General features: G+C 40.7%; 1 protein-coding gene across 1 annotated transcript; it reads left to right on the top strand.

Annotated features, from left to right (window-relative positions):
• The first annotated feature begins 34942 nt into the window (after positions 1–34942).
• COL1A2 (collagen type I alpha 2 chain) lies at positions 34943–71760 on the top strand. The gene is made up of 52 exons (XM_072329682.1): positions 34943–35191; positions 37020–37030; positions 37635–37652; positions 38271–38306; positions 39846–39929; positions 41265–41321; positions 43279–43323; positions 43424–43477; positions 43787–43840; positions 44200–44253; positions 44729–44782; positions 44988–45041; positions 46398–46442; positions 46685–46738; positions 46848–46892; positions 49182–49235; positions 50427–50525; positions 50614–50658; positions 50774–50872; positions 51385–51438; positions 51536–51643; positions 52518–52571; positions 52680–52778; positions 53584–53637; positions 53866–53964; positions 54479–54532; positions 55245–55298; positions 55388–55441; positions 55541–55594; positions 56430–56474; positions 57941–58039; positions 58686–58793; positions 59881–59934; positions 60485–60538; positions 61057–61110; positions 61217–61270; positions 61376–61483; positions 62434–62487; positions 62581–62634; positions 63478–63639; positions 64582–64689; positions 65120–65227; positions 66414–66467; positions 66570–66677; positions 66849–66902; positions 67229–67336; positions 67903–67956; positions 68090–68197; positions 68599–68845; positions 69232–69422; positions 70536–70778; positions 71320–71760. Exons 1-52 carry the CDS (start codon positions 35122–35124, stop codon positions 71464–71466), a joined length of 4092 nt encoding a protein of 1363 aa, XP_072185783.1. The 5' UTR covers positions 34943–35121; the 3' UTR covers positions 71467–71760.
• Positions 71761–72089: the final 329 nt, after the last annotated feature.

Raw genomic sequence — 72089 nt, 5'->3', positions numbered from 1 at the left:
GGGTTTGTTGCAGTATGAAAGTAACATCATAATAAGTAACACTTGCATTATATTTAACATTAATGGCATCATGCAGCAAAAAGTCAAGGTAATTTGAGCTTTGAAGGTTGTTTTGTTTATTCTTTCTCTAATCTCTTTACATACAGGACCAGAAGACTATACCAAAGCTAAGCCGTGAATAAGAAATCTAATAAGTTGCAGTTTTGCAGGTTAAGTCACTGTGTCTAAAAAACTTAATGCAAGAATCTGACTGAAATCAAATTATCCTCCTCAGGGACTGTTCAGTAGAGCTATTTTAGAGTAGCAGGTACAGATCTCCATTTCCCAAACAAACCAGAAGATGTATAACAGAAACATCCTTCATCTTGCAGTAATCACCACTGGAGAAGTTGATACCAATTACTGTGGGATGTGTTATCTTTACATTTAAGGCAAGTTCAGAGATGCCATAAAGCTGCTGGAACAAATTCACAAGAAATGTGTGCTAAGCAAGAATCATATATAAGAACAGTCAATGGTCTTCATTAGCTTTAGTTGCTAACAGCTAGAGAAATGATTCGCTTTAATGGGCAGACATCTAAGACAACCTCTCTTAAAAGTTGCCAATTTGGGAGCTAAGTTTAGATGTGTGTATTTGAATTCCTTAATTTATATCTCTGGTATTTTTGATCTCAGTACTAAGAAGTACTGAGACTTGCACCCCATCAAAGAGCTGTGTTTATAGCATGATGCTATTTATCCTGTACATCCTCAGTCAGGACGATGCATCTGTTTCAGTTTTACATGCATGTCAGCAGTGAGACACTGCTTCACAGCAAAGCAACCATCTTTCATGTATTTGTTGCCAGTATTCAAAAGACAGAGGAAGAGACGTGAACTCACACCTGCAGTCCTTGCTACAGCAGCAGCTATCACTGTTTATCGGTGATGTATAAGCACAAGTCTGATGTTTCTTCTGTACCTTGTGGAACTGATTCCAGAGCTTTAGATGTGTACTTAAGGATCTAATGCTCTTTCCTTGCAGATTTACATGTTTCATAAAGTCTCACACTGAGGACAGGCTGTTGCTTACCCCAGCTTGCTAACATTCTTTCTTCATCATCTCTCCTCTTAAGCAGATAAAATGGGAAGACCTTTATTCAACAATGCATATTCACCATCAGAAAACCAGATCTTATTCCCTTTACTTTTGTGCAACCAGGAAAATATTCCCAGCTTTAAATATCAGGGCTTGAGTGACACGTCAGCATTCTCTGGAGACATCACTAAAAGCAATGCTTAAGACATATTTTCAGCGTTGCTTCTTAAAGTGAGAGAGAGAGAAAGAGTGAGTTTAGGGCGGAAAGGTCTGAGACAGCTGCTGGACTAGTTTCAACCTGGCAGTACAGAAGCAGGATAAAAAACAGAAGTCACAGAATCCGGGGATGAAAGAATGTAAAAGAGAAAAGAAAGCAAGCAGGGAAGACCTTATATTTGTTACCAAGGGGCTTTTATTTCATAAAGCTCTCAGTAACATTGAAATCACAGTGTAAGTACAGGAAAAATACATTTACCTTAGAGCTGTGTTTTCTTAGGAGTGGCAGGGGGGGTTGCAGACATCACAGCTATTACCATTCTGGTTCCCAACTGATGAGTGAGGCACTGAAGTATAAAAGGTCTCTCAAAGAAGTGGGCACTACTGACTGTGTCATCATTTTGATTGAATTTTCCTTATGCAGAAAAGATTTAATGCCCTTTCACTATGAAGGAATCAGTTTACTGTGAGTCCAGCTGCACAAGATAGCCTAGTATGCTGAAGTATTACAATGCAGAAGCAAAGCCCACCTTTCCTAGTTCTCAGAAAACCCACTTGTATTTCACTACAGAATGTGATGAAAGCCATGAGGTTGCCTGGAGCCATCTGAACACATCCAGCGTCTACAGTGCAGAACCTCACTGCAATAAAGGACTTTGTCTTACCTGACTACAGAGTACAATTATTCAACTACTCTTTATTCCCTGTACAATAAAGAAATGGTAATAAAGGCAGGAGTTCAATCCCCTCTTCTAGGAGGCTCCTTTTCACATTTGCTTTTTACACAGGAGAATTAACAACCGTGTTGCTCTGTTGGTGTGAAGACGTCAGCTATTTTCCTAATCTTAGGAACAATGACTGAAGAATGACCCTGAGTAAAATTAACAGTGGGAAAGCTGCAGATTGAAACTTAAAGCTTTGCTGTAGATTAAAATATAAAGCTTTAGAAAGTGTTCATGGGATTCCCAGCTATACAATAAATGCTTGACTGCTAAGGGATCATGGGTGGTCTTGCATGAAACGGGAATGCCCCCAAAAAAATCTTGTGCTAATCAGCTGCAATGAAGGAAACTCGGGATAAATTTGATGTTTCTTTCTCTCTATTTTTCCAATGTTTTTACTCTTCTGAATTTTAAATGAGTGGCATTTCCATTCTAATTCCTTAAGAATCACTTGCTATGCAGCCATTAATGAAGAAAACTGTATGGAGGACCTTTTAAACAAAACATAACATAAGTCATAGTGTAACAGACATTTATTTCAGGAACATGTGAAGAACACCCACTCCAAATGACCCAGATGTGGAAAGCAAGTCTTGCACTGAGTTGTCAAGTTGTTTGGTTTGTTTTTTTGTTTCTTTTTCTTTTGTTTTTGTTTTTTTTGTGTGTGTGTGTGTGCGTGTGTGTGTTTGCTTGTTTGTTTGTTTTGCATCATCTCTGATGAAAAACAATAGATATTTTGTCAGCAGTAGCCCTGATAAGGATATATGCACTAAGAGAAAACAAAACAAAACAATTCTGATTATATTCGAGTTCTTTTTCACCAATAAAAAGTGAGATTTGTTCAGACAGCAGTTCCAGTGGCAGTTCAAATGGTAGTTCCACTTGAACTGTAATTCTGTGACACAAATTATGGTACCGAAAGAAGACAGTAGTTTTTTGAGACTTCTTTATTGTAACTGTGTCAGATCCATTTTCAGCACTTTCTTCAGTTATGTTGCACAGAGTTTCACAGATGCTACAGACCTACACAAGTCTCACTGTAATAACATGTTCCAGGTAATTGTTGGTTTCTTGGAATGCATTTGCCCCTACTTCATGCCATAATTAAAGGAATCACATAAAATTTGGAACAGTCTTTGGAAATATGAAAATAGGAGTTTAATCTACAAATGCTAGGGTGGAATAGGAAATGAGTGAGCCAAAATCAGCACATAGCCATGCTCATTTGCAGTACATTGAACGAGGCATCCCTTTTGTTTTGGCCACCAAGACTTACTCAAGACATCTTTTATATATACTGTAAAATGGGAACGACCCCAGGTCCTCTCCAAAAGAGCATAGTATATTTATTATCAAGGCAGGAAGGTATTACTTGAAACTAAATGAAAGGCTTCCTTCAAAGTTCAAGAGAGAACATAGCCATAGGGAAAACAACTTATTAGAAATGAGGCCTTCTCTTACAGCTGTTGAACACTATTGCTCAGAATAGGTGCCGAAGTCCACAGTAAAAAACAGGCTCTGGTGGTGTTTTGTTTCAAGCAAACAGATGCCCCTAGGGGTGCAAAAGGATTATGCTTCACTGGGAGTTCACAGGAAAAAAAATAATCTGAATGAATGCACGTGTACAGAGGCCCAAGGGGGAATGAGAGAGGTCTGTCAGGAAAATAGTTCCACTGGTGACTGTTGAACTTGACACGTGATTGAAATCCAGAGGTCTGCAAGCCCTAAGCTGCTAACTCTTTATAGCAGGAGAAGGACTGGTGTGCACATCTGTTCTCACATTCCTGCTGAGGCATCTCTGTCAGTTGTATCTGACTTTCAGATGTTCCTTCGGTCCAACACACATTGCAGATGTATGCTCCTCTGAAGAGTGCATCAAGAACAACTGTGGGGAGTTCCCATAATGTTTCTGTTGTGTTTTACATTTGTACACCTCCTTTACATTAAGTGGCTGATTTTTTGGACAAAAAAAGAAAACCCTTTCCAAATTTCATTAAAGAATCCATGGTTAAAACCAGGTTATACCTATCAGCTATATTATTTTTAAAAGACATTTCTGTAGCTTTCCCAGCAATGCCTACTCTGACAAGTAATGTTAGTTTCAGCAAAGACTCCTTGAAGGCTCTTATTGTCTCCATTGAAACACAGAAAAATAGTACCACTTTCTATAACACTTTGAGCCCAGCTTGTCAGCCAGTTGTTCACCCATTACATTATTCTTTTTGTCAAGATGTGCTGGACATGTTGTGCAGAAGGATACTGTGAGAGCTTTGCTGAAATTGAAAAAGATTACATCGAGTGGCTTCCCTTTGGGTAGCTTTGTTATAAAAGGAAATTATATTCATTAAACTGGACATTTTGCTCAAGAAAGTGCCTTCTTTATTTCTTGTTCCCTGTGAGAGAATGAAAGATGAGTGGCAGAACATTGGCTTGCAGTTTTACACACCTCTCCCTGAAAAACTGGAGGACTCCTTTCAAATGTGAGGAACCCATATAATCACTTGCTCATAAGATTACCAGTATCTGATTATGAAGGTCAGGATGATGTCAGGAAGGGACTTCACATGAAGCTGTTTGCAAGATGTTTTTTTATTTACTCAGAATGTATTCCATTTCCTTTGGGAAAGGTCAAAGTAGTAAGAATTAGGGAATAAATGGGTATTACTTTAATGACCTTTCTAGGCCTATCATTTTTATTTGTTGTTTGCTCTGCCTCCTTTGGGTAGGCTGACAGAAATGCATGAATTTCACAGAGAATTCCACCCGTATGGGCAACAAAATGTTTTCTACACAATAGAGTATCACAGCATGCTGATGTTCATCTTGTCTTGCCCATTTCATGAAGCCTCTGGGTTCCACCATTCCAGATTCACACTTCTAGTCACACAAAGATTTTTTCTTGCATCCATAATTTACTGCAGATCCAACTACCATTCATTTACCTGAAATAGAGACTGAGCACCCCCCACAGTGATGCCCCTACTGAAGGATCAAACTCATCTCTGCCTGAGAGCTTAATGTTTTGTGTTTCACTCATATGAGTATCTTTACTGAGTACAATTGTGTCACTCACAGAAGAGAGGAGTTCATTAGTATGCACGTGAAAAAGCATCAGGAGTCAGTCCTATGTGGTCAAAGTTTCTTCCCATCTTTTTCAGGGCTCTCATATTATTTTACCTTTCACACCTCCTCCAGTTTGTCTTCTTTCACTTGTTATGTGCCCTTTGTGAGGGGAACACAACAGAAAAAGATTCTTATAAGCTCTTTTCCCAGTGCTACTTTAGGCTGCTTTTATTCTTCCATTACATCTGCACCTGGCCTCAAACAAAATCATCTTAGCTTCAGATGATCCATTTTTAATGGTGCTTGCTGCAGAAAGAAATAGTTTGACAGTTGATCCATTGGCCCTATTTCAGTTTCTGAACAAAACTACGAGACTATACCATAAGCATCTCCAAAGTTCAAATAAGAAAACAAGTTGGGGGCTATTAAATAAAGGAGGTTATTGAGGCACACATCTTAGGCTAAATAAATTTTGAGATCTCAAGGCCAAAATAATGCTTAAGATAATTCAAAGGAATTATTAGCAACACCTCTGTGATTTGTGCTAAGGCAGTGGGAAGCAAAATAGTATCTGTTTCTCTAATATGAAATGCTAGACAAAGTCCACATATCCGATTTTACCGTAAGCTTTGGGGAGATGCAGGGTGAAAAGCAGGTGCAAGGAGCTGGAGGAAACAGTCATCGGTGCTGAGGGAACCCTCATGGCTCACCTCTGTGTGCTCATATGGGCTGTGGTGGCCATGGGGTAAGGCACAGGCTGCTGTCCTCACTGATGGCCAAAGCTTCATTCCCTCCTTTACTCTCTAAGGATCCTGCCAGGTGAAATGGCAGAAATGGAACACAAGCACATAATCTCCTTAACTTTATTTTTCTGGTACATGACTTTATGATGCTAGAGGGTACAGGAAAATGAATTCTAGCATAACCATAAAACTACGCTGGGTACAATCAGATAAGTTTCAGCTGCACAGCTAAACCTGCATCTAAGTGTTCACGATTAAAGATCTGCAAACATTTTTGGATGTGTCCAAGGAAAGGCTCAAATCTATAGCACAATCCAGCAGCAGAATGCAGTCGCTACCAACACCCACCAATATAAGGGTCCTTCCAAGTCAGCACTGTTTTTCATCTTTTAGGTGCAAGAACACTAAGAATAGCACAGAAATAATACCTCTCATTTTACAGAGAAAGAAAACGGAGCATCACAAACTTGCAAGCATAGCACCCTACCAGTGGAATGCTGTACAGATGCAGTATAAGCAGGCACGACAATGTAAAGTGAGAAGTCAACACCTTCATGGTGTTTGCAGGTATCAGGAATTGTGTCTGCTAATTCAGAAAATGACATTATGTCTATGGTGAAGATGAAATGCTACCAATGGTTGTCTTTGTATGATACCATTTATCTTTTACGTCAGCTGAGAAAAATACATTTTCAGATTTTTGACTGCAGCTGATTCTGACTTTATAGTAGAATAGATTGCGTACTATGGAGTTAGAAATGGAATGAGAAAAAAAAAAATCAGACCTCATCAGAATGATAAAGGATCACGTTTTCAGACTTTTGCATCACCAGATGTGTGAAGGATGTCCTATGAATCACAGAATCATAGAATGGCTAAGATTGGAAGTGACCTCAAAGATCATCACATTACAACCCCCCTGCCACAGGAAGGGTTGCCAGCTGCTAGATCAAGTACTAGATCAGATGACTTGAGTATTATCTAACCTTGCCTGGGCTGGAGGTAGTTAGGAAAGGAGAACCCCAGCATCACTGAGGTGGCAGTAATCACTGCACTCAAAGCATAAATTGGCAGGAGCTATTGGGAGGAGACTAACAGCCTAACCTACAGTACTGACGGCTGCAGGAGGAAAATGGCTATCCACAGACAAGCAGATTTGTCAGTGGAAGAGGCTGCAGGAAGACAGACGTGCATCTCTTAGCCAATTCTTGTAATACTCCACAGCTTCAATACCAAATTATAACACAGTATCTTTTAATTCCAGTGTAACTTTCCAGCTGCTGTTTCTTAAGGTAAGAGAGGAGCTAGAATTTTCCAGTGAGTACTACGGATAAAAAAAAAAAAAAAAAAAAAAAAAAAAAAAAAAAAAAAAAAAAAAAAAGAATAAGGAAAAGAAGCAAAGCAAAGGTAAAACCACACAAACTCCCCCAAATAATGCAGGGAAATGTATAAGGATGTGTGATGGAGGAAATTATTAAAATTGCCTTCAGAGGGGAATGAGGTGACAAGAATTTTCTTTCTTGAATATTCATAAGAGTCCAAAGTTTTGTTTGATTGGTTTAAAGTTGCCTTTGATTGGCTTAAAAACTGTGAAAGAAAAAAAAAAAAAAAGAAGAAGAAGCAGAAATTCCATCCTGCTTTAATCACTGCCCACTCCAAGCTTCCCTAATGACTTCCAGATGCCTTCTTTTTTTGCTATTGTTTTGGCACAGTTTCCAGACAACTTTTGGGTCTGTTAACACACACACAGAAAGAAAAAGAAAACCCAGCCTCTCTGCCCTCCTCTTTCTTCTAACAGAAAACAGATTTCACTCTGGTTATATAAATGTGTAGTGAAATGGAGAAATAAAATGCCTGTTGCTGTCTCCCTTCACTCTTCAGGAATCTTTCTGATGGAAAATGAAGGAAATATATTCATAGAAATTCTTTGAAGGGAAAGAAGTGAAGGCAGATTTCCTAAAATCTATTGATGTTTATGTTAAAAAATGAAGCATAAAGCTGAATATAAAAAAATAAAAATAGAAATAAATAAATAAATAAAACAGTCTACAAACATAGAACTCCCCATCACAAAATGATTTTCATAGTGCTGTCTGTGCCACTGTTCTCCTGGACCATCTAAAGCAAATCATTTTGCCCCATAATGCTTCTGTTACCCCCTGTGAGATGGAGACAAGAGTACTCAGTCACACTATAAAAAGCTTTAAAGACCTTCAGATGCAAAGCAACCCTGTCTTCATAAAGGGCTAGAAGGGGAACCTAGGGAATTACAGTTCTGTCAGCATCACATCCCTGGGAAGCTGATGGAGCAGCTTAACCCAGAAACCATTCCCAGGCATGTGAAGAAGAAATTCATTGCGAGTAGTCAGCATGGGTTCACCAAGGGAAAGTCATGCCTGACCGACCTGATAAGCTTCTGTCATGCAATAACTTGTGCAGCAAATGAAGAAAGAGCAGTAGATACTACCTTCCTGGACTTCATTAAGGTGTTCGCACTGTCTCCCATAAGATCCTTTTAGGGAAGCTGTTGATGTGTGGGCTGGATTGGCAGACAGTGAGCTAGTCTGAATGGCTGAGCTCAGAGGGTCATGATCAGTGACTGATGGAAAGTCCAATTAGAGGCCAGCAACTAGCAGTGTAACCCAGCAGTCACTATTGGGTTCAGTCCTTTACAGCATCTGCATTAACAAGCCAGATGATGGGATAGAGTGTAAAACTTGAAGAAGCCAAAGGGTCATGCTGTCATCCTCAAAAGCTTGAAGAAGTGAGCTGACATGAATGACATGCAGTTTGGCAACAAGGAGTACGAGGTCCTGTGCCTGGGGAACAAACCCAGCACTGGAGTGTGTTGGTCCTAAAGACGTGTATTGGAACAGTTTGTTCAGGCTGGTATGAGGTATCAAGAACCTGTTTTTCCTGTATATTTATTCCTCTTACCATTCAGCACACTGACAGAGTGCAAGCCTAAGGAAAGAAACCCTTAGCAGGACACTAGCATATTTTATAAGGAAAGCAATTTTATTTTATTTTTTTTTTCTGCTTTGTCATTTAATAAATTTAGATTAAATCACCTGGACTTCACTGCTCTGGGAGTATCTAACTTGATACAAAGAACTTTACATATTCGTATATCTATATATATAAAGTTTCAAATAGCTTTGAGGCAAAGTCAGATGGTTCATATCAGAGAATACATACCATATCCCTCAATGTACAAATGTAACAAGTGCTTGAACAGGTGGTTCTGAGGTCTTTGACAGGTTTTTAAGTTCGTGCTTACCAACATTTACATTGTCAGGAAAAGTTCCCAGCTTCTGCCATAATTTTGTCAAGTGGAGCTTTTAGGTAGACGCTGGAATTGACCTTTGAACAGCAAGCCCATTAAAAATCTTAGACACTGAGTTTATTAAATCTGATAGAAATGTAGAGCTGACAAGCAATGTCAAGTCATCTTAATTAATGTCTTTACTTCTAAGCAAGGTTCAGTGTTTCTATACAAATTCCAAAAAATGCCTCATATACTTTTAGAACAAATAAGGAAAGATTCTTGCCACCTGTTTCAGCAGATAAGTGCTATTATTAGATTTTTTTCCCTAATATTTCAACCAAGGCTTTTTGCATTTAAAGAATAAGATAAATTTGGGCTTCATCTACCCAAATAAATTGTAAGCAACTTTTCACATATTGGCTAAACATAGATTATATATCCATTCAATCTTCATTTCCTCAAAACTGATTCATTAAACTTTATTGACTGAGTTCCTGCTTGTCATCCTTCTCCCATTCTCCCCTTGTCTCCACAATTTGTCTCCTACGTGACTCAAGGACAAACACAGCTTCCTTAGTGCTGAAAATGCAATATAGCTGCTTACATATATGGCTCTAATGAACATACTTACAAATGATGCCAGCAATGCTCATACTCAGCTTAGCTTCCTCCATATTCCCCAGATCTTTCTCAGGTGTGTTATAACCCAATTAATAATATATGGCCCAACTCACTGTACATTTATGCAATTGGTTCTTTTTCTTCCTGAATTTATTTTACTTGTGTTTACTTTCATTGAATTTTACTTTGCTATTTTCCTCTTTTTCTCCAGTCTGATAAGATTAGAAGCCCTGAGAATACTGGGTGGAACAGAACTTGCCTATGGCTTTTATTTTTTAATACAATGAAATGCCCTGAATCAAACATTTGTAATGAAAGATTCTTGATGGGCCATCTGAGTGACAATATTCATTGGCAGTATAGGCTGTTCCACTACAGGACTTTTTTTTTTTTCTCTTAATCTAACTTCTAAAACTCATCCCCAACCAACCACCATTCTTATTCCTTCATATAAATTTTAACGTGATTTCTCATGAACAAGTGTTTCCCCTTTCACAAAAGCATAGGAATTAAGTGCAGTGACCTATTCTTTGTAATGTAGGATAAAGCTTCTGATGACACAGCAGGAAACAAGAAATGCCCCCAGAGAATCTCCCATATGGACTTGTCATGAAAGACACTACTTTATTTCATCCTATATTTTTGCAGAATTTCCTGCATCGTTCTTTACGTGCAAGTTCCCTATTCATTCATCCCACACCTGGATCTTTGGAAGACCAGAAATCTCAATGCAGAAGGAAACAAAAATAACAGTGGCAGGAGATGAATTACCTCTTCATTCTACCTCACAACACACGAGCGAGCCATAGCTGACGTGACACAGCATTTGCACCAGTGTTGTTTCACACAGAATGCTGAATTAACTGACTTCCAAACACCCCAACCAGAAGATATTTCTGTAACTCTGTGAAGTGGGTGCTTGCTGCTGATGGGGATGGGTTTTCAAGTTCTTTTCATGAAAACTTTATTCAAAATAACCACCAACTTCTTTCAAATCAGCAAATTTCCCTGAAGATGACTCTGCTTTACCATAACCTTGGGCTCTTGTAAACGCTTCATCAATGTTTTGAAGTGAAGCAGTAAAAATGCTGATCACTTTAACCAGCAGGAATTAAAAGGGAGAATGTAAAACTTTTCAGGCAGTGTTAAATGCAAAGCCTTAAAAAAGTAGAAAAAGCCCCCAAAAATCTTGCATCTTATTTTATAGAACAATTTTCTCCTTCATACTTGGTGTCTCCTGTTTTCTGAAATCTCAGTAGTGTAAATCTCTCCTTCATAAGCATCAAGGATTCCTCATACATTTGCACAACCATGAGCTGTGGTACGTTTACTCACCGAGATCCAGGGGGCAGTTTAGCAAAGGCTATTTTATGCTTTGACCAGGCCTTGTGCTCAGCCAAGTATGGTCTGTCATTTGCATCCTCCTGACACGTCATGAAGTGAAATAAGCCAGCGTCCCCTCACAGAGCTGCTCCATGAGATTCTTTTAATCTGACCCTGCACAGACGGCTCGAAGCCCTGCCTCTATCCTGCATGTGTTTTCCAGATGATTTCTGCACTCTTTTGTTGCACTGCTATGTGAAACAGCTCAGATTAGGCTAGAAAAAATAATGCCACATACAGTGTTTATGTTGTGGCAAGGAGCAAGGAAACCTTTTCAGGGGGGTGGGGAGCAGCAGGGAAGCTTAGACATTTGCTATTCATTAAAACTGCTCTTTCTAACACAGCCGAGGAGACTATTGCTCCCTCTCTGTGCGTTTTTATAAAAGGAAAACAAGCACCTTTCTGCTTAGCTGCAAACTCCTAGTTATTCACTTAGCTTGGTAACAAAATTATGGTATTGAAGACACAGCACAGAGAAGTGTCCTCTAGTTTTATTGTGCTTCTTCGTGCTATTTAGAAACACCATAAAGCCACTCTAGTTCTGGATCTTGCCTCCAAGTACTTTTATACTGAGGAATGGGAGGTCTCAGAGGTGGCAGAACTTTTCACTCAAGCATGTAAAGCACAGGCACAAAAAAGAGGGGCAAAAAATCTTTTTCTGAGGTGAAAAGGAAAATGCGAACTCCCTTAGTTTTCCAAACAAACCCATAGGATATAGAAATGCATTGGGAAACCAATGGGAGGTAGACATGCACTTGGAAAGAATGTTGGCAAAATGTATGCTGACGGGTTAAAGATGCAAGCGCTTGAACAGAGTGCAAGAAAACCTGCAGGTCAAAAAGCAGAGGATTCCCTTCCCCCCTGCTCTGCCTGCATATTTCTTCCAGGGATATGAGAGCTGCAAGATGACGTGGAAGGGGGGTCATAAAACCCTGCAAGGCTCCGGGTGTTCCACAGCCTGGCCCCACTCACAGCAGCTCGACTCTTAAAATTAAAAGTCCCAGGGATGGGTGAGTCATCCTGCCTTCACTTCTCCCCTTTCAGAGGGAGCAGGCAAGAGACGCTGAAAGATTTCCTCTCCAGATTTCTTGATTTGCAAGCTTTGGTCAAACCCTAACAGACATTTCTTGGATGTTACTGAGAAACTGTAACAAAGACAACAAAACCCTCACATCCTGAGATCTAGCAACTCTCAGCCTCTGAGCATCGGACTGTGCCGCTACCAAATTTTTCCTATGGAAAGAAAAGAAATAAAGAAGAAAAATATTTTTTCTCTCATTCTCTTTATTTTATTTTTTTCTTTTTTGGCAGTTTTCAGTCCTCCTCCCTTCTTTTTTTGTTTGGTATTCTGTGTGTGTGCGCGCGCATGTGTGTGTGTGTGTGTGTGTGTGCGTGTGTGTTCCGTGGCTCTTAACTTGGAATTATTGACTCTCCCCTTGCCCTGACCATCACTGGGGACTTACAGCATGCGTACTGTATCATTGGGAAGCCGCGCTGGGAGCTGCCACGTCTGTAGTGCTGCAGCACACAAAAGGAGGCGGAGGTAGCAGCAATACCTTCTAGCTGACAAATTTGGAAATTCTGGTGCCACATCAGCAGAAGCCTATCCCAACACAGTGCTCTTCGGTCCACATAGATGTGAAGGCGTACAAGAAAAGAATTTCAAGGCAGAAAACTCTTGCTAAATGCCTACTTATTTCTGCTCTTCTGTCCCTCATACCACAGTCAGGCTTGAAAGGTGATATCACACAATTAAATCCTCACCATTTAAAACAAAATGCACGATACTATTTAGGATACTAGGAATGTACTACCCCTGCATCTAGAAGACACAATCCTGAAAGTTTCCTGTGGACTGAAAAACTGGGGGATGGGGATACTGTATCTACACCATGTTGTACAATCCTATGTGCGAACACCTGAGCTAACTTGGGAATCAAAGCATGACAGATACAGACACCCATTGCTGCTCCTACGCTCATGCAAAGAGCCACAGGCTCTCCCATTGCTCCTAGTACAAGAATTGATTCAGTTATGTCACTGCAACTCACATGTGGATATGGATTTCATTTTTTGCTAGCTTAGGTAGCACTATGTTCACATTCTAAGTACCCATCACGAATGAAAAACTCATATTTACTTAGATGCTTGAAAAGGCACTCTGAGCTGCATGCATGATATCTTACCTGGGTTTGGGCAATAAGGAGAGATAAGCATCAAAATACATAAAATGAAAGGGATAAGTAAGTTCTTCCTAGAAGTCATGTTTCATATACATAGGAGCAAGCTGATATGGACTTGTAAAGGCAGATACTAAAGTATCCATGTGCTACTTTTAAAGTATTTTGGAAAAGTTCAAAGAAAACATGAACATAATCATTCAAGTGATTTTTGGATCGCCTAGAAAATAAATGCAAGTATAGAATTGCCTCAATTAATGACCTGTGTTAAGTCATCTCTCTTGCCTGTCCCTAAGTGCCCTTCTGAATCACCTGAACCTGAGCTCCTGGTGTAGGAGAGGCAGTATCCCAGAATGGAGAAATCTGAGTAGTTCACACATTATTTACTATATATAATCTGTGATCGAGTGAAATATCAATTAAAATGCATTCACAAGGCTCTTTGATGTCAAATCCTGCGCAAGTACCCTTCTGTATGTGCTGATCACTAATACAAATTTAACACCTGTACCTCTAATGCCTATTTTAATGTAAAAAATTGGAGAGAGATGATGTGGCTGAAGTGGCATGGCAGGACCATTTGCCATCCAACCCTCCGGATGGCAGGACCTTTATGCCAGACTGGAGGAAGTATTTATAACATCTGGCTCCTTAAGAAACTTGACAGGTAGCTACGTTGGTGGTTTCTCATCTCTCATGTGGTTAGAGCTGTGTGTGGACAGCTTAAGAAGCCCATCATGTCAATGACTGATTCATTCAGCCTGAAGTATTTTTGTTGGACTTGGTGAGACTGTGGGATCTGTATAACCTCACTCAGACCTCTCCTGAAGTAGGTGCTTAAAAGCATCTACGGTTCAGACCGGAAAACAGGACGGTATGTTTGTGTACATAAAGCTTAGCACAGCCAAGCTGCCATCTAAAAAGTCTTTCTGAAACAGTTTATCCAATTTATAATATAAATAGGAGATAAAACATATGAAGGCCTAAATTAAAAGAACATTTTAGAGTCAAGCAGCCAAACATAAAAAATTAAAGAATTAAAGATTTCTGTGTGGGAAGGAAGTGTTCAGAGTCAAGAAAAAGAGTAAAAGGTTCATTCTTATCAAAACTATTTGGACGCCTAACACAGCACTCAGCAAGAATATTTATGCTGGCTGTAATTTTCTGTTGAAAATTAACATTTTGATTCATCAATGTGGTATGTCCTCAAACCATCGTCAGTGCTCCCTCATAATAACCCATTGTTAGCAATGCATCTGTTCATGCTTTCTGCAGATCCTGGCGTCTTACTGTTTTCCAGCATTTTACCTGTTCAGTGTGGAGGATAAAGGGCATTAATAATTACAATGAGATAGCAGAGGTCTCTATGAAGTGGGAGGTAGGAGATGGCTCAAATCTAAGCCAGATCCTGGCCTCCTGGAAAGAAAGAGAACTTCCATCTCAATTACAATGAATAAACAAACAAACAAACCAGAAATAAGAAGAAAAAGCAAGCCATTAAATGAGTAGCAAAAGAAATGAAGTCTGATTTCCTCCACCAGTTACCTGGTGTCCATCCCAGAGCAGGATGTGGAAGCTTTAATTCTTCAGCATCCTGTTTACATCAAAATTTTAAGAGCATAATTCTTGTGAGACCTCTAACCCTCTCTCAAGTGTAGTTACAAATGACCAGGAAATTAAAACATTATTAGGATAGGAACAGAAAGAAAATGCCCCTATTTAAGACTTCTTGCTTTAAGAAACTGGGTCAAAGAGTAAGTGTTGAAGAATCTCTGCACCACATCCAGCTTTTACCTGATATGTTAGTGTGGGGAAAACTTTTAAATAAACGGGAGAACATTTTTCTCTCCCTTCCACTAACTCTCAGGGAAGTTATTCTCCAGTCCCACAAAATGATAAGAAAGAGAGGTCAGATTAGAATAACCTATATTCAGCATATGGGGCAAACAACTGGCTTTGGCAGGACCCAGTTTTTCAATCCAAGTTTTATTACTGTCATCTAATGGACTCCTTGGAGTCCTTAGGTGAATGGGGATCCAAGTGCCACTTCACCTCTGAAGGGATTACTCCAGGATGAGGTTAAATTCTACCTCAGACTTCACCAGAATTGTTCATACCCTGAAGAGACTTGTGAGAATTCAAGTCTGGAACCTGCCACTCTGCTTTTCTTCACTTTTGATTTTCATCCACATTCAAATGAAGAGATCAGAAATGATATAAAGACAGTCTAATTAATGTCTCCAGAAAGGTAGGACTGCAGCATTGCAGGTAGAACCAGGTACTGGTAGAGCGTTCACTGACAGTCAGAGATACAGCAAGGGATGAACCAGTCCCAGCGTCTTTCTGGGGAGGCCAGTTACAAGTGCAGACAAAGTTGCACTGTGGGACCATTATGTCTACAACAAAAGTCAGGAAAAGACTGGTGGCCCAAGGCTGTGCTGAAATAGAACTCATCAAACCATAGAAGGTGGTGAAGGTGCTGGAGCATGACTGGTCACCAGTAAGGCCTGTTGCTGGTTTCATTGTCCTGACAAATACATTCTTTAAGGGTGGTGCCTTCTCAACTGGGGAGGATAACATGGATAATGCCACTGTCTTTCACATGCTTTGTTACTTTGTCCATTGGAAAGCTGTGGTCCAGAACTCTCCAGGTGTGTAACTCTGAAGAGTTTCTCCTCATTGATACACTCATTATTAACTCCTATAACTGGAGAAGAAACCTGGAGAAGAGAAGGCTTTGGGGGGGCCTCACTGCAGTTTTCCAGTAATGAAAGGGCACCTATAAAAAGGAGGGAGACCCACTGTTTATGAGGGCATATAATGATAGGACAAGGGAAAATGTTTTTTTCTATGGAGTGATTTTTATCAGATATTAGGAAGGTATTTTTTACTCAGGGAGTGGTAAGGTGCTGGCACTGCTGCCCAGAGAGCTGTGATGCCCCATCCCTGGAGATGCTCAAGGCCAGGTTGCATGGGGTCCTGGGCAGCCTGAGCTGGTGGGTGGCAGCTCTGCCCTGGAACAGGATGGTCTTTAAGGTCCCTTCCAACTCAAGCCATTCTATGGTTCTATGACTCTGTTATTCTGATTCCATGATCCCAGTCTCCCTGTCTTATTAGCTTTGAAAAAAACAACAAGAATCAGGAGAATTATTTTAGCTTTCCCACAAAACATGTTCTACTTGACATCTCTGCAGAATGTTACATTCTTCAGGTAATTTTTCTGATCTGAGGCATTCTTTTTTTTTATTTTGCATAAAAACTTTTTGAGATGAATGAATTTTTCTGATGCAAAAGCAGACTGAAAGCCACCAATGACACTCTTACACTCCCACAAGCACAGGGAGCCAACACAGTTTCTTCACATTCCTATGACCCTCACAGCGATTGGACATACGTGGCAGATGGGCCCTGTGCTGGTACTCTGCCCAGGAAATAAATTTCAGCTTCAAATATCAGTTTTTAACTTCAGATGCTAGAAATCTGACACACAGGCTTAGTCCATTTGGTGTCCCCTGCAGAACTGTTCTTCAGCAGTGAGGAGAGGTGGAATAAAATGATGTAGAAGTTGACAGACACGCAGCTCAAGGTTTTAATATTAAAGCTGGGATGCAAAGCTTGCTGTGAACTGTGGGCTTACTCAGCAGGAAAGGAGCTATGGAAATTCTTGCAATGGGAAAGCTGAACTTTCTTTCTCCACCTTCACTTCAGACTGCACAAACATCATAGGAAGAGAAAAAGAAAAAAAAGAGAGAGCTTCTGAATCTTCTTTAAATATTTGTCTTCTCACTCCCACAATCTAAAGGGTAAATGTGACTGTCAGTAACAGAGAAATGTCCTTTCTTTTGGGAAAAAAAAAAAAAAAAAAAAAAAAAAAAAAAAGAGAGAGAGAGAGAAAGAAAAAAAGGAAACCTGATAGTAGTACTTGAATAAACATCTAATAGGATTGCAGAGTTAAGGCAAGACTCTATACAGTGATCTAGTCTTGATTTGCAAGTTCATAAGGAACGAACCTTCCACTATAAAGAGAATGAAACCATATCCAAAGGCAGCCATTGTTTTAGCTTTGGAATATTTTTTTTTTTTAATAACCAATGTATCTCCACCAATCTGTTGATTCCTGTTGTTTTTTGTTTGATGTCAAGACAAAGTTCCTGGGGTAGGAGGCTGGAAAAGAAAATAGAATCTCTTGCTACAAACTGTTAGCGGACTCTTGCTTTGCTTTGCTCACTTTAAGTATTTTGCTTAGTTTGGCTCAGTGCTCTGTTTTTTCTGGAAACCTCTCATTTTTCTTTCAGTCTGCCTTCCAAAACCACAGAGCACTGAAAAAGAATTTTTACTATGGCGCATCTCTACTTCAAGGAACGCTCACTTTATAAACTCCTATATACCTGCACCCTATATTTTCAGGACTATATTCATACAAATGAATAATATTTATCTCCCTGTGTTTTTATTTATTGAAAAGCAAAGGCTAGAAGTTTCAGCCAGTTAACAAGGGACGATCCAGCTGGCATCTCTAATGGAAATGATTACCACAAAAACATTTGTGATCACTTAAGCGTGGGCTCCCATGATGCTTAGCAGAAAAGGCTGAAAACAGTTCAAAATAGATGTAGTGCAACCTAAACAGGAAAGGCAAAAATAAATGACAACTTGCAGCAAACAGAAAAGAAGACATTCTCAAAGTCCATTAGCAAGAAGATTTTAAAGTTATTTCAGCAACTGTGTTGCAGATACATGGAAAATTAACACGTCTGGAACCTACATATATTCTGCAGCTCAGCTGCAGTCAACCACATCTGTTTCTGGTTTAAGTTATACCTCGCTCTGGCATGGATTCAAAGAGCAGTAGTGGAAGTGAGTCTGGGTCTAAGACTTGATGGAATAAATGGATGCAGCTCTGCTGAGAGGTCTGAAGCTAAATCAGATCATAATGTGGTGCTACTTTTCTAGCAGTATATTTCTACAGTTTTTCCTCCCCTTTACTCATTTTGTGATCAATCAGCTCTTCTGCACAGCAAAAGCAGACTCCATACCTTAGATACAGGCTTCAGTTCTGTAGCTTTATTTAAACTTCTTTGTAATGGTCTGCTGAAAAATAGAGAGTTTGAACACTATTATATTCAGGAAGCAGTTTGTGTTCCTGTCAAGATGCTCTATTTTATGCATTTAAGAGGATTATTCATACATTTATAAGATTATTCATAAAATTAAGACATGAGAACACACACATCTGTGTGCATTTGCACGTATGTGTGGCGTGTCTGTGAGAAAAGTATCCCATGTAAAAATAACTCAATAAGCAGAAAATTCCCTAGAAGAAAAAGTTAGAACAAATGATGCTTTTCCAGGTAAACAGGTAACTTCTCACACAATGTCATGAATAAACTGAAAATGCCAAAATCATCTCCTAGGTTGTTTCAGCATTTCATCTCACAAGACCAATGTATGTCTGTAGTTGTGTATTGCCATCATTCATTCCTTTTATTTCAGTGGCACGTTACCTCAATTTCCCATAATTTTATCTAAAAAAACTTGTAAAATGTTGTAAAATGTTTTTTAAGGGATCTAGATCATTCAGTGAGAAGGATTTTTAAAATAAAAACTAATATAAGGGTTTATAGAATGAAGGCCAGAGCAATGCTCAAACTCACATCTTGACTGTGTTTAGTTTACATATATAGACAGTCTTAGGTTTCTGCATGCTCAGGTGCCCAAACTCTGTGAATGCTAGACATGGCCATGGTCAAGACCATCATGCTGAAGTTCCTCTGTAAGCTAACTGAAATGTTATGTCCAGGATAACACAGGAACTAAGAAGAGGTTCAGCACCTCAAGCTAGTGCTGATCATCTCTTTGGGATGTGAATTTTGGGTCTGCCAGGCAAACACAGACAGAATTGTCGGGGATGAAATACACTTCATAAATATCTCTTCAGTCTCCTGAATCACCTTGCCCACAGCCTAGGTTGTGCTTCAGGCCTGTTTATAGCTGTGGAGTGTGGAAGTTAAAAATGCAAGTCTAGTGGTTTGGATGTGTTTGACACACAAAGAACATGGAGGAAAGCTTTATATGTGCTCCTGGTGAATGAACTGCACAGTCAAGACTTCATGCACAGAACTTCTCCTTTCTGAGGTAAGGAACACTAATGTTCCTATTTCAAAACAGAGAGGACAATTCCATCATTTCAGACAGGCAGAATGAGGAGAAGAAAAAGCATAATGCTGCTCAGCCCAGCAGCAGGTGGCTGTTACACAGAAGAGCTGTAGCTTCTTATGGGAGAAGCTGAGATATTTGGGGCTGCGGACCTAGTCAGGTAGTCTATAGTAACCCGGGAGTATAACCCACATCTCACTGGTTCCAAAATCATTAAAAAATCCTTCCTTTTGTATTTCCACCTGAATATCTAGTCATAGCAGATTGGAGATTATTTAGAAAAGAATAACAGGAGCTGTTTCTTCTAGAATTCTGCCACCTTTTGCAGGTAATTTAAATCAGTGTCCAAGAAGATCATTTTCTTAACCAAGCAGAGTGAGATTTATCAGAGCAAATGTAGACATGAAGTCACTGAGCTAACCGCTCCCATAGCAGCATCCCACCATGTTCCCTTTTACAGTCAAAAATAATAATATATACATCCAATGTGCAGCTCATCTTATCCAAAAGTAAGAATCTAACTAGGTCGGATGAGCTGTATCTTTAGATCCCATGCTTATGTAAAAGGATCTCACAGAATCATAGAATCATTTGAGTTGGAAGAGACGCTTAAATGTTATCTAGTCCAATTCCCATGCAATGAACAGGGGACACCAACAGCTAGATCAGGTGCTCAGAGCCCTGTCCAGCCTGACCTTGAATATTTACAGGCTTGGGGCTTCCACTACTCCTCTGGGCCATTGCTCCATCACCCTTGTAGAAAACTGTTTTCTTATATCAATTTTCCCCTCTTTTAGTTTGAAACTGTTTCCCCTTGTTCTATCACAACAGATCCTGCTGAAAAGTCTGTCCCCATCTTTCTTATGGCCATCATTTAGATACTGACAGGCTGCTCTCAGAGATCTCCCCAGAGCCTTCTCTTCTGCAAGCTGAACAGCCCCAGCTCTCTGCCTGTAGGACTGTTGCTAATGTAGGTATCTATAGTGTAGATTTAAAAAGCTGGGCAATTAGAACCTCACACTTATTGCTTGCTTTGCATTTTTAATAGGATAGATACTGGCACTTATAAAAGGTATAATTGTATCTATTAGAGCGTGTGATCCATGATGATGCAATTCCTATATATTCTTGTTTAAAGAGTCCAGGGAAGCCTTGAAACAAAGATGAGATGCAGAGAGTTTTATTTAATCAGTATAGTCTAAAGGTTCTTAGTTGGTTTCAAAACCAAGGATTGTTTCAGTCACCTGTGAAGATTTTCTGTAGCCTGTAGCCTGTAGTAGAAGATTTTCATGCAGTGGTGTGGAAGTAGTTAAGCACAAAGCAAACACAGAGCCATTGCTCATGAACGAGTTAAATTCTAAACATTCACAAGAATGACAGGAATAACAGAGGGTTTTTCTGCGTGTTTCTTTAATATATATATTTTCTAAATTCAGTCCTGCCAGTCACAAGGATTTGCAGATAAAGATTTATTTTCCTCCCTTTTGAAAGAAAAATATTGGGAAGGTGTGACTGCTGTACAAGCATGCCACTGCTGTGTGACCAGTCCACTCCTTTTTATTCATGACACAACCAGAGCCAGTTCAGAATGTGTACATTAAAGGTTTTTATCAAGCTGTAGCAGGAGGAGAAACAAAGCACTGCTTTATTGTTTATGTTCAGTTCGTCTTGCCTATGCTCAGATGAAGGTACAGCCTCACTTACTGTTGTGTGACATAGCCCAGGACAAAGCACAGACTGGCTCTTCTCAGGCATCACCACGACCCTAGGAATGAGCAGGAATGTCTGGGATCAACCTGCACATCCGCAGCACCTGCTGTGTCAGAAAAGGACAAGTCAGACATTCTCCCAAGGAGACAGCACAGGGAGACTTGTTCAGTCCATGAATCCTAATAGAGAGAAAAAAAAAATCACATGAGCTTTCCCTATCAGCCAGAATAGGAATCTCCCTTTCATCACCATGCAGAGTGCCACAAGCCTTCCCCAGGGCCCAGCTTTCCCAGATCCCAAGAAACTCCATCCCCCAGGCCAGGCAGGCAGCAGAGAAGGCCTTATGCCTCCCAGATCCTGCATCAGCATGGTGGGGCTCACAGCCCTTGGGGGCTCAGCCAGAAGCTGCTTCTCACTGAGCTGAACCAACAGTCTTCGCCTGCTCGGGGGAGTGTGTGAACACTGCCACATAGTATTTCATATTTCATGGATATTTCATGTTCAGGCTGTTGGGGAGGGCAGAAGGAGGCTCTTCTGTTTTTTTTTTCTGAGAGCTGAGCAGGCTGTGCAGCCTCAGAAAAGAAACGTAATGATGAAAGAATCCTATTGCAGCAACAGCAGCAGTGCCACATGGATAGCGCTGGAACAGGGCACGCTGCTGAGCTCCAGCCCCTCCCTCAGACACAAGTAAACGTGGCTCAGCAGTCAGTTCTCCAAGCAGGACTCTGGCTCTCAGACAGAGCAATTTCAAGGAAACTTTGCCACAGTCCTTTCAGGATCAGTAGCCTTTATTATGAAAGCATTTCCTATTCTTTTCTCCCCTTACTTCATGCCTCCAAATCCCTTTGCTGAGACACTGACTGCCAAAGCGCTGCAGGATCACGTGATAGAAATCAAAAGATGCTTTTCAGACATCTGTACCACCAGGTCCATGGGCCACAAACAGACCAAATCTGACCAAAATTCCTCTTTAGAAATTGACACCTTAATGAGGTTTTCAGCCTGTTTTGCAGCTGAAAACTGTATTCACTCCAGAGTAATAAGAAATGAAAAGGAAACAGTGCATCTGATATAGAATACAATAAGAAGAGGAGGCCCATTCCAATTCCAGTACATTTTCCAAGCAATTACCAAAATCTCATATCTCCTCAGTGACTCTTCAGTTGCGTTAAGAATCAGTCTTCATGAGATGAAGTTATTTCCAGCCCTAGACAAGTGCTGAAACTGGAACACTGGAACAGGCTGCCCAGGGAGGTGGTGGGGTCTCCTTCTCTGGAGATATTCAAGACCTGCCTGGACGCCTACCTGTGCAACGTGGTGTAGGGAGCCTGCTTTGGCAGGGGGGTTGGACTCGATGATCTCTAGAGGTCCCTTCCAACCCCTACAATTCTGTGATTCTGTGATTCTGTGAAGCCAATTTTCCAGTTAATTTCTGGTATTTTTGTGGAATTTTCTCATTTCTGATATTTCTGTCAAAAGGATTTGCAGAGAAAGCTCGTCACTTTTCTGATATCTTGCTAGATAAAAGACACACTTTATTTTCACACGCACAAAAGGGTTGGAGTCATCAAAAATAGAGTCTTTTTTAAGAAATGTCCGTAGCCAGCTGAGGTCACTTGGGCCGTGCCCAGCTGGAGCACAGAGGTCCTTCTGGAAGCAGCAAGGCTGGGAGGTTAGAAGGGTTAAAGTCCTGAAATACAATCCCTCTAGGAGCGACCCTACCCCGAGCTATAGGAAAAGAAGTAATCTGAACTGCCACTGAATCTCAGCCAGAATGATTGTTCTTACTCCACATGTGCAGAGGCACTTTATACTTTCATAATTTAATCCCAGTTCTAGAATTATTTTGTATTTTCCTTTAGCTGCAGGTCCTGGAGTCAGGTGTCTAAATACAAATGTAAGATTTACATTTGAATAAAATCAAGTTCATCTGTAACACACATGTTCAAAAAAACAGGGAAAGAACAAAGAGGAGGCCAAGTGTACCTCACATTTCACATGTCACAATTTTAAATCAGTCTCGTGACGAGAGGAGGGGATAGGAAACACTGAGCCAAGGATCGCTTGTATTATCAGAAATGAAATCCCAAATCAAGTCTCCATTGTGCCTTTCACATCATCTCACCCTGAACCAGGAGCCCTGGTCATCTTTCACCACAAGAACCTGTGGAGTGACTTTAAGATACATTGTAAAATAATAAAAAACAACTTGTGGCAGAAAACGTATCTGTTATGGACCTCTGGAACACATGTAGAGTAATAGCTGTATATTTGTCTGTCACTGGGAAGTTTCACTTACCTGAGAGAAGAGATGATACTGCCCAAGAAGTGCAGTGCGCACGATGCAATTAAGATGGCTGAATCGCCACTAGAGTCTAAAATGAGAGTTTCACTGGATATTGTGTTTAAAGAAGAGGAAGGTTGCTAGATGCCACAGACAGATTAAAACTACAGTTCAAGCATTCCTTCCCAGCCGTCTTTCATACGTATCTTAGCATGGTAGATATATTTAGCTCTTTAATGTGCCTGGTTAAAAAAGCCCTGAGCTGTGTGGATTTCACTGAAAGGTAAGTGGTTATTATGCTGACCAAAGGGTGTGCCCTTCTCCGAGCTCTCAATTTTGGGGTCCTTTCTTATATGCCACAAGTTAGCTGCCTGTGAAATGCTGCACAGCTCTGAAGAGAAATGGAGAAGCAGGGAAACAGGAAGGTTTTGGAATCCAGGTGTTTCTAACAAAGCAGTTAACTCAGCCCTGTATTATTCAAACTGCTGTACTCTTCAGGTGAACTAAAGCACACAGCCGACCACTTCTGCTTGGGCTTTCATCTGAGACTAATGTCTCTTCTTTTCTGAAGGGATGCACAGAACAGTGGCTTAAATAAAATTCTTTGCAGTCGACAACAATTGCCCCTCACGTTTTTGTAACAGCCAGAGTTTCACGGTGGCTTCCATCTCCCTGCCCTCTGACTGCACTCCAGAATAAGGAGCATGCTCAGGATGGATTTGTTCTGCCTGGATACTGAAACTAAGGAGCTGCAAGCAGCTTTAGTGAGAGGAAGGAGGGGGGACGGTTGCAGCCATACAGGGCTTTCAGAGGGCCGGACGGATACTGTACTTCCCAACAGCTGCACTGCATCAAGGCAAACCACAAAATAGTTTTGCAGCTACTCCCCAGAGCACAGTGGAAACAAAAGTCAGACAAGGCTGTTAGGGGTGTTTCTTTTTAATGGTGGAAGGCAGGAGACGGAAAGGAAGGAAAGAACAAAACACTGTGACAATACATTACTGTATATAGGCTGCTGTAAACATACAGATAGCTGGCAGTAACTTGTAACATCAGGTATTACCCATTTGCTGTGTGATTCATCTGCTGAGTTAAATGGAGCAGTTAGTTACAGTACCAAGCTACCAATATGGGCATCAACAAACATAAAGGAATATCTGAAGAAATGAAGAGTGTTGATTATTCAAACTAGTGGCACTCTGGAAAAATAAATAAATCAATGAACTTACTGGTTACTCCTGATTAAAACCAGTGTGCGTGAGGGAGCCTTTTCTGTTCTTTTTCAGAAAACTGATGTCAGTTGTTTGGTATTTATTCTCCCTCACTTACAGTTTGTGAAAATACAGCTCTTGTAGTAAGAAAAATATGCCTTGATTTTCTGTGCCTTTAGCTATTCAGATGTTCGAGTACCAACGAGAGAGTTAAGAAAAATAACTCCTCCCCAAGACCTAAAAAACTGCAGCTGAAATGGTAAGAATGTCTGAGCCGGTCCCGTCTCCCTCCCTGCCCCCATTCTTCAGGCTGTACTTAACTTATATAAACTATTTGGGTTGGAAAACATTCCTTAGGTCTATTCTGACTCATGATTTCTCTGCCGCTTTAAAATCCTTTAAGCACTAAGCAAATCATCAAGAGTTTCATTCTATCTAATCTGACAAAGGGGGAAAAAAAAGTGAGAGGCAGCTCCTCAGTTCCTCCAGCACAGGGAGCTCGGTCTAAAGCCACTGTGTTGGGTGATGGCTGCAGCTGCATTACGTGGAGGCTCATTCCTAGATTTCCAAGCTGCAAAGCCGGATGCAGAACCAACTACACGGAACTCCCACTTCTCATTCCAACATTTTTTCTAGTTTTGGAATCAGACCATCAAAATGGAGCCTCTGACCAGTGCAGAAAAATAAAACAGACTGATAGTTTCATATAAAAAGCCAAAAGCAAATTGATGGTGTAACGGAGAGTACTGCTCTGGTATTGATACCACAACAAAACTGTCATCTATTTAGGATTAATTCATGTTTACTTACCAAAACAGTTCCACAAAGAACAGATGTAGTTTCTCCTCTTATAGAGAGCACAATGAACTTCGACAGTCACGTGGATTTAGACAGAAACAGGTATAGACCCATGCATATAAGTCAAATCGGTAGTTAAATATATGGTTGCATAGAAACTATTTATGGCATTGTCAATATGCACATGTTTGGTTCACTTAAAATGCAAACTAATACAGTTTACCTTATCCTTTAAAGGAATGGGAATCAAGTAATCTCATTTTCTTATGTTTGTCACAGATTTCTTACTCTCACTCAGAGACACTGATTGCAGCTCAAGCCAGTGCCAGATCCCCTGTTAAACCACCGGTATGCTTTACTTGTGATCTCGTTGTATGCAAAGACCAGGGAAGACTGATAGGGCTCCGCATTTCATTTGCTAATTAGTGTGACCACTTCCCACCCAGGGCCTGCAGCGCTCAGTTATCCCAGCTGCAGGGGTATCTCACACAGAACAACCCAAACATCAGGTAGAAAGTGATGTCCATTTCATGCCACAACCGTGTCCATGCATGCAGAGCCAGCTGTCTGATGGCACTTGACACCTTGCTGCAGCATCTCCCACACAGCACACTGCTCCTGCTTTCTCTCACAGCCGGCACACAGCTGCAGCTCCAGGCCCATCAGGAGAGAGGCAGATGTTTGGTGCAGGATGAACAGCAACCACCTAACAAAGTTCACCTCATATCTCAGCATCAAGCTCATTACACACTGCTGTGCAGTCCAGAAAGGATACAAGAATCCAGATCAACTAGAACACTCTGGATTATGAACAAGTCCTGGAACACTTATTAATTATGGAGCAAGTCCAGTAACCATGAACTCTGCTCACGTGCTGCTTTCTTGAAAGGCGGTGAGCTGTAGAGCAGATGATGACTGAGGGATGGTTCTTGGAGTACTGACTACTTGGTGAGACAGAATTACCACATGTAGTTAGAACCGAGTGAATAAACTCAACCCCAAAAGGCTCTGACTGCTTTGAGAGCTCAGCTATAGCTTCTGCTTGTGCCAAAATATTAACATTTCTGTGTCAGCTGAAGGTAAGGCAGGGCTGACTAAAGGAGGAATATTTAGCACCATTGTTGAACTTCCTATCTTCAAAGTCCCATGCCAGCACGAAGCTATTAGTATGCATCGCACATCTGTAAGTCATGTAAATGAAGGCTCTAACAGGCATTCTGGAGGGGAAGAAGCAAAGATCCAGGAGGTAAATTGCCAGAGGCTTTCTGGCAAATTGGTGGCTTCACATGAAGCTAAATACTTGAGTGCTGGTTTTATGGCCAATGCCATCATGCTGCCTTTTTGTATTACTTGTTTGCAAATACTCCATTTGTTGCATGAATTTAAGAAATTACCTGAAAGCTTAATGAACCTTTGAAATGAGGAGATCTGAGCTCAGTTAAGTTGGCAAATAGGATCTGTACCTAACTAGTCTAAGTCCCTTGGCAATATTAACGATTGAATATTGGGGTATATGATAGGTTTATCTTGCAAATTATTAAACAAATTTCTGACCAAAATTTAATTAACTGTTAAGCAAAACCATGGAAAGTAAAACAACAACGTGAGTTGAAAGCCAAGAGCAGAAAACTACGAAACTAAGACCACAGAGAGTGAACGTAAAGGTGCTCATTGCTTCACTCAGTCTAATCTTGGCAAAGATGTTGAAAATGAGAGCCAAATTCCTGTCTTTTTTAGTAGTGTGATTCTTGCACCAGTGAGACTCTCTGGTGTGCTGTGATAGATTTCCCCATGTGTAAATGTGATTGCTGTTTAGCTCTGGGTCTCTGATAGGTGAGCCTCTGCTCCTGCTCAGGCCTTAGTTTAGGAGCAATTGTTACTTTTTGTGAAACAAGAACTGAGCAGCAGCTGAATCTCACTTCCTGGGGCTATCCAGGCTATCCAGTTTACTACCCCAAATTATTCTAAGGGGGCACAGTGCTATGGAGAGCCTGAATATGGAATCCATGCAGCTCATTCCCTTGAGCCCCATAGCATAGCATTTCCTTTTCATGCATGCTCTTTCCATAACCTGTGGTCACCTCAGAGAAGGCCAACCTGCTTGTTAGTGCCATAGCCCAACTCTTCATCACCACCTGTCCTACAGGGCAGCACAGCATTAGGTCCACCATGCTAGGTTCCCTACACTGTGTCTTAACACAAAGCCTGCCACATCCAAATGGTTTTTAAACACATCCAGGGATGGTGACTCAACCACCTCCTTGGGGAGGTGACCTATGAGGTCAAATCAGGGGTACATCTAATGCAGTGGTTTGTCAATAGCAGATATTTGGGGAAGGAAGGAAGGAAGGAAGGAAGGAAGGAAGGAAGGAAGGAAGGAAGGAAGGAAGGAAGGAAGGAAGGAAGGAAGGAAGGAAGGAAGGAAGGAAGGAAGGAAGGAAGGAAGGAAGGAAGGAAGGAAGGAAGGAAGGAAGGAAGGAAGGAAGGAAGGAAGGAAGGAAGGAAGGAAGGAAGGAAGGAAGGAAGGAAGGAAGGAAGGAAGGAAGGAAGGAAGGAAGGAAGGAAGGAAGGAAGGAAGGAAGGAAGGAAGGAAGGAAGGAAGGAAGGAAGGAAGGAAGGAAGGAAAAGAAGCGATGTGTTATTAAAATACTCCTACTGTCTCATGTTGCAGCAACTACAAGCCTCAACTCTCACCTGTCAATTTGCTCTTTTCAGAGATTCAATCAGTCCAGTGATTTTTTATTAATGTGTCAAATATGTTTTTAATTTCATATATGAAGTACCAACCTGTGCAAAGAATGGAGTATGCTTCTTTAACAAGGACGCTTAGCGTCTCACAAGGCTACGTATGAATATAAGAAGTCAGAGATTAGCAACAGTTTTCAAATGATGTAGGAGAGAATGGAGTGATACCCCTCTTTCTCCGTTTGCAGCATTTACTGAGAAGGAAAGATAATAGTAATAAGAAAGTATCTTGTGTTGAATTGTGTCAGCAACAGTTAGCAAATAAATTTTTGGTCCGAAGGCATGACAGATTTCAGTGAGAGAATGCACACATTCTCTCTGCTTGTTTGTTGCTTTCACTTACAGCCTACTGCAGAAGGAATGAAGGAAGAAGCCACAAAGATGCAAAGATTCTGCAAGTTTAATGACACTGGCAGGCAGGTAGACAGTAAAATCAGGAGCTCTGAGAAGGAAGGGCTGCACTGTCCAGTCTGGTTTGCCAGCTGGCACAAAGATGGATGCTGGCCTGGATCTAGCACCAGCATGGGCTCATTTTTATTTAGATGATATTTACACAGCAGGGAGCTGAGCCTGGTGAGATGAAGCAGTGCAGATGTGATCATAAAATCACAGAATCATTAAGGCTGGAAAAGACTGCCAAGATCATCTACTCCAACTGTCATCACCAGTACATCCACTGACCCATGTCGCTCAGTGGGGACAATGTGGAAGGGCAATTTGGCAGGAAGAATGAGCTGAGGATTTTAGGATATATGGCACATCTGTCTGTAGGGTCAAGGCTTTTTATTTTTACAAAACTACATGCTATCACAAATGAACAGTGACACACTAATTCATATTAGAAGCTTTTAACAAAGTACAAACATCTTTAAAATGTTTGTAGGAAGAGACAGCATACTCTATGCCATTCATTGATTCTGCCACTTAGAAAGGGAAAACTGTAGTGTACAAGTAACTATGAGACTTGCAAGATATTGCAGTCAGCTGAAGTTTACAGGAGTGATTGTGTCTGCAGAGATTTCACATTTGCCTCTGTGTGAAATGAGCCTGTCTTGAGTCCTTGTATCTGGATGGCCTAAGATTTCTTCCTAGTCTGCAGCAAATCTTGCTTGTCTTTTCTCATTCTTGCTTTCTGTTTCTCCTTCTCTTTGAATGAGAAATAGAAAGTTGTGGGAAAGACATCCAACAGCAATCAGCCCTCAGATGATTTCTCCTGCATCCCTACTCCAGAATGAGTTCTAACCACACATAAGGAACAACAGACATCTGCCCTTAGCTGCTGTAGGACATAAAAGCATTTCAGACACATGCAGAATGATTATTTTTTTTCCTGTGAGATGACAAGAGGTGAAAAGTTTTGAATTCAGGTAAAAGCCTGGGCTGACAGGGCTATGCTGTTTCTGAGTCTTGCTAAAACTAGATGCCGCCTCAGCTTCCAAAGCAGGATTCAGATGTATTTGAAAACTACACCCACTGCCTGTGGGAATTCAGCTGTCTCCAAAGTCAGCTTTAGTGATGTGCACTGTCTGAAACAAGCCTTCACTTGCACTGCATCTTATGTTAGACTGTCAGCCTGCATACCAAGCCGTGTCCATATAGCAAAGGACAGGCACTTCCTTCACCAAGACCAATATTTTTCCATTAAAGTTACTTACTCTTTCTTGTAGCTGGAAATTGACATGGGAAACTACCATCTATTCATGTTAATTGAAACTCAGAATCTGAAGAAAAAAAGACTGATTATTTTTTCCATCAGCTGTGAAAAGTCTGATAGTGTTTTTTAAGTTATTATTACTTATTTTTCTAACTGTGCAGCAATTTTTTTTCAGTAGTTAATTTCAAGGCAAGATGCCAATGATTTGTCAGTCTCCTGTAATGTTACCTGTGTGATTTTGATTGCTATAATAAGTGTATCAAGGTGTAACTAGAGCTTTATCTGACGCTCTCCAGAACCTTTTGTACAAATACATTTCACACAGACCAAATACAGCCCATGATCCTGTTGCTTATTTTCAGCTACTCCACTGATCTCTCTTACATTTTCCAGAGCTTCTTTTATTCATGCACTTCTGAGTTCTAAATCTTATCACTCCCAAACCTGTTATGAATATGAAGGAATGGATCTATACACAACTGCTACAAGTTGTTTATTGCATTTTCTTGTTCCTTTTTCCTTTCTACAATAGAAAAGGAATTCTGAAAGTCCTCAGAAGTTGAGGCCTCTGTAGCTGCAACTTCACACTGCTATCCCAATAAGATGCAACAGAACTTTTTAAATGCTGTTATTTTAGCAATGTGCTGTTTAACAACGCGACAAGCTTGGTGTATGAGAACACACCACATGAGAGACTTGCCAGCTTATCTGGAGCCTCAGTAATAGTAGCGTTTGTATAGGGAAAGCATTCTCACCATCATCACTTCAGCTTGTTTTTACTAGAATTCACTGCAACTGATGATCGTTTTAAAAGTACTGTCAGCCTCGATATTATTTTGTCTTCTGTATCTTGATGAGAATAGTGTGTCCATACACCAAAATTCCTGTGATAGAAAATGGAATCAGACAACAAAAGATGGTTACAGCAAACAAAAAATCCAAGTGTTTATGATACGTCTTAAATACTTGTAATATTTTTCAAGCTTCTGAGGCTCACAGCTATAGTGACCAGTGGCCTGGCTCTGCTGCTTCTGAAATTAAGGGGAGTTTCTATTATACCATCTGATTGAAAACAGAATCAGAGCCAGTGTGGGGGCTTTTTATAACAGCTGCATAGGCTCATGCTGGACTGAATGGAATGGAGGTGAAGACCACATAGTGTTAAAATTGTTTTAAAATTAATTCTCAGTTGTAAATTAATCTAGTATTTAATTACAATATAATTTACAGGATAATAGTTAACATTATAAACAAATAGACTGAGCTGATAATGATTTTAAAGTAGTCTATATGTCCTGGATTTTCGTAAGCCTGATAAATTGGTTTGGCTGTAGCAAAGATAAACTTGGTCTTCTATAAAATATGAGGACTAAGACTTTGTTTGACCTCCTCGATTCTTAATTATGTAATCTTTGAGAAACAATAGGGGAAAAAAAATGTACATTTTAAATAAGCAAACAGAACTTAGGAAGCTCAGTGACAGTGAGTGCAGAAGTCACAGAGGAGGACAACAAGATATCTTGGTTTCAGTGAAGCAGCTTTGAGTAATCCTCTTCTTTTTCTCACCTTAAGTATAATTGGAAAAAAACTTCTATTAAATTTGCCTAGTGATCTCTTTAATAGCTCTCCTGCATGGGCTGCTGAGGTGCAACTCTTTTCTCTCTGCCTACAGCAGCTCCTTCCTGAGAATCCATGAATCCTGAGAATCCATTGCTGCTGCTGAGAGCAATAAATGATGATTTAACTGTTCACGTCACCCAGGGAACAGGAATTAAAGGCAGCAACTGCTTAGCTGTTCATGTAGAACCTGTTTATTTCTCATTAAAAATCAATTTGATGGACTATTCTCCAAAGCCATTTTCGATGATTCTAAAAGAACTCTCTTAGAATATCCAGGAAATCAGTGGCTACAGGATATTTGCACAAAGAACAGCATTCCTGCTTTCATACCTTTGAGTGGCACTGCATAGACTCCTTCTAAATTCTCATCCATGTACAGGTCCAAGTAATGACTGTGCCGTGCTCTTAGATCTCTGTATATCTTTAGCTGCACAAGAGGATGGTGTCCTGCTTTGTTACTCATCTTTTATTGCTATGTAGTTGGACATGCATCCATTATCTGAACGAATGTGTGAAGCTTTGTGTTGGAATAGGTGCAAAGAAACCAAAAACTAATTGCAGCACCCACAAATACTGTGGCTGTCCATTCATATCAGTATGACAAAAAGTGGGTTCTGAGAGCATGTCAGACCCAGCTACTCAACCTGAGGTATGAGGTTTGGAGAGAGCCTAAAAAGATGCAGATTCTTTCTCTGAGCTCTGGCAGAGCTCCATGCATTCTTGTAAGATAGTACTATCCAAAGAGCATTAAACTGTTCAGATGGATGGATGGCTAATAAATTCAGAAAGGGTACTCGGGGCAAATGCTTCCCAGTGTATGTATTGAAAACACTTATAGATTTCAGAACTTTAGGTCTGCATAGATATATCTTTTTATAAATTGTTCTAAGTAACAAGAAACAAATCTGCTTTGACATTACCTGGAGAGCCATTTCTTTCAAAGCTTGACTTAGCAGAACATTTTCCAGAGATAATTTTTTATTATCATTGATCTCAGTTTAAATTATGCCACAGGCATGACTGGCTTCAGTGCAAAATAGTTCCTTTAAATAAATGTGATGCAAAAGGAAGTTCTCAGATATTTCTTTGGTAAAGTTGTCTGATCAAATCACACCTGCTATGCTGATATCTTCAAAAGCTGTAATATTACTTCTGTTAATTCCAGGAGAAGAGATAAAATGAGTTTCCTCTATTTCCCTTCCTAATTTTTCTTCAAAAATAAGGAAAAACACTATGGATGTGTGTTAGATTAGAAAACGTTCAAAGGTTCCATAGGTTGTGAAGGTCCGCCTCTGTCATGTCAAAACTGCCAGCCCTATGGAACTTCAGTTATGCTTTTTCAGCATAGGATGCCTACAGTCATGGGGAAAGAGCCGTACCACTGAATTATACTTCTGTATCTCCAACTCCTTTTTTCTTTCATCTAACTCTAATCATCACTAACTACGTGCTCCAGTCCTGAAATGGTTGTAGCATGTCAAAAATGTATCTCTTGAAGTCTAGGAAGCCGTAATTGATCGTATCAACAGCTTTTGTGCATTGCTGAGCTTCTGGTTATACCCCTCTCTCAGCCTTCTGCTTTGTGGTAGAAGAATAATTGAAATTCCATGTCTTTGAGGGTGTTTTTTTTTTCCGAGGTGGAGAGAGAGAGATGTCTTTTCTGTGTGAAATTTGAAGGGAAGGATGGAGGGAAATGGTGGTTTACTTTGGTTTGATTAGGATACACGTCCACGTTCCGGTACCTCCAGAGAATTCCGTTAGAAGGGCTATTGTTTCTTGAAAATATGTATTTAAGTAGGCAAGCAGTAGCTACTTGACATTATATATACTGTTAGAACAGCTTTCATCACAAAATGCTCTGAATATCATTACAAGCAGGCAATGAACATCTCCCTGATGCAACAGAGACAGAATTCGTTGGACCAAATGAAGAAAAATTGTGGCTATAGAGTTAAATGATTGATTTCAAGGGATGAGACTGAAGAAAAAAACCCTGCTATTCACTGGAAACGGAGGAGTCAGGAAATAACCATTCTTGGACACAATCTGCAGCACTTTGAGTCTAATTTCAATCATTATTTCGAGTTATTTGAAGCCTACTGAGTAGCTTTAGATTTACGTGAACTTTGAAGCAGCTCACCTTGCTGCCCAGATCAGTTTTACATCCTATTTGATTTAAGTTGTTACAATTCACACCAAAGAAACAATCTCAAAGAGTTCTGTTCAAGCGGTACAGTTTTATTACTGCTTTTGTTTCACCATCCACCGCGCTCCCACTTAGACATTCTTCGTTGGATCCCCTTTTGCTAATGCTACGTTTTAGCCTCACCGCAGGGCTCCATTCAGCCGCGCACCCTCCCGGATGGGCTGCGAGACCCACCCGTCCATCCTCGAGCACCGCAGCCGGTCGCGGCTCGCTGAAGCATCTGAGCTGGATCCGGCCGCACGGCGACCCACACCCGCGGGGTGGGGCTGGGGGAGGGAAGCGGGCCGTCACGCCCTCCTCGCCCCCTCCGCCACGGAGGGGCCCGCTCCGACCCGGGACTCCCCTCAAGGAGCGGAAGGGCCGGCTGCCCGCCTTGGCACCGACGGGCACGGCACCACGTCAGCTCGCCTGGGCCGCGGGGCCGGGACGGGCGACCCCAAGTGATGCAGCCCGTCGGCGGTGGGGTGGAAAAGGAGGGTAGCTGTCCCGGCGCGGTGAGGGCAGTTCGGGCCTCACACCCCGGAAGGCAGAACCAGACGTGGCGAGATCCCGTCGGCTTTCTGCCGGGCGCGCAGCAGGGCTGCGGGGTGCCCTCCCTCCTCCGACACCACCATGGCCGAGGCGCTCCCGGCCCGTAGGCGGGGTGCGCTGGGGACGGTGGGGCACCAGAGGATGCCCCGGGCCGCACGCTGCGAGGCCGGGAGGGGGAAAGAGCGGCTCCGTACACGCACGGACCTCCGTGAGGAGGGCGAACAGCCGCGACGGGAAGGGCTGAGCTGAGGCCCCGTGCCCGCCGTAGGGAGCACATGGCGCTGCCCTCGGTAGGGCGGTATGAGGGCTCGGGCAGGGGGTGCAGCCCTCGCCCGGCCGCTGCCCCAGGCCCTGGACAGCTCCCGCTCTGACAGCCCTCGGAGCGCCCTCCAGACTCTGCCCTTAGCCCGGCGAGGCCAACAAAGCAGGGCGAGGGGCGGGGAACGTCTGAAAAAAAAAATAATAAATCAGACGGCGAGTCAGATTTTCCTCCAGAAAGCCTCAAAGTGTCCACGTCCTCAAAGCATGGAACCAATTTAGCGCCGCCGCCGCCGCCTCCTTCCTCCCTCCCTCCCTCCCTCCCTCCCTCCCTTCCTCCCTCCCCCTCGCCCCCCCACCCCCCCACCCCAGACCCCGCAGCCGAGCAGCGCCGGGCTGGGTCCGGTGGGCACGTGACAGCGCTGAGAGCCGTGCGGGCCCCGCGGTCGCCGCGCGCCCATTGGCTGCAGCACCGCCGGTGCCTCGCAGCCGCGGGATCCTCCTGCGGTATAAGTAGGGCGGAGCGGGGCTTGATTAATTTAGCATCCCGGACAGCAGGTTTCTGCTAAGTTTGGAGTTACTCCTCGCGACTGTATGCCTGCGTCCTGCAGGTAATAGCCAACCACGTCCGGGGGCTCTGCAACACAAGGAGTCTGCATGTCTAGCAAGTAGACATGCTCAGCTTTGTGGATACGCGGATTTTGTTGCTGCTCGCAGTAACTTCATACCTAGCAACAAGCCAACGTAAGTGCTTTCCGCTTGTTCGTTTCATGGGTGGCGGCAGGGGGTGGCTGTCCCGCTCTGCGCGCTCCGGAGACCTTCTCTAAAGCTGCCACCTCCGTCTCAGAGCAGCGCCTCTAGTTCAGAACTACCAACGGATGGCAAAAGGCCAACGGGATAACACCCCCCCCCGAGCCCCCTCCATCAACAAAAAGAAAGAATCAGAAGATGCGCTCGCATCCCAAGGAGACCGCAAAGCCCGGTTTCAGGTGCAAAGCCATAAAGTCCAGGAGCAGAGTGCTGGCCAGCAGCCCGTCCGGATGCACCCACTCCACGCTCCCCGGACCGGGCGCGGCTCTCCCCGTCCGCCCGCCGCTTTGTGCCGCTCCGCCGCGCACTGTGGCGCCGCCTGCCGGCCAGCTCCGAGGGATGGGGGCCCACGCCGTCCTCGGGGGTCTCCTGAGAGGGGAAGGCGTTACGAGGCAGGATAGGAACGGACGAGCAGGGATAGCAGCACTAGTGGGAGATTTTAAAGGGTTCCACTCCCTGGCATGAGGATTTGGTCCTCTCGCGCTTTGCTGTGGGAGAAACGCGGTCCCTTCCGCACGTACGGTGATAGGAAAGAGTCGCCCCCCAACACGCGTGCCCGGGGATGAAGCGTACATCTTCCCCTGCCTTTCGCTGTACAGCACTCGGGGAAGCGCTACCCCAACCGCCCCCGCTTCGAAGAAACTGCTTTGCAAGCGGGGCTGGCTGCGTTACCCCGACGTGTCTCCCACCGAGCTGCCTCGAGCCGTGGGCAGCCCCGTGGCCGACGCCCGAGAACCGCGGCGGGATCGTGCCTGGCGGGAGACCCCGGTTAAGGCCCAGCAGGATGAAGGCCGCCACAGGCCCCTCTTCTCCCCCTGGTGACGGGCGCCGCTCGGAGCGCCTCCGCCGGAGCCCTTTGGGCGGCTGAGGGGGCTTGGCTGGGTGTCCCGCCGTCCCCCCTGTGCCACCGTCACCTGAAAGCAGCCCCTTTTTCCATTTTACGTTGAGTCTGCTTAGTATCATTCTGAGCTTCAGTATTGCCTTTGTTTGCTGCATGAACCTTTGAAATTTACTGTAATAATACATTGCTCAAGTGACACTTTGTGGAGGGGGGAGGCATGTCCAGAAACCAGTAACGTGTCAAGTTACTGGCACTGAAATGTGGTGCGAAGCATTTCTAAGCTTCAGCCAAAACAGACCATTTGCTGCTTGAAATTTGGAAAACAGACAGTGGAGATCATTTTCTCCAGCTAATTTGCAAAAGCATTCCTCATAGTAAATAGCATACAAAGAAAGTTGCCTTCCATTTGGTGGGTGACAGCTTCAGATAGTTCTCTGCTCTACTCAAGGGCGTTTTACTGGAAATGGTGGAAATAGACATTCTTAAACATTCTTCATGAGAGTGAGGGGGGTCGCTTATATTAAAAGTTAAGTTATCCTTTCCAATTGATATCTTCATGTTTGTCATCTCTGGGTTGATTCAGCTGTTACATGCATGTGTGAAAATATATATGTGGTTGGTTTTGGGTTTTTCTTTTATTTGAGATACGTATTTTTAAGCACATTTAAAGAAGGATTATTGAAAATATGGCTTGAGTTACTTTAATCTTATTTAAAGATCTGTTTTGATTTGGGAAAATATCACAATCATGGCTGTGGGTTCACACAGTTTGAGAGAACGGCATTGACAGAAAGAAACTGCATTAAGAAAGTTGACAAAAATCATGTTTTTGTTTAAAAACATTGCAATGTAAACCTTATAAAGCAGAGGAATCCACACTCTAATTATCTCTTTTCTTTTTTCTTTCCCTTCCTTCTGCAGATGGGAGTCAGGTCAGTATGATTATTTTTTAATCTAATATCTAACATTCAAGTTCCATTAAGAAGCTGGACTACCTTGTTTGGGCAGTATTGCGTAGTAACCCTAGTTCCCAAGGTGGCCCTGGGAAGATACCAGTCCTGAAGGGACTGCCTGGAAATGAATGTACCCACCCCAATTTCTGCAGTGGGCTGGCCTTTTTGAGGGACTGCCTTCATAGGTGTAAAGGCCATGAGGAGAAATAACAGAGCAGTGGTGTTTGAACATCATACCTGGCAGTTTGGGGTGGAGAAGGCCAGTCTTCCAGGCTAAATTTCACTGCACGGAAGGATTATGAGAGAACTCAGGTGTGATTTCCATTTATGTTTTATTTGTAGGCTATAGTAAGTATAAAATAGCCGTCCTTCAACAGAAGATTCTAACGTAGGTACATATATCTTTACTACATAAACTCTTAATCTTGCTAGTAATTTAAAAAGCATAGGGCATACTTAAATATAGGGTACTGACGGAAATTGTAGGGTTGAAAAGAGATGAATTTAAGTTTTTATATTTTATTTTATTTAAAAAAGGGATAATTTATACCTTTTTTCTAATTCTCTGCCTTATCTCTTCCAGGCATCTGCAGGGCGGAAGGTAAGCAGCTTCATTTTTCTTGTGTGGAGATGTAGATAACATCAAATGTTCCTGAGCAGAATGATACTTTGTGGAATGTTGGATGACTAAATAAAGTCATTATTTCCCAGTGCTCAATGAGATGAGTAAGAAGTGAAAAGTAGGGAACAATGGATGCAATAACTTAGCAAAATGGCAAATGCAAGTTTTGGATTTAAGCTGCTTTATTTAAGAGCAGAACTAAGCATAAGAAGAACCCAGCTGCATCAAGAAAGGATTTTTGTTCAACAGGAGTTCCTTTGGAATGGTACTGAGCAGTACAGCTGTATCCATACAGATCCAAAAGACTGAGTAGACAACCATTTTGTTCTGAAAAGTCTCTGTTGTTAAATATCAGACAGTTATTCAGTAGAGAATAAAACAAACCATGCCAGTGCTTCTGTGCAATGATACTTGAACTGATACAGTGATGATCTGTTTCTAGTAGCATATAAAAGTCGAAGATATACTGTGGAAAATAAGTGTAGGGTCTGTCTGTTCAGTCTTCTTTCTCTGTTTTCGTGTACACCGATGATTCTTCCCTGTATCGTCCTGGAAAATTTCCATGGTAACTGATTAAGTTCTATTTTCTTCCAACAGGGCCCTCGAGGAGACAAAGGGCCACAGGGAGAAAGGGTAAGGAAGTAAATTGACATTCATTTATTTGTGGTCTTTGAACAGTTGTTGGAAGATCAGTAGGAATAAGTTAAGTTTAACTATTAATGAGTTTAATGTACTTGTGGAAACTTGCAAGTACAATTTCATTAAAAAGAAATCAAATTATCTAGTTATCATTGCTAATCCTGGCAATACCTCACCTGTACTGTACTCATACTGTGGTTATTGTACCTGATCAGATGTGATTCGTTTCTGCGAGCAGCCTAGAAGTTCAAGTGGTTGTTTGAAACACTTTTTTCCAACTGCACATGGTAGAGATAGTGCATGAAAGTGCAGAAGAGAAAGCTGTCACATACAGATGCAGTCTATGAACAGGATAGTATATAGAGAAGCTCTTTGCATAAAACCCAAGTAGCTAAAGATCATTCTTTGAGGAATATTCGGTACCTGTATCTCCAAAGGGAGCTTGGAAAAGCTCTCCTGATGATAGCTATTAATGAAAGCAGGTGTTAAACTGTTAACAGTTTTTGTAAATGTAGCCACAGATGAAAGTGGTTGGATACCCTACTTGTGATGTCCGTTCATATTGCCGATGCCTGCTTTTCTAATTTGCTTCTGCATCAATGCTACTTTCTGTGAAGCTGGGTTCTGGAATTCATGTCCTTATCTGAGTAATGTGTATTTATGTACTTTTTGGTATCATCTTCTGAAAATGAAAATGCCTGTTGCTGATAGGAAGCCATTTAAAGTTTCTTAGGTCTTTTCATGCTGACAAACACAGTAACGAGTACTAGGCAGAGTGTATCTATATGGTCAGCTGGATATCTGCTTTGGACTACCACTGACTAAATCTGTTTAATGCGATGAGATACATACTTTGTTCTGAAGACAGTAAGCCTAATTCCGCTCCTTTTGAAATCTGACATTAAATATGGATTTTTATCTAGATTGATTAAATGCTGTGATAGCAAACCTTGACCAGCTTTGTGCACTGAGGGTGATACAGTGTAAAGGCAAATATACTGGACCAAATTCATGTCATTTCAAGTTGTTGTAGGAGTGGTTATGGCAGAGTGGTATTATCAAATCCCGTAGAAAAGCAGTGTTTTGTTGTGACTGGATTTGCAATTTTAGCAGCAAGCAATCTAAACTGGCGTTTGACTTGTTCCGGATCTTTGTAGGGCTGACCTGCCAACACTCAGTTTGTCAGGGAATTTTTTTAGCTCTCACTACCAGTGTCTGTGTGGGTCCATGTGGGTAACCTGGTCTTCATGGGTCCAGGCTTTTGTTGCCTCTCAGTCTGGAGGTTAGTAGCACAGATCCAATATTACCCATATAAATCTTCTGCAGAAATGGTACTACAGTGTATGTCTGAAATGAGGAGTGGCAAGGCAATATAAACTCAGGCTATGCTTATTTTCTGACGTTAGTCATATATTGAGATTATGAATATGGCAGTGCTATAGCATGTGCTGTAGGTCCCTGGATGTCTCATCACTGCTGAGGCTTCATGAACTACTTATAATGTTCACTTTACAATCCTTGTTTTCTCTCTAGGGTCCACCAGGTCCACCAGGCAGAGATGGTGAAGATGGTCCAGTAGGTCCTCCAGGGCCCCCTGGTCCTCCAGGTCTTGGCGGAGTAAGATATCCAAACTTTTTATTACTGAATTCAATGATCTTTGCTTTGTGACAACTAAAGACTAAATGCATATTTACTGGGAAACACTGACATTGAACTGGAGACTAGAGGAAGCAGTCTTGTGTGATTGGCATTAGGTTAGTGGTCTGAGTTCCAGTGGGATTCTCCTTAGGATCTGTATCTTCCTTGGCAACTTCTAAATTCTATATTCAACAGAGACTTATGCATAGGAGCAAATCAACTTTGTTCATCAGCATTAGATTTGTGCCACCATAATGCGTTATGAATTAGGAGTCATCTCAGTGAAGCATGTGCAGTTAAATGGATGGGCTGTTGTGAGTAAGTGAAAACAACTGTACTGGAATAACCTGGAGAAAAATACCCTTAGTACTAAAAGTCCATACTTAGAAGCCAGTACCTGTCTTTCTTTAGAATATTTTGTCTCTATCTGTATTAATACTGCAGAAAATGAAGTGGACAGATGTACATACGTGTTCTGCCAAGGTGTCCATCATGTATGCTCTGAAGAATGCTGGCTTTAACTCTTTGCTTGACATTGGGCAGAGAGCGTGAAGACGGTGGTTCTTTTTGAGTGTTATAAATCCTCCTGCATGGAAGAATACACTCACCTTCAGTGTGAATAGCTAAAAGTTTGTATTAACTGACCCCAACTGTCTTTATTGTTTTTATTGTTTTGTTTTATTAGCATCTTAAAATAGGCAAGAAAAGGATTTTAAATTGTGTTGTGTTGCATAACTTTTTTCCATTTTAGTGAAGAAGGCCAGATGTATATTTGTCTATAAGACTTTCATTGATTAAAAGGTTAAAAGCAAAAATCCAGTGCAGTGTTTCTAAGCCTGCATGGTCTACAAATCCCATTGAAGCTGATGGGCCCACTTCATCCAGCAGTCTGTGGGGGTGGGCTATAAACTTTACTTAAATAATGTGGAAAAAAAAATACACATAACTTTTGTCATTGGAAATTACACAATTATTTACAAGATTAAAGGATATTTTCAATTTTTGAATGGGTACTGAGCCTACATACTTTGTTTTCAGTTCACTCTATTTCAGGGCCTGTATGTCACTACTGGGTAGATAGTTGAGGCCAATGTGTGAAAGGGTCTTCCTACTGAAATCAAGTCTTTCTAGAAACAGTATAGAAATAGTAGTATTTATTTTATGTAATAGGGTCATGTTTACTGAGTTTTAAGTATGTTGCTTCAGTATATTGTCTAGCAAATGAGATAGTGGATGCGTGTCAAATGAGGGTTATCAATGCTTTCTAAACTAAGAATTGTAGTAACTTTTATTTCAAATTTTTTTCATCTACAGAATTTTGCTGCTCAATATGATCCATCTAAAGCGGCTGACTTTGGCCCTGGACCTATGGCAAGTATATGTTTTAACACTTGGTAACTTGCATAAACACATATTTAAGTCTATTCCAGTTGTGTTAACTCCAAGCATAGTTTTAAAATTAGCATTTTGATCACATATGTAGAGGCGGGTTATAAACTTATCCCTAGATAGAGCACAACATGAAGTGTCTGATAACAGTCTTAGGACTGTGTCCTGAACTTTAATATGGCACTACTGGGTCTCATCGAACTTTTATGAATCAGTGGATATCATAATCTAATGTCAGATAGCACATCTACTGTGATTCAACGTGCCTGTACTGTGACAGAAGTCTGTTTTAGGAATTAGATTAACTGTAGAAATACTGACTACAGGAGACATTTATCTAGAAAGTAACTCAATATCTCAGATCCAGTTGGTGACCATTTTTTCTCCCTGAGGCAGGAAGACAGAAGTGGGGAGGTTTAGGTTAGATATTAGGAGGAAGTTTTCCAGTCAGAGGGTGGTGACGCACTGGAACAGGTTGCCCTAGGAGGCTGTGGATGCCCCATCCCTGGAGGCATTCAAGGCCAGGCTGGATGTGGCTCTGGGAAGCCCGGGCTGCTGGTTGGTGACCCTGCACATAGCAGGGGGGTTGAAACTGGATGGTCTGAATGAACTTCTTTTCAACCCAGACCATTCTGTGGTTCTATGATGATTCTATGATTCTGAGCAATTGAAAGTTAGCTCTTGTTATCTAGAATCTGTGATTCTATGGTTCTATGACTTGCTACTGCAAGGATATTCTGTGGAGGAATCTTTGCCAATCACTGTATATGATGTTGACATCTAAAAAGTCTACTTCCTCTTTACGCAAATTTCTAACCCTTGTTGATGTTAACAAGCATTTTTCAGGGCATGTAGATAGCAAAGCTACAAGTTAAGTTCACCTGTCTCAATGACATTATAGAGAGAGTCTGATGGGTGGGTGAATAGCATGATGAAAGCTGCCCAGGATTGTTCTGGGTCAAGTATTTACTACTGTTCCCCAAAATATTATAATTAATTGTTGAAAATACGTTGACATGCATTTAGATTATAACTATAGAAATGCGAGATAATTTTTAATCAAGCTTGACCTTTGATGTCTGACAGTAATATAGATGACTACTTATTTGGGGTGTAACAACTCTAAGCTCCAATTTTTTTACTCAGTGAGGGTTCACCAACAGAAAAGTAGTAAATTCTACCTCCTATGAGGATTTTTTAACTTCCTGAAATCAAGTGACAGGAAAGTGGGAGAGACTGGGAAAGCAGAAAAGAAAGGAAACCAATTATGGAATATAGCTTGTGAACGGATTTAAAGGGCTTAAATGATTCAGACTGTTCAGAAACAAATCTGAATTAGTGTCTTGACTAGAATTAGTGTATGTTAATATATATAGCCTTTTACTGCATTAGATTTCCAAAAGGTCTGAGCCTCCCAGTTCCTAGTAACACTGTCATTTATGCACATTTCTTTTCCTTTTTTTTCCTCTCTACCTTTTCAATTATCTTTTTCTTCAATATCTCTTCTTAAAAGTTAGGACAAAATTGACAGGCCCCAAAATACCACCTTTCATAATAGGTCATTGTGACCTTTAAAATCTGGAAGATCATTCGCAAGGAAACTGTGTGTAAAAAGGAATGAGCCAGTGTGTGAAAGCACTTGTTAATGAGCTACAATAGAATGAGATGCCTGATCACAAGGTTGTCAGCTATAGTGGCACATTCTTAATCATCTCACAGGATCCATTGGCCATCAAATCTATTTGTTTTTGGACTGTCTTTGCAAATTCATGCAACTCTCTTCTTCAAATTTGATTTGCACATTGCACACTGAGAATTACCATTTTTACCAGAATTTTAGGAACATCAGGAACAGGTATTGTAGGTGAGTTTATGTAGTAGTGTTTGATTGTGGGTTGTTTTGTTTTGTTTTTTTTAATCATTTATCTTTTCTCCCTAGGGTTTAATGGGACCTAGAGGCCCACCTGGAGCATCTGGACCTCCTGTAAGTACAGTCAATATTAATCAGTAGAAGGATTTTTTCATACCCATTGAATCACAAAATAGCTTGTTCAAACACTAACAAAATCTCCCTTCTTGTCTAGGGTCCTCCTGGATTTCAAGGTGTTCCTGGTGAGCCTGGTGAACCTGGTCAAACAGTAAGTACAGATTTCACATATAGACACTATTGGCATTAGAAATAAAATGCAAAGGTAGGATTGTAACGCTTGGGCCTGCTACTCCCATCCATTTTCTTGCTCTTGAATGTTTGAATTGGATAGTCCTTTTACAGAAACAGAGATGAACATTCATATTCACTTCTTCAGATCTGAAACTCACAAAGTGCATAGGCAGTTAGTGTCTAAGGACCTTGAGTTGGTTCAGTCTTCTTCTATGCCTATACTAAAGTCAGAAACTGGGGAAGAAACTTATCTTGCTTGACATAATACTCAGTCTATTTTTAACAGGGTCCCCAAGGTCCTCGTGGTCCCCCTGGTCCTCCAGGAAAGGCTGGTGAAGATGTAAGTCATTGAAGTTTTCATCTCTTTTAGGTCTGTAGTTCAATGCTAGCGTTGTTGTTAAGCTAAGCATTCTATTTGCTATCACTTTTAATTGCTCTGTAATATTTGATAGAATAAATAAACCCCCAAAATAATTATCTAATAGTACAGAAGATGCTGTCTGTTGGAAAAATGGATGAATTTAAAATCTCTCCAAATGCACTGTTTGGTTTCCTGAACACAGGGAAATGGAAGCTCCCAGGTTGTCAGCTTCCTGAAAGAAATCTTTCCTAATGTATTTTCTTTTTTAAAAAAAGCTATATGTTATTCTTTTACAAAATGAACTTTCCCTCTTAGTGCATTTTTACTACATTTTTTAGGGTCACCCTGGCAAACCTGGAAGACCTGGTGAGAGAGGTGTTGCTGGTCCTCAGGTAAGTAGTGATCTACTGTCTATTACATGAAATAGTATCAATTAAACCTCTAATGGTATTTCTTAATTGCTCTCAATGAACAATCCATTAATATTCTTCACATGGATTAATTTCAGTGTTTCATTTCTTACCATCAAGGACACTGTATAGAGTTATGCTTTTGTTTTGTTCCCTGACCCCTCCATCCTCTGTCCTCTTTACTAGTAAAAGAGGTAAAATAGAATACTAACATAGCTGTGATGTCACAGACTAATTAATGAAATTTCTGGGATTCAGAACTGGGAAATCAAGTAGATTATTGTTAGACCTGGGACAAGTCTGATCCTGGGAGTTTTGGGATTGGACTGTGTTCATCACTTGAGTGACTGGGATCCCAATCTGCTCACTAATGTTAATGAAAGACTTATGTTTTTTCTTTATTTTTTTAACTGTATATAATATGAAAGGCAATCATTCATGCTCTGTATGTTTTTAGGGTGCTCGTGGTTTCCCTGGAACTCCTGGTCTGCCTGGCTTTAAGGGAATTAGGGTGAGTAGATGTGAACTTCTTCCCTGAATAGTTAACCAACAGCACTTCAAGGTACTGAAACACCCTGAAAATTCAAAGTATATATTCTAAATGCATTAATATCTTTGAAGTCTTGGATATTACCTGTCAAAAGAGAATGCATACTTTGCGCATAGCATTTAGTGAGAAAGTACAAACTCAACAGTTTATTTTCTTCTCAATATAGGGACACAATGGTCTGGATGGTCAAAAGGGACAACCTGGTACTCCTGGCACCAAGGTAAAAATGAAATCTGAAAACACAGGATGCATTTGTAGCTCTTTCTAAGGAAATATGTATGAAATCTTCTCCAATTGATCTTCAATGTTGTCACTGAATATTGCCCAGCTGCAGTAATCTGGAAGTCAGCAGACAAATAGATACAACTCAAGATGAGAAATCACGAAGGGCCTTTTTCTTGAGTCCTCAGTCAAGTAATAATTGTTAATGGGTAGGAGCAGCAGAACTGGGTTCCTAATAATTGACTTTCTCTTTCTATGGAATGTAGTTGGAGTTTAGGGGTTTTCTCTGAAGCACATTAAAATGAGAATCTAATTTGTCTAGAAAGCTCTACTGTGTGAGACATGCTTCAGTGTAAGGCTTTCTGCTAGAACTTTGGACAAATGCAGTGCTCTTCTAAGTTAAGGCTACTTGATCTTCAAACTTGTTCCTTTTTGTCCTCCTCTGCTTAGTGCATGTTAGAACACTGTGCTTGAGAAAGCTTTTCTTAAACGTGGTCCAGAAACTCTCAGCAAGTTCTTCCTCTCAATTTCTTAATCACTCCCACCAAGGAGGACTCTGTTCAATCTTTGGAGGCTAAAAGCAAATGAAGTAAATCATTAAATGAAAGAGCAGTTATTAGGAATGCTAATTTGTCTGAAAACACAAGTATGATGTGATTTAATTGTGATTAAGACAAAAAAAAACTTCTACAGTTTGCAGCATTTAAGGCTTGGTGCGTTCAAATATGCTTAGGATGCTGGTGCTCTGGAACTAACTTTATCACCATAGGCCAGTCTAGACAAACTGTGAGCTTACTGAGAACTGCTAATATTAAAGGAGAAAAGACGTGCTTTAGTGGTTGGCACTCAGATCAATATTACAGGTCATAAGAATTTTACTCAGATATTTCTGTCTTATTTTTAGTCATATGAAAGCGCAGATCGGGGAATTTTGTCCCCTTAACCTAAGGCTAAGGAAAGTATTTTCTTTCTTTAGCTAAAAAAATGTTGCAGTTTGATCAGAATTGGTAGCTGACTGTTCTCTAGCCCTGTCTCTTAGTTGTGTGCTACAGTGCAAATATAACAGAATGAAGAAAAGGAGTAAAGACAGCTGAGACTGGCAAGTGAACCAATTTGCTCCAAGCCTTCTTTTTTAGGAGGGTTTTGGCTGGCTTTGCTCCTGTATATAATGGGACAGTCACAGCCTCTGCACCATTAGAAGCCCATTTGCTGTTATTCTATACAGTGGAGTGAGTGCTACAGCAGACAAGAGCAGTAGGATACAGCAACTGAATATCTCCTCTTAACTGTCTTCATGCTGTCAGTCCAAGGAATCCTTTGAGTAACTTAAGTATGTGATTTTTTTCTTTCATAGGGAGAACCTGGTGCCCCTGGTGAAAATGGTACCCCAGGACAACCTGTAAGTATTTAGGGCTGCTGTGGAAAATCTGATAGGTATGGATCAGCCAGCATTTTGGCTGATTATTTTCATGAGTGACAGTCCAGCTGGCTAGATGCTCTAGTGTAATAATACTTGAATGTTTGGAACAGAATTGCTTGGATGCAATCCACTTCACATAGAGACTTAGCAAGTAAAAAAAAAAAAAAATCTGTATATCTTTGTTCAGTAGACAGATCTAAATGGGTTAATTTTTCTTTCAGGGTGCTCGCGGCCTCCCTGGTGAGAGAGGAAGAGTAGGCGCCCCTGGACCAGCTGTAAGTAGCTTCCCATCTGTCCATTGGTACTAATGATCAGCCACCTACTGTGGCTTTCTCTGATCGTTGACTCTTTCCTGTCTCTACTTACTATGCTCTCTGCTTACAGGGTGCTCGTGGGAGTGATGGCAGCGCTGGCCCCACTGGACCTGCAGTAAGTTCCAGTCTTGATCTTTAACAGCTTAGCTCCACTAGGCCTTGTGCCTGTCTTTCCATTTATAGAGGACTTTTCAGGCCTCTAAGAAGTTGATTGTGTGGGTATTTTAAACACAGGTTTTTGTTGCTTAATAGATTGTCACAAAAAGCATTAAAAAACTGTAAGTCCTTTGCAGTGCTGTGATACTTGGGACTTAACACATCTGTATCTATGGGACAAAATATTCTCTCATTTACACTGATGAATTCATAGTAAAAAAGCTGGTGAACAAAATCCTTATTTGCACCAGTCTAACAGAATCATTCTCATCCCCAAACCAAAGATTATACCTTTTAACAGGTAGATTTTATGCATATGTTGCAAATGACTAGTACCAGACATGTCCAAAAAGTATTGCATTCACTCTATGACACAAGTTTGCACCTACAGTACAGACTTGCCCTTTTTAAAGGATGTAGTGTTGCCATAGCACACCACTGACCTTACTAAATCTCATTTATTTCAGTGGCATAAAAGTGTGTACAAACATATAGTTTCAAAGCTGTAAAAATGAATAAACATACAAATAAGCTCAGAAATAGTAGATAGTAATAGATATAGTAATAGTAATAGATGTAGCCATACGTGATTCTGTCAACTTTAGCAAAAGTTGATTGTAACGCTCCACATCACAGCAAACATCTGCCATCCTTCAGCAGAATAGAATTGTTAGCAGAGGTATGAATTTCACTTCAGTCCTCCCACGTAAGGCATTCTAAAATATATGTGATTGAGCATTTAAAATGAAGTCACATAGATACCTTAGACAAGATCTGATGTTATACTTTGTAGAAAAACCAAACTGCTTTAGCTATGTTGAAATATATAAAGTACCCTAGGAAAAATATTCTGATGCTGCTGGCTACACAGGCGTTACCCTGACTGGACAGCAGCAGAAACTTGTATTGGGTTTTGGTGTCCGTACCAGTAAAGTTATTTTGCACGTGCTTAGGTTATCACCTTGCAAGCATTCTGTAAAGCATTTTTTTTTTCTTTTTAAGAAAGAACAAAACCTTGTCGTTCTCCTTTTCCTCTGAGAATTTAAAATGAAAAAAAAAAGAGTCACCATAATGAAAATTCTGAACATTTGTATTTTCACGGGTATTTTACAAAGAATTTAATCTTTTTCCTTGCTTCTGCAAAACCAGAGAGAGCATCACGTGCCCAGTTATTGAATGCCAGAGCCAATTCCTCTTTACTTTGTAGGCTGACCTATTTTATTCCCTTGGATCTATGTGGCAGAACTAATACCTGTTAGTTCACAAAAGTAGGTATCAGTCCCCAATAGCTATGAATGAGTTTTGTTTCGCTAGAAATCAAAGAAAAACTATCCCTTTGCATTACTATGCATTAAAGACTAACAGGCTCTGAATCCATTAACACATCTTCTCTTTTGGTGCCTGAGTACTGTAGAGTACTGTACTCTAGGAAGCTTGTCCACTCATAATCACAAATCTCATAGCAATCACTAGATACAGTAGATTTAGTAGAAGGCCTTGGCAAGCTGAAAAGCTGTTGTCTTTGCCATAAAAAAAGTTTAACCACATAGTAATTGCCTCAAACTTTTTTTCCTGGGTGTGAATCAAGATTTCTAATTCATTCATATTTTATAAGCAACTTTTGTCTTTATTAGCCATTAAGCTTGATCCATTTTCTGGGATCCCTGGACATTCTTAATGACTTCAGTATAAGTTGGATCAAGTGCTGGCTTGTAAAGAGATGCAGAGATCTTCCCAGTTGTCTTCTCTTATGTGAAGAAGGAAAAATGCCACAATGGGCTCTTGTGATAGATCAGAACAATTACTGGTGTGAAAGTGCACACAGTCATCCCTATACTGTAAATGTGTTAGAAATGGCCACTCTAAGACCTGCAGTTGCAGGGTGCAACACTCCCCCTTCTTTGTTTTCTTTGTTTTGGGACAGTACAGCAAGTCATTTTGTCTTGCAGATACCTGTCTGCCTATCCTCTGTTTATTCTTCCTCAGGTATTTGGCTTCATTGCTTAATTTGTGTTTTTTGAGATACATTGCAAGTGTTTTTCTGCATTGACCTTTGTAATGAGCCAAACCTGTCTGTTAGGAGTTGCAAATGGCAAATAGTGTTTCATTGTGCAGAAATGTCTAAGGAAATGTGCTTTTTTTTGTTGTTGTTGTTTGTTTTGTTTTGTTTTTTGTAATTTCTTTATTTCAGTAAAATTCTTGTCATCGCTGAAAGCCTTCACTCAAATGCTTCCCTTTCTTTTCATAGGGCCCCATTGGTGCTGCTGGTCCTCCAGGCTTCCCAGGTGCTCCTGGTGCTAAGGTATGAATATCTGCTTCTGCAGCTAGCTACGTTTGACAGTGAATGCAAAGTGCAGTAACTAGTTTTGGTAGGCAGCAGAAATCACCTGAATACCATCCTATCAGCTACAGGTCAGAATGAGGAAGAATTCCTACAGTATTTGGAGTGATTTGTATATGAATGTTGATAATAGTTACTCCACAGCTCATACACACACACGTTGAAGAGTTCATGTGCTATTTAAAACCATATTATATAACTGGAAGAAATAGCCTGCTTTTGGATTCAGGGCCTGATCTGTTCCAGAAGTGGCTGTATTGTCTTGTATTTTGGAGGTAGACCTTCATCTGTCGTACATATAGAAAAGATCAGGATGCCAGCATAGCCAGCAAGTCATGTCTGGAAGCTGTAGCTATGATTGACTTAGGAGGAAGAGGATTCAAATGATTGATTCTAGACAGGTGTAACCTAATTTTCCACCACATCCTACGTGGTGTGGTTGTATACACCTTTGAAAGGTGATGTGGATCATGACAAATAAACAAAGTAGCAGTATACATCACTTGACATAAGTAGAAGAGGGTAAAGAAGCTTTAGATGTATATTGGGCTCCTTCCAACCTGAGTTCTTGAAATTGATGGAAAAATTAAATGTGATGGTGAAACTACATTTAAACTTTTCAGCTTTCAGGCAATACCATTTTCTTTTTGTGCATGATTCAGTTTTATAATAGATTTGGTGAATGCAAGTTTCTGAGATTGGTATCAAGAATCTTTTTCCCCATTGTTTACACCACTGTGAGAACTAGACTGCAGTTCTCTGACCAGGCACACTTTGCATCCATGCAAACAACACCTTAAATACAAGATAGCTGTCAGTTAGGTCTCCTACACATTGAGATATCTTATGCCACTGCTGGAGATTCATAGCTGTAGAGAAGACTGGAATCTTAACTCTAATTTTGTAGGTTAGCTTTCTGTAACAATGCAGATATGCTCACCATCTGTTGTTCCGTGTTGTCCCTCAGCTTTGATGGGATCTACCTATGTTTACCAGCTTCAGTGCCTTTAAATTCCAATAAAGGCTCTCAGCCTCTTGTTTCGCTGGACTCTGAAACAGGAGCCTATATTGGATTGTTTTATAATGTCAGGCTAATGAAATTACTCTGCAATTGCCCTAACACTCTGGATACTTCATCCTTTTCTCAAACAGGGTGAAATCGGACCTGCTGGTAATGTTGGCCCTACTGGTCCTGCTGGTCCAAGAGGAGAGATTGGACTTCCTGGTTCCAGTGGTCCTGTTGGCCCTCCTGTGAGTATCTTGCTAGTCTTTATCTATTGTCAGATGGATGCATGTGAGACTTCGAATTAACCAGTATAATTTTTTTCTGCCTCAATAGGGCAATCCTGGTGCTAATGGTCTTCCTGGGGCTAAAGGTGCAGCTGTAAGTATAGCCATGTGCACACTTATTTGCTTTAAGAAAACAAACAACACCACATTTCAGTTAATGCATCAGAAAAGATAATGAACTTACAGTAGATTTCCTCTGTGTTAAACAGGGTCTTCCTGGTGTTGCTGGTGCTCCTGGTCTGCCTGGCCCCCGTGGTATTCCTGGTCCTCCTGGCCCTGCTGGTCCAAGTGGTGCTAGGGGACTTGTTGTAAGTGACTTTGTTACTTCATGTCTTCATTTGAAAACTGGATACAGCATCCATCATTGTAAAATATTTCTTCCATATATGTTTCTACATTTAATGCAGACACTTCTGTTGCTTCAGTATAATTAAGCACTGTAGCTTGTTTCTGTCTCTCACTGAGACAGAAGTTCAGTCTGTACTCCCTTTGACTGCAAGAACTGTTAAGCTCTGACCCTCCTGAAGATATCAAGAGACATGACAGCAGTCTCACAGTCAGACCAGACCCTCAAGGGGTATCCTTGGTAGAGGAACCAGCCCATAGTGTTTCTTAATTCAATTACTATAAACACCTTCAACATGTTTATTTTTATGCCCATTAAGCCTGAAGTATGGTTACATTAGCTAACAATATCAAAGTAGAGTCAGGCATGACACTGGATGATTAGAGATGTTTTTGATTAGTGAAAATGTTGTACAGGTAAAAGATTTTTAGAATGGTGCTTAATTCTTGGATCTCTTTTTATGTTGGACTCTAGGGTGAACCAGGACCTGCTGGTGCCAAGGGAGAAAGTGGTAACAAGGGTGAGCCTGTAAGTATGGCAATTTGTGAGTGTTGTTTCAATGAATAGAGTCTCATAGTACCTGTAGCTCAGTTCTGACTTATTCTTTTCCTCTTGGCTGAAATAGGGTGCTGCTGGCCCCCCTGGCCCTCCTGGTCCAAGTGGTGAGGAAGGCAAGAGAGGCAACAATGGTGAACCTGGCTCTGCTGGTCCCCCTGGCCCTGCTGGTCTAAGAGTGAGTTTTCTTTTCATATTCCAGAAGTAAAAGCAAAAAGGGAAGAAGAAATAAAGCTGTATTCACAAAGGGAAATTAAATAATTGTAAATGACTAAATTTGTGTTAATGCAAATAGATATAGGTCATTTTGCTGTTCTGAGCCTTTTGATTTGTTGGGACAAACCCTATTTTTGCTTTGCATTAATGCCCTTTATTATCCCTGAATTAATTATAGGTTGCTTTGTGTTATCTGTTGATTAATATTGAGAGAATTAGCATTGATTTTGCTATAACGCTTCATGATGAGATATAAGTGCTTGAAAGAGATAGTCAGCTCACATGTAATGTTTAGAAGAGGTTTAAATTCAGTTTCTTCAAGGGTATCTGTAGTACGCTTATCACAGGGTGAGGAAATAGCACAGTGGCTTTCAGGAGGTGTGTAAGTTTGTGCAGGTGCAGAAGCAGGAATTCTCTGAAATAGGCTGGAAAAAAAAGGCAATGCTTTCATCAGTTTTTTATGGCAGAAGTAAGAATTCAGTATTGCACCTTGCACAGGTTGTACAGTGTCCAAGAGAAGCTGGTAACACTGCAGAGATGAGAAGCTGAAACACCTGCCAGGTTTGTGATCCCAGCTGTTGGCCAGACCCACTGTTAGATTACACTGAACACTGAAAATGCTCTCATGGAAGCAGGTTAGAATTTAGAGAAATAGAAAGGAAATGAGAGAGATTTCTTTCACTATACGCATTTGCACTGAGCTGTGTGTGCCTAGAGCTGCACTTATGTCAGATTTAGCAGGCCTACTTGAACAGCTGTAATTTAGCTGGCACCATCCACCTCACAGGAAAAGATTTTTCTTTCCCTTTATAAATTTAACTTGTATTTGCTTGCAGGGTGTGCCTGGATCTCGTGGTCTCCCTGGAGCTGATGGCAGAGCTGGTGTCATGGTAAGGCTTGTCTCTGCATCATTATTTCTAAACCATCTTCTTTTACATACAAATGTGTGATGCTTTTTGCTACTTCTTCCTGATTTTATTTATGTCTTTTGTTGTTAGGGACCTGCTGGTAACCGTGGTGCTAGTGGTCCTGTTGGTGCTAAGGGTCCTAATGGTGATGCTGGCCGTCCTGGTGAGCCTGGTCTTATGGGTCCAAGAGTAAGTTTGAACTGTGCACAAAGAAAACTACTTACATTTTGTAGATAAAATTATTCAGAAATCCAATTGTAGGAAGTCTGTTCAAGCCACAATTAGACTATTTCTCTCAGCCCACTGAAGAAACACCCATGAGGAAATGATGAAGTACCATCAAAATGTTTATTGAAATCCATTTCTTTAGTATGTGGTAGCATCTAATTGCCTCGGTCATGGAGCAGCATCCTCTTGTACTGGATACTCCACTGACTTGTTTTGCTTGTTATTGTTTACAGAATGAGACTGTTAAGATCGCAGTTGAGGTGTACATATATGTGAGATATATATATGTGATATGAGATGACTGATCTCAATTATTTCAGTTTTGTTTTGCTAATGATTTCACTGAAAACAACCATCCACTTCAGTGGTTCTAGATCCACCTGGATTACGTACATGTCGAGGACTTTTGTCCTTTTAATCTCTTTTCCCTTCCTATCCACCTTTCATGAAGTGAGGGAGTTTTCAATGCATTTGTGACCTACTAAGTGTCTGAAAACTTTCTGCTAAAGTAGAGCCTAAATGAGTTTATCCAGGCAAGGCAGACATTAACCTCAGTCATTTTCAGCTGCGTGGAAGAGCACATCACCGAATAGTTAACTTTGGTTTAGATGAGGTGTAAATTTGATAGAACATATAGTCCTGTTTGTGTCTATTTGTGTGCATGCATGCACATGCATTATTTGTTTAAAGAAAACCACACCAAGTGTGGATTAAATGTTGGCTGATTTGATTGCTTTCTAAAAACATGAAACCTTTCCTTTCTCAGGGTCTCCCAGGTCAACCTGGAAGCCCAGGTCCTGCTGGCAAAGAAGGTCCTGTTGTAAGTACTCTGGTTTTAATTGTTTCCCCAGTGCATGCAAAGCGTCAGCAAGGATTTAAGAAGCAAAGATCTGAACTTTGAGCTTTAACACAGCTCTATAAAGAGGAGAAAAAGGGAGGAATGCAGGTGCATGTGACCTAAGATCAGTGTTTAAAAGTTAAATGACATTGGTTTTCTGTGAATACACTTTTCTCCACCAGTCATTTCATAGGTGTTTTCTTTTTCTAGGGTTTCCCTGGAGCAGATGGTAGGGTTGGGCCAATCGGTCCAGCTGGTAATAGAGGTGAACCTGGTAACATCGGATTCCCTGGACCAAAAGGTCCCACTGTAAGTACAGTAGGAAAAGTTTCTATTTCCAGACTAAGTCGTAGGTCCTCAACTTGTAACAGTGAAATGTATCTGTGCCTTCCTGTGCTGTCTATTGATTGGCATATGCTTACTTTAGAAGAAAAGCTACCATCAACATCACTGGGGCTCTTAATATGACCCACACATGAAATAGATACTAGTTCCTTCTCCAGATGTGTGGTGTTGCTGTGCACACATGTACACATAGGTATGAGTGTATTACATACAAAACTGCACAGCATATCAGGAGCCTGCATTACTACCTCAAGAATAATCAAAAGGAGTTTTGAAAAGACAAAATACTTATTGGCATTATTACTCTTTCTCTCTGATTCAACAAGCCAGATGTACTTTGTGATTTCTTAAAAATCAAAGAGATGTTACAGTGAATCTTTCATCAATGAAACTATCGCCTTCTATCCAGTAGAATAATCTGTACCTTGCATGAAGTCTTAATTAACTTTTATGTGTTTTTTTCCTCTTTCACCTTCAGGGTGAACCTGGCAAGCCTGGTGAAAAAGGCAATGTTGGTCTTGCTGGCCCACGGGTACGTGGATATTTCTTCTTTATCAACCTCCAGAATGAAAAATGTAGATTTTCAAAGCCTCTTGTATAAGATAGCATTGTCTTGTGCAAGCACAAAGAGGTGACGAAACAGGCAGGTACTCTGGAATGAGTTCACATAGCCTCATGCCAGTGGAGACTTTAACTTGAAGATTAATATTAATGTAAATGAGAATTACTCATGATAGATATTGATTAGGTAATTAATTATGGGGTATTATCTTCTTATTAAAAGGAGCAAGTAGCAGTTCCTTTGCAAATTTTTTGTGGAGAGTGTATAGTTTCTATCCTACCGTGTAAATTTTCAGTACTTTCCTACAGATAAATGGAAGATTTTGTAAGTCGCAACTAAGGAATCAAATAATTGATCTGTTCTGGGGAAAAATATGCCATCTATTGGCCAGATTTCTGTATCTGTAATTCCAAAGGATTTTTTTGTAAGGATAAAGGCACTGCAATAACCTAAAATTACCTATTGCAATTCAGTTTTATAAGCCTCTATATTAACCTTTTGATAGTGAAGCTGTTACAAGCAAATGGGTAAGTTGAAGAAACATGGGGCTTCAACTTAAATGTAGCGGTATGAGTTCAAAACAAGCAGTCAGAGACCTTTGGTTTTGTCACAGAAGTGCTTTAGACAGATACTACTCATAAATAAAAACTATGACAAATGCTTTCTTCTTGAATATATTTAGGGTGCTCCTGGTCCTGAGGGAAACAATGGTGCTCAAGGTCCTCCTGGTGTCACCGTAAGTAACAGCTTCCACACAAATCCAATTTGCAGTTTATTTTTCATCATTGTGACTTCTCATTTTCAAATTCATTTCCTTCTATCCAGGGCAACCAAGGCGCAAAGGGTGAAACAGGTCCTGCTGGCCCTCCAGGCTTCCAGGTAAGAAGCTATGTGCTCTGCCCTACTTTACCTATGGTTTACAAAGCATAAAGTTCCTCTGCCTTAATTTTGTTTGCATCCTTGTTTCTTTACTCTTAGGGTCTGCCAGGTCCCTCCGGTCCAGCTGGTGAAGCTGGTAAACCAGGCGAAAGGGTGAGTAGCAGATACAGTGCCATTCAAGCAGAGGCATGTATTGCATAAGCCTTTTGTTAACAATTGTGGTGAAGCAAGAGTCCATTGAATCCATTTGCCAAAACAAAGTGATCTGTGTTATACGCAGAGTTTAATAATCCCTTTGGTTAAGATCAGCCACAAATGGAGAAGGTCCTTTGGCACTTGGAGTATACTTCCTTTTTTAAAAGTTCCTTTATGAGAAGGAAAAAAAAACAGTTCTTTGCATTTGAGGCCATAAGCAACAATAAAACGTCCCCCATAAAAGACAGGACAGCACATGAAGAACAGCATATTCCAGATTTCCTCTGAAATGGGCAAGGTTCAATCTAAACAGCATTACTCCAGTTGCCTTTGCTCATCTGCTGAAGTTCAGTGGGTTTACAATAGCATACAACAGGGATGACATGGTGATAATTCAGGCACCAGGTTCTGCACAGTTAGCATGTGATGGAATCTGCAAGTTGAGCATCCTGTGCATCATATCAGTTATTTTAGTTGGTAGTTCATCATTCCATGTCTCAGTGTGAAAGAGTTTACCCTGCATGTGTCTGACTAAAGAGCTTGAAATTTAATAGCTAACTCTCTTCACATGAGAAGTGCATCTCTTAGCATGTGTGCTTTTCAGATTTTGTGTAGTTATATGAAAACAATCTATGTATCTAAAGAACTGATTTTAGTCTGAAGATTTTCAATATACTGCTGAAATTTGAGAAACATTTCTATTTACTGCTAAGAAACAGAGATCAGAAGTTCAATGTGAGCTCATGAGTTTGCTCTTGAAATAAACTTTATCAATCTGTCTCTTCTCTTCTAGGGTCTCCATGGTGAATTTGGTGTCCCCGGTCCTGCTGGCCCAAGGGTGAGTGATTCATCTGAAATCTAATAGAGACTTGTCTTAATTGTCTTAATGAAGTATTTGAATTAGTATGAGCTATATGCACCTACAAGTTTCTCAAGACAAATGACTTTTCTCAAGGACAGAATGCCAGATATTCTGACTACCATATATTCAGACTACCTGGAAGCAGAATTTTTTATGCTCTTTCTGCTTGTCAAGATATATCTGTTTATACAATCCAGAAGTTTACTAACAATGGCAACTACTGCATAAGAAATACAGATATTACCCAAGTAGCGATGTCATGATGAGGTAGTCTAATATGTTTAAGTTAACTCCTCAGTGGGAATTTGAGTAACAAAAAACAGATCCTACAATGTTGCACTGAGGGTTGGTGCATATGAGAATTTTACCTCCAGGGTAGATTTATGAGCCTCACCAATTCAGTTATGCCACCCTTATGGGCCAACTTCTGCCTCCCATGTGATGGTGCTGTGAACAAGAGGTAGGCTGAATCTAGAGCCTGGAATAGCCATTAGCAGGTACTGCCCTCAGCTTTCTTCACTCCTGAACTGTTAATAAAAGGCAGTAGAGAGCCGACATAGAGCAATAAGTAGTCAGCTCTCACATTTCAGTATATAAAATGCTCAATTAATTATTTGCTTTCTGAATCTATTTACTAAAAAGTTGATATTTTTAAATATCAATATTGCTTCCTCTTTTCTCTGACTATAAGCATTCCACACTGAATGTACTTGTGAGTGACAAATACTCCCATTCATTCTTATGTCCATCAGCTGTGAGGCTGTTAGTAACCATGTCTTCTTTAAAATTTCATTTTGCTAATCTACCCAGCCCAAGTTCCCTTCATCACTGTAGCAGCAGTTAACTGTCTTTGCTCTAGCTTGACATAAGCATCTTGTACTCATCCAGACTGGATTTCATTCAGTATTCCAAATTAGGCCTTACCAGTGCTCAGTATAACCAAACTAACACTTCCTAAAAATTCTGCAGTGCTTGCGCAAGGTCTCCATTGCTGCTTTTTAGAATGTGCCATCTCTCCTTGAGTCAATTATTTGATCACAGTATAGTTCTTGCTCTAACCCCCATACATTCTACAATCTACTGTGAATTTGGGCCCAGTTTCTGGCTATTTCCACAGCTTCAGTTAATATCTTCTTACACCTGTTATAATGTCCAGGTCACCTTAGTAGGTTTTAGTTGTCACCTTTATTTCCTGGTGGCATTTGCCACTGTAAAAACAATTATGTGCCAATTTCTGTGGCTCTTTGTTGTCTGACCTCAGGTTGATACTTCATTTGTGTCAAAAGCTAAAGCCAGTTTTTTCCACCAGTTTAATGAGCATAATTCTAATATTAATAATGGTTTGTTCAGCTAAATATGCATCTTAGTGTCACTGCTACCAGTTGGTGCTTTGAAATCTCTAACCTACAGAACAATCAATCAAATCAGACTGTCTCTCACAGGGTGAGCGTGGTCTTCCTGGTGAAAGTGGTGCTGTTGGTCCTGCTGGTCCTATTGGAAGCCGTGGTCCATCTGGCCCACCAGGCCCTGATGGTAACAAGGTATGTCTTCTCCAGCTGCCACTGCCTCACTGTTGAATTGCTGATGAGGGCAGTCAGAAACATTCTTTACTCAGTATAAGAGGTTGCTGCTAACAGGTAACCTACACACATCATAGGTACTGGGCCCTTTCTTCAAGTGGTAAATCTCTGTAACAGCTAGTCCACATTAATATGGATTTTGTTGTTGTTTTTTATCACTAGTGAGAATGGAAGGGGAGCTTCAGTTTACAATAAACTTGTATATACTGCTTGTTAGCTGGGAATACTGTTATTCTGAGATTTTGGCTAAAATTCATACTAGCCTGTGTATACCCACCTGGGGAAAGAAATTCTTTTGTCTAGTAAGCAATATTTTTCCAAAATCATTAGCATGGTCTTCTGCCAAAATAAGTGTGGGGCTGTTTTCAAGATCATCATGTGTAGTCTTTCCACAAAGGTTTAGTTTGGGATATGGGACCACAGAATCAGAAAGTTCTTGTCCAGCATATTCACTAGCTGAAAAATTACAAATGCGCAATAGCTGGAGACCAAATACTACTACTCAGTATATTTACGAGCCAGCAGAATATGGGCTTATAAGTAGTGACAAAATTTTGTTCCATATTGCAATATCATTCCATATTTCACAATAACCTGTTGCTGCTAGGGCGAACCTGGTAACGTCGGTCCTGCTGGTGCTCCCGGTCCTGCTGGGCCTGGTGGAATCCCAGGAGAGAGAGGTGTTGCAGGTGTTCCAGGAGGCAAGGGTGAGAAGGTAAGGCTGATGGCTGATACTCTTTGTTACATATGCACAGGTCTGGGAGATGCTTGAATTTCACTAACTGAAAAAATATGCAGGTTACCCAAATATGACTTCTATGTGCTGTGAAATTGTATTTCATGGTGTCTCATTAGTTCTCAGTAAGTAAATATTTGGTTGGTCCAACAGATTGACAGTATTTTGAGGTACTAAGGCTGCATTTTGATCTTTGCTCAGCATTTAGAATTGGCTTAAGTGGCAGGTAGGGCTTCACAGGGTTGTGTAACAATGAGCTTACCTTTATGAAAGCAATGTTAAATCTGAATACAGGCTTTACATCCGGAATGGGCTTATGGATCATGAAGAAATGAGTCTCTGCTGAAATCCATAACAGCTCTACTCTGATCTCTGATGCAGTACATGTGATGAATAAATAAATAGTTTAGTGAGAACTATTGGTGATAGGTAGATGGTTGGACTGGATGATCTTGTAGGTCTTTATTAACCTTGGTGATTCTGTGATTCTATGAAATAACAAAAAATGTTTCATTGTATCAGATGCAGGGGTAGGATTTCTTTAAAAAGAAGGGAGGACAGAGTGCTAGTCTGACTTTTCGACACTAGCACTGGCCTAGATACGATTTTTGTTTTGCAAAATATATGGCTTTTACATGACCACTTGTGACCTCTTTTTTTTCATCAGCTCTTTTCTTGCTTCATATAGAAGACATATTATGAATCCCAGGGAAATTTTAACATTTGCTTCTTTTGTGACCAAAATAAAAGGAGTTCTGATGTATTTAAATTCACTATTTGGTATAGGCATTAACTTTAGTTCTTGGTACCTGGAGGAAACTAAGTAGGTTTATATATAATAAAAGAGACAGGATTATAATTCTGTCAAACTGTATCAGTCCTCTTTGTCTAGACATTTTATCTTTGCAAGTAAGTACATACTCAGCGATAAGAATGAAATAAGTCAAAGTCCATTCCCAAACCAAAACCAGCATAAGTATCTCTGTAGTACATGTGCATTCAGTGAACAGCTCAGGGCTTCTTTCTTTGTACATTACCCACATAATGCTCTCTGTATTTATTTTAGGGTGCCCCAGGTCTGAGAGGTGATGCTGGTGCAACAGGAAGAGATGGTGCCCGTGTAAGTATCTTTTGTTTCTGCTTGAGCTAACGTTGTTTCACCTGAGAACACAAGTGACTAAAAAGGATATTTATGACTTTCTTTCAGCATATTCCATTTCCTCTTACAGCTGCTTGCTTTTGGTGTGGGTCAGTGTGATTGTGTAGCCCCTTATTCAGAGGTGTTTGAATTTGAAGAGTAAGAAAGAAGTGATCCCTCTTCATGCATGAAAGTGGAGATATGACATTGGCAGAGATCACTAGTTCATAGACAGTTGTCAGTGTGATGTCCTCTGGAACTTTACGGGTTCAGCCCATAGAGCTAATAGTAAAGGCAGCCTGCAAAGTCACACAACATTAGTTTGACATTTTGGCTGCTTATTCTAGATTTCATACTTTGGGAGGAAAATACATAAACTGGTGTTCTTTAAAGTCTGTGCTGTTAAAGTGTATTAAGAGTAACTGAAATGAAGACACATGCCTGCCTCCAGGAGAAAAGAATAATAAAAAAAATTAATTAGTGACTCTTGCTTACATTTTATGACAAATGATGTCCTTCTCTTAACCTGTAGGGTCTCCCTGGTGCTATTGGTGCTCCTGGTCCTGCTGGTGGTGCTGGTGATCGGGTAAGTTTGTTCTTTAAATGAACAAGTGTCTTGTTTATGCAGTTTGCCCACAGTATGAATGTTTCAGAGGAAGACTCTGGTCTAATAGAAAACAATTCCATCTTGTTAGGGTGCACAAGTTTTTTTAAAGTTCTCACATTATGTGAAACAAGGGTCATTGGGAATTTTCCATTGCATCCCATATCTTTTCTTAAAAGGGCAGGGAATGGAAGTACATCTGTATGGCACTGGTTTATACAGAAACACTTCTGATTCAAGCTCTTGTCTGGAATTCTTTCCAGCTAACGCTATGATCCTCTTCATTCTTGGGAAGAGGTTCTGATATGGTGTCAAACAGCAACACATTAGCTCCTAATGACTCTTTATCCTGCCTAAGTATCATTAGAAGTTATTCTTAATGTGGGATAGATAAAAAAAAACAGAGTCATGGGGAGATAGACTGTATGCATCAATACCACAAGATCTGTTTTGACAGGTGTGGCCTTCCCCCATATAATGTCTCCTGCTGTCTGTTTCAGGGTGAAGGAGGTCCTGCTGGTCCCGCTGGTCCTGCTGGTGCCCGTGGTATTCCTGTAAGAAACAGCTCCTTCTATTATTTCATCATGTCAAAGACATGATATTCAGAAAAAAACCCTTTTTAAAGCCATTTCCAACCATTCATCATTGTCTTCTCTTTAGGGTGAACGTGGTGAGCCTGGTCCTGTAGGTCCTAGTGGATTTGCTGGGCCTCCTGTGAGTACTGCTTTCACTTTCTTCTTATTGATGCCACACCATTCCTTCACTTTCTTTGCTTGCTTTTCCAACTCCTTGTTCTGTGTGTTTTATTTCTGCCTATAGGGTGCAGCTGGTCAGCCTGGTGCTAAAGGCGAGCGTGGCCCTAAGGGACCAAAGGGTGAAACTGGACCAACGGGTGCTATTGGGCCAATTGGTGCTTCTGGACCACCAGTAAGTGAACTGTATCTTGGTAAAATGAATGGTTCTTAACTGTGCTGGGCAAACACAGCTACTGCTAACTTGAAGGCCTCAAATTGTGAAAAGATCACTAAAAAAAAAAGAAAAGAAACAGAAATTCAATTAGGCTGTGAAGCAAGTCAACATTCTGATTTTCAGACGTTATATAAACCTTATCAATCTATTTATGTGGGCTGAGATCGTGAGTCTGAAACTGAAACGAAGAGAAAAAAAAGTTTCAACTTGTGCTGAAGATCAGCAAAATCAGTCTATCAGGGGTGTTTGTGGATGAGTTCCTTAGCTGAGGGCCCCGATAACCTTCTTCCTAAAGACAGAATGTGCTATTACAGTCTGACTTTCAGATCCAGTCGTGCAGCGCTGTATGTGCAAAGTGGTGCACATCCTTGCAAACAAGCTTGTAATGCAGCGCAAAGATATACACTGTTTCACATGCCAACAGCCCATTACTGGGAATTGGTGGAAATGGAGTAGAAAGGAAGGCCTTGGTACCTGGAATACTCTGAAATATCACAAGATAACATAGGCAGAGAATCTTACCATATGCTTCTGTAAGACAATACCAGGTATTGGAACTACATGGCTACATAGTAGTCAACCTGTACAAACAGAAGTCCTTCTGTTCTTAGCCTTACTACACCTTCCACATTTCACTTCTAGATGGGCTTAGATGCATGTTACACTGGCAAGGCAGATTCATTTGAGTCATGCATGCCTTTATGCAACACTCCAATCCTTACCATGTTGATTTAAGAAGTCCATGAGAATTTTCTACCCCTAATATCAGTACCTTGGGGCCCAAAAATTCTTCAGTTAAAGTAAATAATAAAACTGTGTTTCTTTTTTGTAAGAGTGAGACTGGTCCCCTTTTCTTTCCCTTATAACAGATCTTGATTCATCTGTCTCTTTCTACCTTTCACACATAGGGTCCCATTGGTGCTGCTGGTCCTGCTGGCCCTCGTGGTGATGCTGGTCCTCCTGTAAGTCCTCAGGCTTTTACCATTTGCACCGTTGCTTTCCGTGAAGCCATTATTTCCTTTAAACTAAATTTTCCTTTTGACTTTTGTTTTTAGGGCATGACTGGTTTCCCTGGTGCTGCTGGAAGAGTTGGTCCTCCAGGCCCTGCTGTAAGTAACTGATGGAGAAGTTTTAGTGGAAGACAAGTCTGAAATTGTACTTGTTAGGGAGAATCCTCATTTTTGTTGCGTGACTCAAATTCTGACTATCCTGGAATTCAAGTCTTTACAGGACTGGATAGGAGGGAAATTTCACAGACTGGAAATTATGCATTTAGTTTCTTTTCACAAGCTAAAAAGCATCCTTCTGCACCTTGAAGTGCCTTGCCTTGTGAAAATTAGGCTTTATTTTGCTTTCATTCATGGAGAGTAACTGCACAGATATTGGGTTTGGGTGGAATAAGGTCATATCCTACCTCAAAAAGAATATAGAGATTATCTTGTGTCCACGCTTTCCATAGTATCTGCAGTTCCAACTGCTGTCTGAAGCAGGGGAGTCTCTGATTATATCTATGAATGTGACTTACTACTTACTTTTTCAGCCCAAACTTGTTATTTCCAATTGACTTTCATAAGACTTCCTTTTCACAGCAGTCTTCCAAGCCTTAGGAAGAAGTATTCCTTTCCTATAGTTTAAATCCTACTATCTAAAGCTAAACAATCCCATTGAGTTGAAAGTTGTTAGATTTTTTTTTTTCCCCATAGGCTTTATAGTTGTAACTGGTGTCTCTAGAGCCAAATCAAATCTACATGCAAAATTTTGCCACATTCCCTAGTTCAGTAATTCTGCTCATTCCAGCTATGCACTGCTTAACAGAACTAGTAACAGGTGCTGCTCTGTAGCAGCTGATAACCTGCAAAGCACCATTTCTGTAGAAAGAGTGAAATTTACTCTCTTCTCCCCAGTATTCGATCTGTGTTGTAATGATGACACTTTCATGTTCGATCCTCTAGGGTATCACTGGTCCCCCTGGTCCTCCTGGCCCAGCTGGCAAAGATGGTCCTAGAGGTCTGCGTGGTGATGTTGGTCCAGTTGGCCGTACTGGTGAACAGGGCATTGCTGGTCCACCTGGTTTTGCTGGTGAGAAAGGTCCATCTGGAGAGGCTGGTGCTGCTGTAAGTAACTGAGTATCGCATCTCATCACAAGTGTCTCTCTTTGTGTAAATGTTACAGCTTCTAAGATACTTTTGGTACTTTTGAAGACCATTTCTACTTTACCATATTTAGCAAAGTTCTTAAGCAGTAACTCCACTGAGATTAAGGACATTTTTCATACATGTTTGACTAACGTACCCTAAAAAGTGAGCATTCCCTCTGTGTCAGGTGTCTTGTAGAAGCATCTGTTTGTGTGAATTACCTCTCTACTGTTTCTCAGTGTAAATATATAGAAGTTTCTTTCATAGTCTGTAGAAGATACAGCTAAGAATAAAATTATCACTGTCACTGTTGGACATGTATGTTAAAAATTTTGTATAAAGTAATAAATTTTCTAGTTTTATATAGTAAAAAATGCAGTTGAACCCGAGGGTGTGACTGCAATTAAGAATAATAAAGTAATTTATCTTATGCCTAGTAGCACATGCTCAAATTTTAAGGATATCAAAAAGTCTCTTAACTGAACGTCCTTTGTCTTTTCAAAGGATCAGTAATGAGCTCTAAGGCTTGTGGGGAGGTAGAAGGTACCATGGTAAGGCTGTCTCAGAATCAGATAATTTGTTTCTTCACTATGGAATTCCCTCAGCACAGTCATCTTCTCTATTCCCCATTTTTCATGAACAACTCACTGTTAGTGAATGGGAGCAACACAATAGGAGATCTTGTCCAGAAAGCAAAAGCAAATGTACCTATTGTGGTCAGAACATAATCAGCATTACTTTCTTACAGACATTTAGCTTTGGTCTTCTGCCTTGCTTACAAGGTTTTCCATTTGGAAACTGGCAGTGACCCACAATGAGATCTTTGGAAAGTAGTTACAGAGCAAAATAAATGAGAAATATGGAGGGACTCCCCCCCCACTCCCCTCCCACCCCCATTAATATAATCTTTTCACCTCACAGGGTCCTCCTGGTACTCCAGGTCCTCAGGGTATTCTTGGTGCTCCTGGTATCCTTGGTCTGCCTGGCTCTCGGGGAGAACGTGGTCTTCCAGGCATTGCTGGAGCAACAGTGAGTATGACTTGTTGACTGTCCTAAACTACAAAGAAAGATGCTGAGATCTCCTCTTCAGGAATAGTGGGGGACAGGAGGTATAGATTCTGTTGTTTTCATTTCTGCTGCAAACAGATCTTGGTTAAATGGAGCCTACGGACTTGAGCAGCAGAAGAAATTATTGCTTGCTGCAGACAAACAAGACTTGTATCTGCAGGTGAACATATTTTTGAATGGCATCAGAAGCATCTGTTCTTAGCAAGACACGGGAAAGCTAGAAACTTAAATATTTTGCTGTAGTTAGATAGGTTTCTCCTTGTCTCCTGTTTGTTTCACTTCTAGAACTGACTGCAGAGAAATGTTTCTTTTAGATATAGGCTGACAGTTTTGTAAGACTGGTTTTTGTTGTATTATATGTCACGTTTTGTTACCACTGTTCCTTTATTAGGGTGAACCTGGTCCTCTGGGTGTTTCTGGTCCTCCTGGTGCTCGTGGTCCCTCTGGTCCTGTGGGTTCTCCTGGTCCTAATGGTGCTCCTGGTGAAGCTGGTCGTGATGTAAGCTATGTCGTCTTTCCTCTCCAATATAGCTTCGCTTTTGTCCTGAGCTAAAGACAAACACACAGGAAAAACTGAATGCAATTGGATGCTGTGTACAAACTTGTACCTGAGGGAAAATAGTATCAGGATCCCAATACACAAATCATTTAATGGCAAGGTCTAAAACAGAGCAGTAATACCAGGGTACCACCTTATCATGGAGCAAATTTCCATCCTCTTCCCCAATAGTTCTGACTAGGCACCATAAATTGTGTCTGAAGGTTCTCCTGGACTCACAATCAGAATCTTTTGACTTTTTGCTTAATTACCAAAAAAGACTGACAGAGAAGAAGCCTTCAGTACAGGAGCTGTATCTCATGCAACAAGCTTTAGGCTGCAGAGAGGGAAGCTATGGCAGGGAAGCTGGTTATCTGTGATTATTTTTTTTTAATGTCAGATATATACATGATGTTTCCTGACATGTGTTCCTTCACCATGAGATGTAAAGAAGGCTAAAAACATGATGAAACAAACTCTGGCCTTTGAGGCAGGTACTGCTGAGCTCCACAGATAAATGCAGGGAGTGGAGGATCTGTATCTGAGTGGAGGATCTGTATCCTGTGTGAAAGGGGTACATGGAAGTACTGCAAAGTAATAAATGGCCCCCTATAATGCCCTACCTCATGGATAATTGTTTGGTGGACAGGGCCCTTTTCATAGAGCAGTGAGTAAACTTATCTGTCCAGGTTAGTAGTTCACCTTGAAGGGTATCCATACAGTGTCCAGGTATTATTTATGCTCTAAAAAAAGTAGAACATTTAGACATTGTAATTCTCCTTAAGGATTAAAGATATACATTTTTCTCTGGGCATTATCAGGGAAGTTTATTTGATAATCTGAGGCACTTCTAGTATAGAACTCCTGTCCAAACTCTTCATTTACAGAAATAGAACCAAAATTCATGAACTTTCTCCTATATTGGTATTATAAAACCTAAAATATTCGAAGGCCACCCCATTTTTCAAAGAATGTTAATGTCTGTAAGGGAATTGAATGTGAGATTTATAATGAAATTTACCTTCAAGATTCATCTTATTCCATCTCAATGTCTTCTAAATCTCATTGGGAGCAATTAGGCTGGCACAAAGTTCTATGTGAGATGTATATTGATGAGCTTTAATATTTTTAAATGGTATTTTAACAGGGCAATCCTGGAAATGATGGTCCTCCAGGCCGTGATGGTGCTCCTGGTTTCAAGGTGACTTCTTCTTTCCTTTTATTTCATATTTGTGAAGGAAATTTTCCACTATGTGTAAGTCAGTAGTAACACAGCCTCTATCTTGCGTTCCCTTATTCTCAGGGTGAGCGTGGTGCTCCTGGTAACCCTGGTCCCAGTGGTCCTTTGGGTGCTCCTGGTCCTCACGGACAAGTTGGTCCTTCTGGAAAGCCTGGAAACCGTGGTGATCCTGTAAGTTGATGAAATTTTACATTTTTTATATTGATACAGGACCTACATTTGTCCACCATACATATGTACATATATGCATCAAAACCCTATTAAATGGGAGATATGTTTCGCATGGAACCTTTATTAGGTATGAAATGCATCAGTGACATGCATTTTCTTTTCCTGTTCCAGGGTCCTGCTGGTGCTGTTGGTCCTGCTGGTGCTTTTGGCCCAAGAGGTCTCGCTGTAAGTCTTAATTTCTATATAAATTACTACATTGATACAAGAATAGAAAATGTATGCTTAATATTGAGGACCCACAACTGCATTCAAGCACAAACAGTAGTGCTGAAGGAGCTGTAAATATTTATAAACCTAGGATCTTGATCATCTTCTTTCATGGGACTGAACCTGAAGCTTTCAGGATTAACACTTTTTCTGGGTGTCTTAACAGGATACACATAAATATATCAGGGACAACCTGTGGCATAATGTAGAATGCTTACACTTCATTCATTTTTTGTCAGTAATATCTAATTCAAGCCTTGTCTGGCATGTATATCCTTTCATAGGGCCCACAAGGTCCACGTGGTGAGAAAGGTGAACCTGGTGATAAGGGACATAGAGGTCTGCCTGGCCTGAAGGGACACAATGGATTGCAGGGTCTTCCTGGTCTTGCTGTAAGTAAATGATTTTCAGTATTTTGACGTAGTTCACTCTGTACCATCCTTCTAAGGCCATAAGATACAGACACTTGGAGCTCTCTACAGAACAGGGTGAATTTTAGTAATGCCGCTGATAGCTGATTTTAGAACTGTACCACTATTTGCCCTGAAAATCAACTACATTTGGCTAGCACAGAATTCAAAAAGCTCTGCCTTTCTTTAAATGGTATTTCTTCTTTTCTGGTCAGAAATAGTGAAGTTTTTGTATCAGAGAGAAGCAAGTCACTTACAGATTATCTTTCCCTTAAATTCTGGTGTCCCCTTTGAGAATTCTATCTCTTATTTGAAAGGCTTCTCTGAAAACCCTAAGGAACAATATAGAGACTTCTGTAGGTTATCCTTTTAAATAACTTTTTCCCCCTCTTTTCTCCCACATTTTATATCCCAACTCCACTAATGCCTGTTGCCCTAGATTTCCATTCTCCGAACCCAAATACATCTGCTGATCCCCTCTTGAATCACATTAATACAATGTGTGGCACTGCATTTTTTGCTGAGTATGCATTTGTTGTTCCCAATAGGGCCAACATGGTGATCAAGGTCCTCCTGGCAACAACGGTCCTGCTGGCCCAAGGGTATGTGAATTTAAGAGTATAAGTAAATAATTCTCCCATTCTTTTTATGGAATGTATTTGTACACTGTCATTTATATGAATCCCTATTTGTAGTGTTCCCTACTGTCATTAAACTGTTCAAGTTTCCATCTAGGGTCCTCCTGGTCCTTCTGGTCCTCCTGGTAAGGATGGTCGCAATGGTCTCCCTGGACCCATTGGCCCTGCTGGTGTACGTGGCTCTCATGGTAGCCAAGGCCCTGCTGTGAGTATAACTTACATCTTGTTGATTTAATACATTTAGGTAACAGTTAAATGAAAATCACTTTAAAATCTTAGTTTACGGAGAGATAATTCTATGTTAGTAAGAGATTTTGAAATGTTGGTTGTTATTTAACATTCAACATTTCCCTAATAGACTTAAATCTGAAGTCCTTCATTCTTTATGGCCAGCCAGTATAAGCACAAAGGTGTAGTAGTCCTACATATTGTATCTTCTGCTGTAGTTCACAGGAGTTACCACAGAGCAGCTCTGTAGGTCCTTCCTCAGATTATTTCTGAGGGTGATAAAACTTCTGTAGGACAGTGCATGTGTGGAAACAGTCAGCTGAAAGAAGCATATTTATGATAGGATACTTCTTGTCTTTTGATTTTGAAAAACTTTAGGGTCCCCCTGGTCCCCCTGGACCCCCTGGTCCCCCTGGCCCCAATGGTGGCGGATATGAAGTTGGCTTTGATGCTGAATACTACCGGGCTGATCAGCCTTCTCTCAGACCCAAGGATTATGAAGTTGATGCCACTCTGAAAACACTGAACAACCAAATTGAGACCCTGCTGACCCCAGAAGGCTCCAAAAAGAACCCAGCTCGCACCTGCCGTGACCTCAGACTTAGCCACCCAGAATGGAGCAGCGGTACGTTAGTGCCAGATATTTGCCCTTTCTGTCTCGGCAAATGATTTTCAACTTATTAGCTTTCCTTGATGAGTGGTAACCCTGGTCAACCAGTGAAAATACTAAACGGCTGGTGAAGAAGTTCTGTCTGCCTCCAGTGAAAATATGTATCTATGAGGACGTTCAGAATATCTACTGCTGTGCAATTATTGCATTCCTTTTTAAAAATAATACAAAAATGTTTGATCTTAATTTTTGAATACAGTTAATTTTTTACTCATTGACAGTCTAAAATATGTATATCTCCCGATTATCACTTCAATATTTAACTATGATAGTTACGGCCTCTGAGTTTCTGTATCAAACTATTGAATATAAACTGAGCACAAGTGTTTATTTCCTCAAAGGTTTCTACTGGATTGATCCTAACCAAGGCTGCACTGCAGATGCCATTAAAGCATACTGTGACTTTGCCACTGGTGAGACTTGCATCCATGCTAGCCTTGAAGATATTCCTACTAAGACCTGGTATGTCAGCAAGAATCCCAAGGAGAAAAAGCACATATGGTTCGGTGAAACTATCAATGGCGGTACTCAGGTATGTGATGCATTGGAGGGTGATTGTTTCCTACAGGGCTCTCTGAGGAATTCCCTACCCGCTGACTCTCAGTGAGCAAAGCTCATTAATTAAACTCTTAGAGGAGAAATATAAAAAAGGGAACAGCTATGTTTTATCTCAAGGGAACGAGGTTCCAGTTCTGGCTTCAAACACAGTTTGCTAAAGGGATTTCTTACTATCATTCTAATTTTTCTTAGTGTCTTCCAGTGATCAATTCAGCATGATTAGTAGCCATTTCTAGGGAAATCCTGGCCTGGAATATGCTACTTTAGTACAAAGACAATCCAGAAACTGAAAAAGTAATAAAATGATCTTTGCTATTTTTTAAATTGGAATTTTTGACATATGGTGCTGGTCCTGGAAAGATATTTTTATTACACATAACAGATCCTAAGCATATGTTGTCATAGCACTAAGAATTGCCATTAAGTAAAATCAAGAAATAATGTCAACCTGCATGTCAGACATTGTACCATCCTGCTGGAAAGTCCTTTTTGTACAATTAAGAAGAACTAATTTTGTAATTTTTAAATGAAATTGAGTTAGTCTTGTGATGAAATCCCAGTTTCCAAGTTCTTGAATGTAAAGGCAACAGTTTCTCACTGGGTGAGAGCAAGGACCCAAGGTGCTCTACGATCCTGTTTCTCACATTGGCTGAAAGTGGTTGCTGTTAAAGAATTCCTGTTAAGGAAGCAATCATTCATAACATCCACAGACACTACTCTATTAAAATAAAACAAGAAATGAAAAATCAGGGCTTTCTTGAGCCAGGCACTGTCTGTGTATTTATGGAAACAATGAATTTCTCCTCTTTTGAACATGTCTGATCTCATCTTTAAATCCACATAAATTGCTAACAACAACCATATCTTACATCAGAGTTCTACAGCTTAACTCCATCTACTGCCTGTGCCCAGTTTTCACCTTACTTCCTGCTGGTTCTTTGTGGTGTTTCCTAGCTGTGCAGCTGAAACAGGCAACTGATCCCAGCCATTTGTGGTCTTCAATTTTTTTTCCTATTCCTACAAAAAATATGCAAACATTCACTTTTTCCCATAAATTCAATTGAGTGGATTTCTTTGTCTTTTTCAGTTTGAATACAATGGTGAAGGTGTGACCACAAAGGACATGGCCACCCAACTTGCCTTCATGCGTCTGCTGGCCAACCACGCCTCCCAGAACATCACCTACCACTGCAAGAACAGCATTGCCTACATGGATGAGGAGACTGGAAACCTTAAAAAGGCTGTTATACTCCAGGGATCCAACGATGTTGAACTACGAGCTGAAGGCAACAGCAGATTCACTTTCAGTGTTCTTGTGGATGGCTGCTCTGTAAGTAACACAGAAAGCATGGGCAATATGATTGTATTAATGACAGCTGTGCTTTGATTCAGAACTAGATTATCAGTCAGACCAGAAAAATTTTATCCAGTGAGGATAAATAGCCTGTGGAACCAACTATGCCAGGTCTTTAATGAGTGGCAAAGACTGGGGTACTAGCAGTTTGTTCCTGTACTGTGCAATGTGGCAAAGAAAAGAAAAAGCTTTTCTGAGGAACCAGACCCAAAGTCTGTGGAAACTGAAGCGTGCTGAGAAAGTAGCACACAAGGTGCAGGAGGGGCAGGGTCAAGTCTTCAAAAGATCAGGCAAGGCTCTCTGAGGATTTAATCAGCATGAACAGTATGGAAAAGTTAAGGGTAAAGTAAATGTTTTCTCTGTATTTGAGCTCTAAATAGTTGGATGTGGGTATCTTATTTGCAAACAGTGGCAGTAAAATTGAAGTAAAATTATTTCAGAAATGATCCAGTTAAGTGAAACAATTCTCAATTCTATGAACAACGCAGTAACAATTCTAATACATCTTCTCTTGCAGAAAAAGAACAACAAATGGGGCAAAACGATCATTGAGTACAGAACAAATAAGCCATCTCGCTTGCCCATCCTTGACATTGCACCTTTGGACATTGGTGGCGCTGACCAAGAATTCGGTTTTCACATTGGCCCAGTCTGTTTCAAATGAATGAACTAAAATTAACTTAAAGGCCCCCCCCCGAATTATTCTTTGTCATTTCTTTTTGTAATGAGAGCTGACTCCTTCCATTTTTTTCTGTTCATCTACTTGCTTAAACTCTGGGCGAAAGAGAAGGAGAAGAATTGATTGGAGCATTGTGCAATGAAATTCAATACAGCCCCAAAAGGACTTGGAAGTCTTTCAAGATTTAACACCTTGCTTTGGGAAATGTCAACCTTTGTAAAGAAAAAAAAAAAACCTAAAAAAAAAAAACCTAAAAAAATAAAAACTCATGAAAGTTTGCACCACTTGTGGCCTTTGACTATCTTCCACGGAGGAAGTTTAAAACCACGACTTCCAAAGGTTTAAACTACCTCATACACTAAACCAAGTGTGATCCACATCCTTTGTAGGCACTTCTCCGTATCATACGAGTTACTTTCAGTTCCACTCAGAATATAGTGGTGCTAATTTCATTATTCCAGAGTGTGTTTCCAATACTTGAATTCTGATGGTGCTAGCAGCAGTTAAAGTATTACTTCTCTGTTTCTTTGAAATCTATCTCATCCCCAGCTTAAGCACGTGGATCGTCTTTCCTCATCTTTGTCCTCTTCCTCCAAAATCAGGTGTTT

Source organism: Excalfactoria chinensis, chromosome 2 (assembly GCF_039878825.1).
Source record: "Excalfactoria chinensis isolate bCotChi1 chromosome 2, bCotChi1.hap2, whole genome shotgun sequence".
Classification (NCBI taxonomy): Eukaryota; Metazoa; Chordata; class Aves; order Galliformes; family Phasianidae; genus Excalfactoria; species Excalfactoria chinensis.
The sequence above is the reverse complement of the archived record's forward strand: the minus strand, read 5'-3'. Positions and strand labels throughout refer to the sequence as shown.

Excerpts from the sequence above, each read along its gene's own strand:
- COL1A2 (XM_072329682.1), top strand. The coding sequence starts at position 35,122 with ATGCTCAGCTTTGTGGATACGCGGATTTTGTTGCTGCTCGCAGTAACT. Across the intron at positions 53,638-53,865 it reads CTGGCAAAGAAGGTCCTGTT|GGTTTCCCTGGAGCAGATGG; the intron begins GTAAGTACTCTG and ends TTCTTTTTCTAG. Across the intron at positions 56,475-57,940 it reads CCGGTCCTGCTGGCCCAAGG|GGTGAGCGTGGTCTTCCTGG; the intron begins GTGAGTGATTCA and ends TGTCTCTCACAG.